The 60,948-nt window shown below is 49.5% G+C and overlaps 4 protein-coding genes across 9 annotated transcripts; 1 reads left to right on the top strand and 3 right to left on the bottom strand.

Annotated features, from left to right (window-relative positions):
• Positions 1 to 1,003: 1,003 nt before the first annotated feature.
• NAIF1 (nuclear apoptosis inducing factor 1) lies at positions 1,004 to 2,905 on the bottom strand. Its single transcript, XM_009977546.2, has 2 exons — positions 2,395 to 2,905; positions 1,004 to 1,718 (listed from the first exon to the last, which is right to left on the bottom strand). Exons 1-2 carry the CDS (start codon positions 2,903 to 2,905, stop codon positions 1,255 to 1,257), a joined length of 975 nt encoding a protein of 324 aa, XP_009975848.2. The 3' UTR covers positions 1,004 to 1,254.
• A 993-nt stretch (positions 2,906 to 3,898) lies between these two features.
• SLC25A25 (solute carrier family 25 member 25) lies at positions 3,899 to 31,761 on the top strand. 4 transcript variants are annotated; one of them, XM_086624957.1, is made up of 11 exons: positions 3,899 to 4,186; positions 24,160 to 24,286; positions 24,375 to 24,462; positions 24,908 to 24,943; positions 25,245 to 25,356; positions 26,083 to 26,241; positions 27,001 to 27,153; positions 27,273 to 27,380; positions 27,628 to 27,795; positions 28,216 to 28,366; positions 29,236 to 31,761. In XM_086624957.1, the coding sequence occupies exons 1-11, from the start codon at positions 3,899 to 3,901 to the stop codon at positions 29,418 to 29,420; spliced, it is 1,575 nt and encodes a 524-aa protein (XP_086481083.1). In that variant the 3' UTR covers positions 29,421 to 31,761. The 4 variants fall into 4 exon arrangements, with proteins under 4 accessions (XP_086481083.1, XP_086481082.1, XP_086481085.1 ...); XM_086624959.1 differs by lacking the exon at positions 3,899 to 4,186 and adding an exon at positions 21,485 to 21,643; XM_086624956.1 differs by lacking the exon at positions 24,908 to 24,943.
• A 1,938-nt stretch (positions 31,762 to 33,699) lies between these two features.
• Positions 33,700 to 38,919, bottom strand: LOC147527211 (alpha-1-acid glycoprotein 1-like). Of its 2 annotated transcripts, none has more exons than XM_086625327.1 (6): positions 38,806 to 38,919; positions 38,111 to 38,253; positions 37,353 to 37,426; positions 36,479 to 36,589; positions 35,599 to 35,720; positions 33,700 to 33,816 (listed from the first exon to the last, which is right to left on the bottom strand). In XM_086625327.1, exons 1-6 carry the CDS (start codon positions 38,917 to 38,919, stop codon positions 33,700 to 33,702), a joined length of 681 nt encoding a protein of 226 aa, XP_086481453.1. The 2 variants fall into 2 exon arrangements, with proteins under 2 accessions (XP_086481453.1, XP_086481454.1); XM_086625328.1 differs by having other exon boundaries at positions 35,617 to 35,720.
• Positions 38,920 to 40,272: 1,353 nt separating this feature from the next.
• On the bottom strand, positions 40,273 to 51,892 carry LOC104380557 (alpha-1-acid glycoprotein). 2 transcript variants are annotated; one of them, XM_086625134.1, is made up of 7 exons: positions 51,880 to 51,892; positions 42,350 to 42,465; positions 41,538 to 41,680; positions 41,270 to 41,340; positions 40,888 to 40,989; positions 40,538 to 40,638; positions 40,273 to 40,352 (listed from the first exon to the last, which is right to left on the bottom strand). In XM_086625134.1, the coding sequence occupies exons 2-7, from the start codon at positions 42,455 to 42,457 to the stop codon at positions 40,290 to 40,292; spliced, it is 588 nt and encodes a 195-aa protein (XP_086481260.1). In that variant the 5' UTR covers positions 42,458 to 42,465; positions 51,880 to 51,892; the 3' UTR covers positions 40,273 to 40,289. The 2 variants fall into 2 exon arrangements, with proteins under 2 accessions (XP_086481260.1, XP_009986373.2); XM_009988071.2 differs by lacking the exon at positions 51,880 to 51,892 and having other exon boundaries at positions 42,350 to 42,458.
• Positions 51,893 to 60,948: the final 9,056 nt, after the last annotated feature.

Here is a 60,948-nt window from a genome sequence, read left to right as displayed (position 1 = left end):
CATTCTGTGAAATTACGCTTTCTCATTGAGGATCAAGCCCCATGGCTTGAAGAGCTCCAAGAAGAGAAAAGTGGCTGCAAGTGTTGTTTTACCCTGTATAATGGTAAGAAAATAGCAAGGTGAACCTCAGACCCATTTCTCAGATTGCCACTCAAAGCCAGCCAGCAGACTAACAAAGAATGGCTGTACTTGCTTCCAGCTCCTAACAAGTACAGAACAAATACCACCAGCAGAACCAAATAACGCTCCCAAATTCACTCAATTAAACCAGTGGCTAACAAACTCCTAAAAGTAGACTGTTGGAAATTACTGTGTGGCTAAAGCTCTGCAGTCCACCACTTGATGGATGGAGGTATTACGAAGGTGACAAACTATGCAGATGAAATAGAGATGGAGTTTCACCTCTTACACCCATGTGAAACTCATCCAGGCCCTCAGGTATTAACTACGCTGAGACAGGTAACACGTTGCTTCCGATACGTATCCCAGGACAGTATCTGGTAACCAAGACATGAAATTTTCATCACATCTGCCAAGTTCGTAGTGAAATTTCATGACTGCAGGCAGATAGAACACAGGGTGAATGCACTATTTTAATGCCATTTATATCCTCAGGGGATGTGGTTTGGATTTAAACTGCACATAGGCCTGGTGCTGGTCTGCTTGGGCTGGATGTCACGCTGCAAGAGCAGTATCCGTAACTCTTAGTGCAGAGAGAAGGTTGTACCACATCCAGTACCAGGTTTCCAGTAAATGCTTTCAGCAAGAGACAGAAATGCATTCACTACTGTCCACTACAGTTTCTGATAACTGTATCTTAGCAGCTGCAGTACTGGGATATCGCAACAAGACTCTCCACATCAGAAGTCAGTTAAAGGCTACAGATCTTGAGAGAGAGAGAAAGAGAGAGAGGGAGAGGTGTAATAGGAATATCCTATTCCTTAGGATATTTTTTTCCAAACAGAAATAAAAAATAGCTGTCTTTTTTTTTTTTTAATAAATCTATTGTTTGAGGAACTAAAGCAACCAATGTTAAGTTCCTGGTTTATTACACATCCTGCTAGGGCTCTGTATGACGAGTCTGAAAAGGCAGATTAGCATAAGATTAACAGAGAATGAAAGCTGTTTAGGCTCAGCGAGACTCTAAGGCGAGTCGTTTCACATTGACAAGAGCTAGCACCCCTCGCTCCCTGCATCCACTGGCAGCACAGGCAGGTTTTTTTCCCCAAGACAGACATCCCATTACTGTTTCTTTCACTGGATCATGCCATCTTGCTGCCCCGTCTGGCTGGGGTCAGTGGTGACCGACGGACTGGGTGTATTGCTCTGCAAAAATCGACGGAAGTCCTTAATCATGGGGCGGAGGACCTGGATGAGGGCACTCAGTGCCGCCTGTGTTCCTTCCATGGCTTGTGCCTGTCGCTCCTGGGCACACGCCTGTACCTCCTGAGAGCGACGAATCATCTGAAGCAAGTCATTCTGCTGCTCCAGGTGCTGGGCAATCTCCTTCACGTGCAAGTTGGTCACTCGCTGCTCCTGCAAGAGCTTGGCAGAGTTCAGAGCAATTCGGCTTTTCAGCTCCTGGGGTTTCGCAGACACTTCGTGCTGATGTGCCATCATCTCCAAGGGGGCTTCAGCAGTGACTGTGGTGGGGGCTTCTGTTGTGCAGTACTCCACGACTCCATCCCCCAGACTGTGGTAGGTCGTCTCTGCAGGAACTGAAAACAAAGGACAGAAAGGGAGTAAGAAGTAGCTGCAATGTGGGCATTTTTATCTACAGGACTATTTAATGAATATCACAGGAATACTGCCTGTTCAGTTAGATAACACACAATGGACAGCAATGCACAAAATGACCTGTTTAAGTCTACTCCACCCTCATTCGAGCTTCCGTCTAGGCTGTACAGTCCAACGGAATAGGGCTTGCCTTATCTGACTAGACAAAACCATTTATCAGCCTCCAGTTCAGAACAATCTTTTCAAGCAGCAGTAACCAACTGATAGCAAAGACAAGACCCGGACTGGCACTTGTCAAAAAGACAGCTGCTCTTTGGGGCAGACTGGGAAATCAGCCTTGGAGATGTTTTTCCCCGTTTTTGTCCCCAGAGAGAGGGACCAAACAATCTGCGAGGTACAAAGGATACTGGCTTCCCTTGTTCTTAAGGCTGAGACCAGCCATCAAAGCTGACTTTCAGTACACGTGTATCTTGCAGCCATGCCCCTACGGCACCAGGATATTTTGGGAATGGCATTTTCATTACAGAAACGCAGGGGTTTCTTTTTGCTGGGGCTTTCCCCGTACAGGGCTCAGGGTCTCCTTGCAGGCGAGTGTCTGGGCCCCCCGTACGACCTTCCAATTCAGCACAGAGGATCTTCAGCAGGCACCGCACTCACTCTGGGTCAGGGTGACCGTGGTGGCTGACGCGGTGATGGGTATCTCAGTCCCGTCACCTGCGCTGCAGTCCCCACTTGGCAAACTGATGATGGTGGCTTCTCCCAGCAGGTTGCAGATGCGTTGCTGCATCGGGGTGAGGATAACTGGGGCGGTCGCAGCGCCTGATGGGTCTTCGCTCTCCGGCCCGTTGCCGTTCCCGTTCTGGCTCTCGCCTCCCCCTTCCATGGCAGCCCGGACTTGGGCCACTTTGCGCCGCACCTCGGTCTTGAGGTCGGACCATTTCTTTTTGACCTCGGGCAGCTCGCGGTGGCAGGTCGCGACGGCGTTGACGCGGCGCAGGATGTCGTGCCAGGCGGCGGCCTTGGCGGCCAGGGGCACGCCCGCGTTGAAGTGGTTGATGAGGAGGTGCTTGCCTCGCTCCAGCTCCTCCACGATGATCTCCACCTCCCGCTCCGAGAAGTTCATCTTCCGCTTCTTGGCTGGGGGTGCCGGGGGCGACGCCATGGCCATGAGGGGCACCGAGGAGGGGGCACTGGGGGACACCGTCAGGCCTGGGGCGCCTGGCTGGGCCCTGGGGGCCCAGGGGGAGGCCGGGCAGGGCCGAGGGGCGGCAGGGCCCCCCTAGGCCTGCTCGCCCCCGGGGTCGGGGACAACAGGGGGGCCCCGAGGCCCCTCAGGGCCCGGAGGTATCCGTCCCCCCCCGCTCCCCCCTTAGCACCGCCAACGGTACGCAAATTGCGTACCGCAGCCACCCAGCAAACCCCGCTCAACGGCTTCCACCCTGCGACACTGGCGTAATGGCTTCCAGAATCAGCTCCCTTTCCTGCTTCACGTGATTGGGCAGTCCGCCTGCCCGTCAGGCGGAGGTCTCGCCTCCCGCCGGCAGCGCCGCGCTGTCATTGGCCAGGCCTGCGACTCGTCGCGGAGCCAAGAGAGGGCCCCGCCTCGCGGCTTGTCTCAGGCCACTGGGCCTGCGTGAGGCTTCTGCGGGGCTGGGCCCGCCCATGAATTTCCCCGCTCTAATTCCATTGGGTGCTTCTCCCGTCCATCAACACAGAGCGCCCCCGGCTTTGGAAGCTACCGGATACATCCCACGTCCGTCAGTCCAAACTGACTCCCGGCTCCCGATCTGATTGGAGATGCTGTAGCTTTGTCCCCGCCTCTCCCGGAGGCCTAACCAATGGAAGCTTTGTCTGGGCGCTTGTACCGCCCCCTTCCGCCCCGGTCGGTGTTTCCTTCCGATTGGTGAAGGGAAAGGCGTCCCTCTGACGCTAGCGCCCGCCCACCTAGCGGGAGCGCGTGGACGCCGGAGGCGTGGGTGTGGGCGGGGGCGTGTTGGCCGGCGCCGCGCGCCGCCCGCTGCCATTGGTCCTTGCGGCGCGTCACGTGGCGGCGGCGGCGTGTGGCGCGAAGGCGGAAGCGCTCCGCGTCGGTTACTCGCGGCGGAAGCGCCGCCATTTGCCGGCGTCGGCGCGCGTGAGGGTCCGGGCGGGCGGCGGGACGATGCCGGGCGCTCGGCGCTCGCTGGCCTCCCCGGTGGTGAGCGGCGTGCTCTGCCCCTGCGGGTCCCCGCGGGCCGCCGGCGCCGTGCCCGGCACGGCGGCGGAGGGCAGCGGCGGCGGGAACGCGAGCCCCTGCGGGCGCGCTCTGTGCGAGGCCTCCGAGCAGGACCGGCGCCTCCGCGCCCTCTTCCAGAAGCTCGACGTGAACCGCGACGGCGCGCTCTGCATCCACGATCTGGCCGTGGGGCTGGGCCGCCTCGGGCTGCACCGCACCGAGCTGGACCTTCTGGTGAGCGGCGGCGGGGGGCGGCGAGGCGGGCGGGGGAGGTTGTCCTGGCGGGGCCGAGCCGGGCTGGGTCCGGGCGCTCGTTCCCGGCGGGTGAGGAGGCGTCTGGCCGCCCTCCTCCCGCACCCTGAGCGCGAACGGGCGGTTGTGGGACCGGAGACGCCGCCGCTGCGTGTTGGGGCATTCCCGGGCGCTCCCCTCCAGCGACCCTGCGGACGGGAGCACTCAACCCGGAGGAATCGGCGTGCTTCCTACCTGTGGGCGTGTGCGGCGTTAACTGTGGAAATTTAAGATTGAAAACTTAACTCTTGGACAGGAAGACCCGTAAAAGAAAATCCTCTTTCTCCAGGTCCGAGTTCTAGGAAGCTCGGGTGCTTATTTAAATTTGTAAAAGACTTTTTTGGAAGGGGTAGGTGCAGCCAGGGTGTCGTGCAGTTTTCCTGGCATCATCATGTTTCCTCACATTAGTCTGTTTGGCACCGTGTGGCTACTCAAGTTTCTTGTCCGAGATGGCTTATACGTGCCGAGCTCACATGTCTATTTTAAGGGGTTTGAAATATCTCGAAAATGTAGTAAGGCTGCTGTATTTGTACAGTTTGCACATGGAATATACAAAATATACAGCGCACTGGCTTTCCATGTTAGTACTGGGAGCTGTGCCCTTGTGTGGTGCTGTACACTGACTGTTCTAGGCTTCAAGATTCAACGTGATGTTGCTCGATTTAACTGTAATTAGTGTAATTTACATCTGTATGAATCAGAGTAATGGGCGTGTCCTCAGTGCACAGTTTGTCCCTGCCTGGTGTCTTGTATTTTATATGCGGGACCATAAAAAGGCTGAGTATCCTGGGAAGAGAGCAGCTACTCGCAGGGGCGCAGTCAGGGATGTGCCATCTCAGAGTGCCCCAACAGTGCAGGAAGGAAGAAGAGTTTAAGAATAACTTGTGAGTCACTGAAAAGACATCTAATTCAAGTGAAAGTTTTTATTCTCTCCCTGTTCTGGGAGTTGTGCCCCAATTGATTTAAGTGCTTTAATTGCATGTATCCATCCTTTCCAGAGTTGCTAGTTTCTTTCTCACTTTGAATCTTAACTTCTAACCTTTCTTTTTTGGTTGGCATCTTTTTTGCTGCTGTGATGTATGAGAATTCTTTGGCAATGTGAAGATCTTGTGCAGGTTTAGTTGTGTAGTTTCTAAAAATAATGGTAGTGCCATGGTGATTTTCTGCTGTGTGCGTTTAGGTAATGAAGTCTGATTACACCATATAAATCACCTGTGCATGCCCTGTGAAATGCTGACCTGCTGCCACCCATGGGTGCTGCATCCTTAACTCTGGCAAAAGTTCCTCAGCCACCAGAACGTTCTGTGCTGACGCCTGTGTGCCTGTCTCGGTTTGCATTCCCTTTTCTTCCTGGGCATGTTATTCAATCCAGCCTGATGCTCTCCTGGCTAAGAGGGTGGACCATGAAACAAAATACGTTTTTACTTCCCAGCAGATAGTTCCTTTGCTTGCTGTGCTGTGGGAGCAGCTGAAAGGAACCGTTCTGCAGGGACTGGAACTGCTCTGTTGGAGGAAAGTGCTGTCTGGATGCTGCTTAACAGTCATAGAATCATAGAATGGTTTGAATTGGAAGGGACCTCAAAGATCATCTAGTTCCAACCTCCCTGCCATGGGCAGGGACACCCTCCACTACACCAGGTTGCTCAAAGCCTCATCCAACCTGGCCTTCAACACTTCCAGGGATGGGGCAGCCACAACTTCTCTGGGCAACCTGTTCCAGTGCCTCATCACCTTCAGAGGGAAGAATTTCTTCCTTAGATCTAATCTAAGTCTGCCCTCTTTCAGTTAAAGCCATTGCCCCTTGTCCTGTCACTACACGCCCTTTTATAAAAAGTCCCTCTCCAGCTTTCCTGTAGCCCCTTTAAGTACTGGAAGGCTGCTATAAGATCACCCCGGAGCCTTCTCTTCTCCAGGCTGAACAGCCCCAACTCTCTCAGCCTGTCTCCATAGCAGAGGTGCTCCAGCCCTCGGATCATCTTCGTGGCCTCCTCTGGACCTGCTCCAGCAGCTCCATGTCCTTCTTCTGTTGGGGACTCCAGAGCTGAACACAGTATTCCAGGTGGGGTCTCACCAGAGCAGAGCAGAGGGGCAGAGTCCTGTCTCTCTCCTGAAGCCCTGTCTGTCAGTATTGCTCCTCAGCCCTTCGCTTCCTCTGCCTTCTCTTCTGCTGCGCAGGAAGCGGATGGTTGGATGAATGGAGTTTGCAAAGCATTGTTAGTATCGCAGAGCATCCCCTTCAGCAGTGGGAAAAGTGTCCGTTAGGAATGAGGATGCAGGATTCAAAACTCTGAAGTGCCAGTTAAACATGTGGGAACAGTCCTTGGAGAGCTTAGAAAACTTCCGCATTGTGTAATTTTTAGGAAAACCAAATAAGCTTCCTGTTTCCCAGGCAGTTCTATTAATAAGTCATTCCTTTTTCCTGCCCCATCCGTAGCCAATAACGGCACCTTGACGCTTGGGGTAACTGATGTGAAGTCACACTCGAGAAAAGTGCTGAAGCGTCAAGATGAAAACCTTTTTAATGTCTCAGATGTGGTGTCTGGAGGCTGATTTAGTCATAAATCACATGGATTGCTTGTGATTAGTAAATTACTTTGTGGCTCTGCTGCGTTTTATTTTTCCTTCCATGCAATGGGACATTTGATATGGGAGTTAGCTTCTAACGTTCCGGAGATAAACAGAGAAAACACTAGACTCATAACGTGAGGTTATCGCCAGTCTGAGCTGAGAGTCGCCAGTCTCTTTGCGTCAGTAGGCTAAAAGTCCTTGTGGTAACAATAAGTGTTGGGCTGCAACTTGGAAAGAAAAGGAGCAATATTTTGGCTCCAACGCTTGAGAATTCTCGCTGAGATAAAACCCTTTGTAATGTTCTTGGAACATTGCTGCCTTCTGTTTTAGAGGTGGCCTTCTGTGGTGGGGCAGAGAAGGGCTTGTGCTCAGATGTTCTTTGAGGTGGAATTTGCTTATGTAAACAATACCTTTTTTTTAACTCGTGCTGTTATCTTTAAACCATTTGACCAAAACAGTGTGCCAAATGACTGAGGCTTCTAAAGAAATGCTTGTTTGTGCTGGTTAGCGTGAAGCAATTCGCGTACCTCACTGCTTGAGCAGCAAAGTGATAACCATGTGAAGAATTTTTTGAAGGCTTCCTTGTTCTGTGGTGTGAAGGGAGAGTCTTTCCTGCTAAATTACATCTACCTCTGGAATAGTCAATCTCCTGTTACTTTGCTCATAAAAATATTTATATAGACTTACAGAACTGGAAATAGGCACTTAATGGAAATATGGATGGTTGAACCTGAACTGTGTTTTCCACTTTGTATCTGCAGATGTTGTATTGTTGAAGGGCTGTATAATGGTGGTATCTGTGTATTTGCTAATATAATTGTTTTCCTACTGATCCCAATTCACTGCAGGGCTGGAGGCTGTTCTAAAACCTCATCTCTGCTGCCGAAGTACCAGACAGTTTGAACTGGTGGAGTTCATCCCAGATGCCTAGAGACAGACTGCAGTGGTGAACTTTATCTGCAGCTACCTCTTCTGTGGTGGTGTGGAGCGTCTTCTGGCAGACTAATTCTCTCAGCTTTAAGAAACAGAGCAAACATAACTCTTGTGTCTCTTCAGTCACAACTGTCCGGTTGCCTCTGCTGTAACGATGATGTCCTCCTTGGCCTTGTGGTGCTTTCTTCTCCTGAGTTTGTATATGTGACTGCCTATTTCTCCCCTGGTATCAGCTTCCCCACCTGCAAACACATCGGCTTCCATTCTGCTGAAATCTTCACTCCTGCTTTCATCACCTCTTTCTTAGCCTGGTATCTCCTCTTTGATCTTCAAGTTCTGGCTGTCCAAACTCCCCCACAAGTTCTGTTGTTGGCTTTTCATGTGTGCTGAAGAAGCATAACTGCACTGCTGCAGCTGGACTCTGCAGCCTTCTGTTTGCTTCGGGCCTCTCCTCTGGACTACTTTGCTGTTTAAGTATGTCCCTGGACTCTTCCAGCTGTCAGAGAACGCTGTATCCATGCTGTTCTGGGATGGTTGATCAGCTAGCTCTTTCGCAAGCGACTTCATGGATGGATTGAGAAACTCTTTCTATTGTACTGGTTGCAATTGTAAAACAGTTTAATCTTCTTTCTGATCAATACTTTTTCTTCTGTCATGATGTCATTTAATTGTTCCTTCCAGACTCTTTATTTCTGTGACCATTTTACTCTCCAAAACTTTTGACTACTCTGTATTATACTGTGTGTAACGTACTAAAATTCTCAGCAACTGTAAGGGGCAGAGGAAGCAAGGAATCTTTTCTGTGTGATTCTTTCACCTCTTTTCCAGCCACAGTCATCTGGAAAAGGAGAGGCTGTGTTTTTATTGCTTTACAGAAGTCTGTTTATGGCAAAAAGAACAAAATTCTAATACTGTTCTGTAATCTAGACTGAATTATCTTTCCAAACCTGTACACATTTAGGTACAACATCTTTACTGTTTATGTGTCTTGAATCCGGCTGGGGCAGTCATGGAGCTTCTAGCCAGGTTGTCTTAACTTACCATGAAGGGTTGAGCAACATAAGGTCATGCCAAATAAATGAAAAATGAAGCAGTGTTACAGTTTGAAATTCCAGTTGATACCCTTCTGTTGAAAGGTATTTGCCAGCAGCTTCTCAACTGCCCATCTCCCGACTAATCCCAAAGGACAGATGTGGATACCCTGAACCAGTTTAACACAAGGTGAAACTGCTTTCAATAACATGTTAAATAATACCACACGTTTATGTATAATGTGCATTTAAAATAGCCAGCAAAAAAGATCGTATTTGCTGGGCCTGTAGGGAGTGGCAGCCTGTTCTTGCTCTTTGTAAATTATGAAATGTGTGGTTTGGTGAAGGCCCTGTTCTCATGCGCTTGGGAACCCTGGTGCAAGAGCAGAACTGTAGATGGTTTAGTTGTAGATAAAGCCTTTAAATCTGTGGTAAGTGGATGAGTTAGTGTGAATTCTGGGTTCTGTTACCTTCTCTAATTTAGGCATGCTAAAGACGCAAATGAACTCTATAAATCAGCCAAATGAGTTCTTGACAGCCACTGCAAAGACTTTGAGAAGAAATAAAGGGATTGGCTTTGGCGCAAGGAGACTTCTCAGCACAGTGTCAGTTATTCATAGACTTGGCCAGCAGCCTCCTGACGCGAGAGCGGTGCTGGGCTGGAGGGGGTGCTGTGACAGTGACTGTCAGGGAAGCTGGCTGGTGTGCCTGCCGCCTGTGTCCCTTGCTCTGCCTGCACCTAGAGGTCTTACCGGGAGGGCAGAGGAGAGGGATGCTGGAGACCAGGGAGTCTTGCACCTCAACAGTGGAAGTCTTTACTCAAGTAAAGACTTTGCTTGGTCTCCGGTTATCAGATGTGCCTTAGTGTGATTAATGTATTAAACTGGCAGTGCGTGTCCACTCGGTGTTCAAAGAGGTAAATTAGGAGCGAGTTCTCGGGTGCAAACATATACAAGAGAAACTCACTCTTGCATAAATTCACCTTGCACATAAACAAACAGTCGTGGATTAGGCAAGTGTTGCTTTATGTTCGTGTACGTACAGGACTGGGCATATAACTCTTGAGAGATGCAATCTTGGGACATTCCTCCAGGATCGTTTTTTGTCCTACCTCGCAGCAGATTGGAGAAGCCTGGTGGTTCTCAGGTTTATTTAGCCAGAAACCTAGTCCTGTTGGCAGAGTGATCATGAAGGATGGATATTGGCTGCACTCTGTAAGACGTAGATGCAACTTTGACTCGAGCGTATCAGTTTTAAATGTTGACGTTGTGCGAGAGTCTCCCTTGCAGAAAGGCATCCTGCGCGTCACTGGTCTCGCAGTGTTGTGTTTCCCGCAGCATGGCGCGTATCCTGAACTCTGCAGTGAAGTGCCTGCCTGTCAGATCCCCAGAGCCTGAGTGAACTGAAACAACAAAACTGATCCAAAGAAACTGGCTGTGCCTCTGTGGAATATGCAGCATGTTTTGGTCTTTCAACACGAGTTCTGTGGGGCATTATTTAGTGACCAGGGCGAGATGCCTTGATAAGTAGTGGAAAATGTCTCCGTATCCTCAGCCTTACTGGATTATTAGTCAGATTACTGAGATAAGGGCAGGTAAAAAAACCTCAGGACTTCAGTATACCTACTGATTCTTTTATTTTTTTAAGAAACAAAACCAATGATGACTCTGGCTGAATATAGAGCAGAACCCTTAGATGGTTGACAAGTATTAATAAAATGACATCAAAGCCGTAATAAGGATTTGGTCTCCTGTTTGAGAGCCCTACAAAATGGTGCTGCTGCAGTTCCGTGCTCTCTGTTTCATATATTATAACATGATAAGATGTTGAGAGAAGGGGGAGGGATTTTTTTTCTTTCAGACCTACTTGTAGCAAATGGTAAATGAGTCTTTGTTCTTGTTCATGTCCTATTGCTATATTTGTCCCTCTGAATGTGGGACATGAGTGCACTTTAATGATGCCCCAGGCTTTGTCTCGGGTGGAGAAGCGTAGCTGTGATAACAAGTGCCAATGTAGAAAGGCAAGGGAGACGTCGTCGTTTTTCTAAGTTACGTGCAGCCAGCTGCAGGGAAGTTTCTGGCAGTTAAAGTGGCTTTCGGTGGAGAATTCTGCTGTAAGAGAAATTGTTGAAATTTTTAGATCATGAGTTGCTTGGAAAGGCAAAGCTGTTTGGTATGTGAGTCTGCATCGTTTAGCCTAAGGAGCACAGGGGCTGTGTGAGAGCAAGCCCGGGCCCAGGCTGCCGGAGGGCCATCATTTCTCCCTAGCTATTTTCCTGGTCAACTTTCTAGCACAGCAAGAAGACGACTTTCTTATTTCTGAGTACTAAGGATGCCCTTTCTCTTAGTCAATCCCTGGTTCTTCCTGCGATACAGCACAGCCTCGATGGAACTCGCTGTTCTGGGCAATGGCTGCACGTTTCCCCCTCCCTGGCCAGCTCTCTCTGTATCCCTGTGTTAGGCACTGGCTCCCAGTTGCCTCGGTATATCAACTAGAATAGCCAGTCCCTTACGGCAGGGTTCCTGTAACGAGGTGACCTGGGTTTCTTTGTAGTGTTCAGTGAACTATAATGTATCCCCTTAACATATTAATGTAGTTGAATGTTTATGCAGCAGCAGCCAAGATATTTTGATTTTATGTCGTGGTGCAAGAAGCACCGTGCCAGGTTAACTTCGGCTTTCTGAAAAGTGGGAAGTTCTGACGTTTTTGTCTTTCAGAAATTACATTTGAAAAGATAAGAGGTGGTCGAAAGAATCATGGTGGCCCATCCCAGTGCTATCTCTGGGTGGCACTGTGTAGGCAGCACTCCTCGGCGTGCTTCCAGGACAGCTCCCAAAGGAGATGAGTCACAGCTGATTCCTGCGGGGTCACCTAAGGAACTGGAGACACGAGACGCGACCGCACTGCCAGCTTTTCCGGCACCGGAGGAGGAGAAGGGTCGTTGCTCCGAGCACAGCTCCCTTCCCTCTGCCGCCCCTTTCTTTTTCATCCTCCCTCCCGCATTTTTTAGGTGTTAGCTAGTTGTCTGGTGATGAGGATCAGATTCTTGCTGGAAAATGCTGCGTGTTCACTCAGAAGTCTTCTAGAAGCCACCTAAAAGCAAATGGTCTGAGTCTGAATTTCTGTCCAGTACTACCAGGCTGGAAAGGGGAAATGCCCATTTGAAAACTGGAGTTTCAGACTTAGCAGGTACTAAGATGTGGCCTGTGCGATGTGGCTGAAGACGATACAAGATACCTTGTGTTTGCTGCTTAAAACAGAACCTCCCTCTGACAACTTGTAGTACTGAGGAAAAGATTGTTTTAATTAAGCAAAACACGTCACTCTTGCTCTTTCCTTTCTTTGTCTCTGTTTGTATAGATTACACGACTTTGTTGTTGTCTTCTCCTCTGTCTATCTAATGACTATCCATTTTGGTGGTGTAGGACTCTTGACACCAGCTGCCACAGGTGCCTTCTGTCCCCAGTGACTGGTGTGCTGGCCCGGGGCGAGCTTTTGGATCAGTCCTGGTGCTTTTCTGCCTTCAAAATCCTGTGCTTGATTGATGGAAACAGCTGGAATGGGAGGGCTGACTGTCTCCTAATAAAGCCTAGGTTGGGAAAGCCGTTTCGGTGTGACCTAGGTATTCGCTTGTGATTTCTAGAAAAAGTGAGTTTTTGTTCTTCATCCGTTCCTTTGTGTCACCGTTCAGGCTGGACTCATGGTATTTATTGCATCTTTTCTGACGTGTGAATGATTTGCTTCGTGATGGTGTTGGTAGGGTAATACTTTTCCTACAAATTCCCTGTAGGAGAGCAGTTGTTTTGCCTCTAGCTATAATCATCTTGCTCTTACTAAGTTTATTATTCTGACCTAATAAAATTCCCCACTTGGTAAAAAAAATGCCTTTTTTTTTTCTTCCCCAAAATGTGATTAGAAAAGTCTGTCTGTTCTCAAGGAGCTGTGTGCATTGGTGTGGTGGCAGCATTCCTCTGAGATTTCCTTTAGCGAGGACAAAGGCCAAGGAAGCATTGCTGAGCTTCTGCTTTAATTGCACCCCAGGCATATAATTTCTTGCACAAATTACTATTTTACTATGCAGTCTGCACAAACAAAGGAAGATGGGATCCCTGCCATGCACGCACCACTAAAGCTAATGCTGTGCAGAGAAACTGTAAGAAATAGTGTCAGGCAGCATCAGCTGGTGTGACGGGTCCTTGTGAGTAGCAGCCCAGCGTTAAGTGATCGCTGAGGACAAATCTGAAGTCCTGCTCAGGTGCTTTGCCTTCTGTTTCATGGCCCGTAGCTCCGTAGCGGTGGTGCCAGTCTGCCTGCTGTCGCTGCAGGCAGCTCTAATGCCCTTTCACGCTTTTTTGGACCCCATCCATGAGTAGCCTCAACTGGTTACCCCAGCAGAAAGCTCTGTAATTTTTGTCTGGGTCAATGAGGTAGTCAGAGGAGCATGGGAACAAGGTAAGTGCAGAGCAGGTGTGTGAGATGACTTCTTTTAGTGGCAGTAAGCTTCACATGGGTTCACTGCTGCGTGTGGAACAACAGCCTTGGGCTAATAGAAGCTGATTTTGAAGAACCTTGCCCAGTTCAGAAAATTTGCTTTGTTCCTCCTCTGGCTTTCAAAGGTCATCTTAAGGGATCTGATTTGCTGTGGTTTAGAAAGTAGTTTAGCTCTTGTGCTTGTACTTGTGATGACTGGCAACAACTTAAGGAGTTGAGACATGACAAAAATTCCTTGCTCTTTTCTGCCTGTGCCTGAGCCTGGGCTTCGGAGTACATCCCAACTAGAACTGGGCTGTGCCATTCCTCAGAGAGGGACAGGGCTTTCCCCACACCCTCAACCCAGCCTTACTGCCTCTGAATTTTGTAAATTTGTTCTGGTTTGTTGATTTTTTTGTACGTGTCAAGTTTTAAGGTAAAAAACTTAGTTGCATACTGTATGTAGACCTTATGATTAAGCAGCATTTTTTTCTTCTTAAGTAATTCTGAAATGTATTTGCAGAAGAATTCTTTTTTTAATATGTTGTCTTCTATGTACTTGTCTCTCACTTTTTCCATTACTCAGGTTGGTTAAAGGAATTCAACATTAGCAAGTTCCCAAGTGTATGTTTAGTGTTCTTCCGCTCAAATGTATTTGCAAATTGGCTACTTAAAGCTTGCAGTGCTGCCAGGATTTTGGATTTTGTTTTACAGATATTCAATATGAAAATACAAGTTTCCTACAGTTTGTCACTCTCAAAAGCTGAAAACGGAGGTCCTGTGCTCTCTGTGGATCTTGCTGTGCTACTGTGGGTCGGGAGCCTTGGCTGATGGAAGCTGTAGTCTGTACTTATTTATTCTGCGTGTTAAAAACCTCAAACTGTTCTTGTTTGGGAAGTGACCATGCAGTGCCCTCTGTAGACGCAAAAGGCAGGTAAGAATCTAGGACTACAAAGTAAGTTGTTGGTACTTTAAAATGGAAAATAAGCCCTTACTGTCTCCATCCTGCTGTTGTCTGCCACGTGTGGGCTGCTTGGTTCCACCAGGGTGGGTTGACTTTTTTGGTGGTGCCCTGGTTGGGAGGCCGATAGCCGCAGCCTTACAGCTGGGGCTGTGAGCAATTGCTGCTGTGACAGCAGAGGGAAACACAGGATTTCTTGCAGAAATTCAGGGGATGTCATGTGTTCTGTGCCTATATATTGCTATATACTTGCAGTCCTGCTCTGGCTAATCCTGCCCTTGCCTGTACGGTTACAGGCTCATTCAGCAGAACTCGGCCTGTTTGACTAATGGGCAATAGTTTAACTACAGCATTTTAGATCTTGCGTAGATGAATAGCTGTAAACGCTGTGCGAGCGTGTCCGTGTCGCTGCAGAAGCACAATGCAGCACCAAAGAGCTATTGTAGTGACGGATGAGACTATAATAGACTAGGGAGAGAGGGTGCAGTTAGAGGTTAATTCAGCCACGGCTGGGAAAAGCCGGATTCTCTCCGGAGAACCATCTGCTGCTCTAACAAAGAGCTGCAGCCGAAGCTGCTGAGCCCCGGGAGCGGGTACATACACGCCTTGGACAGTCTTGCGCAGCCGAATTGCTTCAGGGCTGTGGCATCAGCGGTCCGGACGGCTGCCCTGCCCGTACCTGCCCGATGGAGCTGGCAGGCGCGCTCCTCTGCGGGATGCCTGCTGTGCCGAGGGCGCGCTCCCGGCCGGCTGCGCGCGCTGCCTTGCTCCGGAGCACCGCAGTGTTGGGAGCCAGGATTGGCTGGGCACTGCTGCAGTGGGGATGCAGCCTGGGTGTTCGGCATCGCTGCTCGTCTGATGTGCCGTTAGGATGAGCCGGGACGCGCGGGTTAATTGGCAGCTCTGAGAAGCTTCTCTTGGAGAGGTTCATTTTTAGCTTTCTTCTTAAGCGTGGCGTCTCGGCTTCTCTGTCCAAGCAGTCTCCGAAGCTCAGCGTCTCGGCTTCTCCATGCCAGGGGTCTTGTGCTTTGTCTGTTGCCATCAGATTTCTGAGGCTCTGGTACAATGAGCTGCTTGTCAGGCCAGGCACGACTGCAGTAGCAGCAATTTCAAAAGGCAGGAAGCGTCCGCAGGAGCGGTCTGTAAAGAATCTGAGCCCGTGGAGTCGCTGGGTTGAACCTCCTGCTGGTTGCCGTGCTGGTTGCCGTGCCGATTCCCATCTTGGGGGTGCTTGGTAGTGCTGTCACATCATCCTTGGCAACGGGCAGCTCCTGAGCACACAGGGTTTCCCTGCCTGGGACACTCGCTGGAGCAGCAATGCTGCAGACCTTTTGGCGTTTTCTGTCTAGCTTCCTTCCCAGGGCCATATGCCAAGGTCCTGCAGATGGAAAAGAGGATGAGGCCAGAAACACCACCCCACTTCCAGGCCCCGGGGAGAAAGGGCCAAAGATGTTGGGGAAGCCACAGGACAGAGGGACTGGTCCCACTGAAAGGAGACCAACTATCCTACTGGTGGTTGGACCCGCAGAGCATTTTCCAAAGGTAACGGGATATCCAGGGGCTTGAGGAGGGGTTGGCGCACATGACGGCGGAGTGTGTGGTCTGCCGGGAGTAGGGGTGTTGCAGGTGGAGTGTGCAAGTAGCTGGGGGGGTGTGTGTGCATTTGGGGAGGGGGGAGAGGAACAGGAAAAGGAAGCAGGGTCCAATGCATGTGCTTGCTAGAAGAATGTGGGAGGACCAGGGGAATGACTGCGAAGAGAGGAGGTGATCTAACCTTTCAGACATTGTGTTCAAAGGGGGAAAAATTGCTGTTTAGGGGCAAGGGGGAATACGGGGGTCTCGAAGGTTCCTGGGCAACTTGTAAGAGGCACGACTGAGAGGGCAGGGAATGATAATGCAGGTTAGTGGCGAGTCCCACCCCTGCACAGGAGACTGGCAAAGAATCAAACAAATCCTAAAATGTTCTGGAGTCAGTCTTGGTAATTTGGCAAGCCTCTGGAAAAGCTAGCATGTTTTGAGCAAATGAGTAACTGGCTGTATTATTTGAATGGCACAGCCCGGAAGAGAGGAAAGCCTGTCCCTGGGGAGCGGGTGGCATAAGGGAGAGACTAAAATGCTCGTGAGGATGGGAAGTTCCCGGGGGGTGGGAGAGTGGGGAGGTGGTGGATGCACACAATTGGCGGAGAAGAAATGGTGAGGCTTTGTCTGCGGGGAGGCGAACAAAAGCTGCTTAATTTAGTGCCTGGGCTCCTAGCACAGTGCTGGCTGACTGCGGTTCTGGTTTATTTTTGATGGGGAGGGAACACTGTCTGTCTGTCCTGAGGATGGTGCAGTCAGCTCTGACTACATGGGGTTTGAAACCAAGGGTGTGACCTGGGATTAGGAGAGGAGGAGTTGGGCATAACCCCTGCAAGTGGTGGGAGCTTGGGATAATACTAAAGGGCTGCAGCAGGGGGTAGGGGTGCGTGACTTGCAGGATCCAGCTTGTTTGACGGAATCGAGAACGGTTGTTGCTGTAAGATTTCTTTCTAAAATGGGGGGTGAACAAGTTCGAGTTGTGGAGGGGATGAATGTCCTTTCTGCTGCCGTTTTGAACGGAAACAGGCAGGGTAGCATTTTGCATTCTGGGGAGCAGAGACCACTCCCTGCTTGAATCAGACTGGAAAATCTGCAGGCGCTTTTGCCTTCATCCCTCTCGTTAGCAGTTAGCACTGTGCGTCCTCTTCAGAAAGAGGAGCGTGTGCATGTTGAGAAGAAGAGAACTTCTGTGCACAGAGATTGAAGGAGGACAGAGGCTCAGAACTGAAGGAGGTTGTGATGAAAACCTTGAAAGCGTAGGACTGAAAACCTTTGGTGTCTTCCAGGGAACAATGGTCCCTCAGTGAGGGAGAGTCCATCTGTTCACACCTGTGAATGAAGCTTCTTCTGAGAGCTGATACCGATCTCCTCTTGCCTCTGTGACCCTGGGAAGTTTTGCTGCGTAGAAACCCTAAAATTGGCTAACGGAGAAAATACCTAGAGGATAAGGATGTGGTAAAATGGAGTTATTGCAGCTTAGGAAGTAACTGCCCATCTGCTAGGAGGTCATGACTGTGTAATTTTAGCCTGTCCTGACTGTAAAGTAACACGCAGCGTATATAAAGCTCTTCTGCTGAGGATTATGCAGATAGTTTTACCTTGCAGTTCGGACCGGCTGATGCTGCATCCAGCCGTCGTGGCTCAGCTGACGGACAGTAACTTGTTAAGCTGCAATGACTTGTTTGTGCTTGATCAGATATCTGTGTTCTGATCACCTGTCTGAAGGAGGAGTGTTGCAAAAAGTCTTGTACAGCCTTAGGGATAGATTATAAACCACTGTGAGCAAACAGAATTATTTGGTGTTTAAAGAAAATGTGGGGGACACGCGGCTTCTGTTCTCTGCCACTGAACATCTGTGACCTTGGGAGAAGTAAGTCTCTTGACTGATATGCCGCTTTGTTTTGTAAAAACACCTGTAACACATCTCTGCTAAAAACACACAACATATCATGCCTGATACTTGGGTTACTGTAAGGAATTTACATGTATCAATAAATTTGACTTGAGGTGCTTCCTAGCTCTGTCTCTTCAGCCTTCATGTTGTAATCGGCGTGTTTCTGCGCAGATCCTTGCTTGAAGGTGACGATTTCAACATGAGGCTGTTTCTGCAAATGTGGGAGAAAATATTGGTTGCAAATGTGATGCGTTGGCCCCTTGGTGTGTGTACACAGGAGAGGGATATGATCTGCCCCTGATACCACCATCTGGACTTGTAACTTTGGATCTGTGTGTTGTCAGTGGAACAGGTCACTGTTCCTGGTCACCTTTGTGTCAGATACCATGTAGTGTTGTCTGCCTTCCCCGGTCTCTATCCTTCCGCTTGCGCAGCCTTGGCTGGCTGCAGCTCTTTACTCTGCTGGGATCTCTTAAATGATTAACTCCCCTCCTTCCTACACTTTACACTTTGTTTGTGTTTTGAGAGGACTTTCTGTACTGTACAATTAATTATAAGCTAGTTTCCAGAAATTAAAAAATATCAAGTCAGCAGAACCTAGTGAAAACTTGGAGCAGTAGTGGTTCTCTCTCTGGCCCATGGTGTACTCGCTCAGGAAGCTGTTTTGCCTGTGAAGGAGGATGTTAGTTATGTGGCTGTGACGCTCACTGGCACTTGGTATTTTTAGAGACTTTTTTTTTTAGCAAAGTGAATTCAAAATTAAACAGCATACTTTCCTGCTCCTTGTATGGCTGCATCCTCGCATTCTTTGGGAGGTACCTTCTGGAACTGATGCAGTAAACCGGTGATGAAGCAGATGCCTAGAAGAATACAAATGACTTGGAAAGGTTAACACTGGAATGGCAGGGTGTTGAAACTGGTAACTCACGCCGCATTTAAATAAGACCCAAATCCTATAAATAAAATGAAAATGAGTTTGCAGTTCCCTTGATGGCAAGAAAAGTGAGCCTTCTGTAGAGGGAAGATGACCCACTAGCATTCCCTTTAGCAGAGGCGGGTATTAGCTAGGCTGGCTTCACATCACGAAAAACGTGTAGGTCCAGCTCTGGCTTCATTGGCAGAATTGGTGGATGGAGGAAACATCAGGGAGGAGTGACTTGAAAGGACTGACTTTGTTTGGACTCTGTGCCGTGTCCTTGGTTTGATCAGGAATACAGTGCGAATGAGGGATGCACTGTCGGCAGTGTACGGCCACACATGCTGCAGGGGCTCGGGGCGCGGGACCGGCTGCGTGTGCTGAGACTTGGGTGGTGACCCCGTGCTAGTTGTGTTCAAGCACACTGATCCCTGCAGCTTTGGAGAGCTGTCTTGCTTTCGGGTACTTCGGGTTTACCAGGATTCTTTTAGGTGAAATCGAAATACTTGTTAATGCCTGTTTAAGTTCCTTTTGTCATTATAACCAGAATTGCTGGTATAAACTTCATTCACAATCTGTCTCTCCTTGTTAGCTCGCTGTCCTGTAATGAATACCCTGCTTAAAATCAGCTTTCCTAACCTCATTACCTTTCTCCTTTCCTCTGACGTAGGTAGTAGGGCTTTTTTCCTAAAATGTGTAGATTTTGCCTTTTGTCTCTGGCTGCCAACTCTAGACAGAGTTTATTAGGAAAATCTGCATCATGTTGGCATAGCAACTGAGCTGCCAAGCAGCTCTAATAGGGATGCTGGCAACTCGTGGGAAGGACTACGGAGGATCTTAAGGCTTGGTGGGGCAAATCTGAGTTACGTTTGTTCACTTACTACCTGGAGCTGGGGGAGCTGCTCGCCTTGGTCAGGCTGCTGAAGGCGTTTGCTTTTGGCCGGTGGTGTGTGGCGTCAGGGTGCTGCTTGCAGTGAGACTCGGCTCGGTGGGAAGGCTGGGGTGTGCTGTTGGTGTGCGTGTGGTGAGCTGCTGCTGCGGCTGATCTTTAAGAGGATCTGGAGGCCCTGAGAAGATCCTGTTTTTGTGCGGAGAGACGTCAGCAGGGAGTAGGTTAAGCCTGGTTAGGTAACGTGGCAGTAGTGCTGTGGTAGGTGAGGTGCCTGGGGGAGGGCGTAGGAAACCGTTGTAGGTCACAATTCTCAAGGGTACCAAATTGCTGCGGGTCATGATCTATTAAGCTTTTTAAAAAAATATTAAAATCCTTGAAATAAAGCCCCAGATTAAATATTCCCAGTTCCTGTGATTGACATGCAGCTCCACAAACAGCTTGTTACAGACCTTGGCTTTTCTTGAAATCTAAAGAACAAAATACCACGGTAAAGATGTAAAGGCCCCTTGTCACATTAGGATCTGAGAAGGGGAGTGCTTATTGGAATTTGCACTGGCCAGACAGTGTTTAAACAGAGCAAACACAAGAAAATGTTGCTGTGTCTGCAGTGGTGGGGAAAGCTGTTCACTGCGCTGGCTTAAACCAGTTCAGCAAACATGCTGTGTTACTTCAAGTGCAGGCGGGTTTATAGTGTTTTGGTTCTTGGCTGTGGGTTTTTGCATCTTCCTTGTGTGATAGCTTCTCAGTGACAAACATCAAGACTATATCTTAAAATTCAGGTTAACAATCAATGGTTCTGTACTGAGTATTGTTACCTGCTGCGCTTCTTTGGCACTCTCGCTGTAGTGCGGGGTGTTATCCCGTACATCAGACTCCACTAAATGCTCGGGAGCCTGTAATTATATCTGCATTAAATGATGCATGTGCCACACTCCCTCTTCAGCCTGGCTTGCTCCTGATGAAAGCTCAGGAATGTGCTTATAAAGCGATTAAATTGTAAATAGTAGAAACTGGAAAATGTTGTTCTGCCTGGACCGCTTCTCATGATAGCGCGTATCCGACTGTGATGTTTAATTGTAGTTGGGAGAGGAAGAAAATCTAGTAAGCTGTTGTCCTTGCTGTGTGGATGCTTAACTAGGAGGCTTTGAAGCAGCTGGGTCTGGTTTGAAGCCTGCCCTTGATTTTGGTGGTTTTCTGGGTATCTGGCACAATGGCAAACCTTCTCCTACAGGCTGTATTGCCTCCTGTATTAGTAACTCTGGAGTACTCCAGAGGAGATCTTGGTATGCAGGGACTGCCTGCTCCAAGCTGGCTCAGGTGTTTTTGGGAGAACTTGCATCAAGGCCAATCAACTCTAGCATAGCAAGGTTGGGTAATTCTTGACTATTTATTAAGGTGGAATTTTGAGGGTTTTTGCTTAAGCTGGATATCCCAAACATGTATGAAAGGAGTAAATGGGTGGCATCCTGCTCTTACAGTGTTTTAGAGGAAGAATTTTGGGAAGAGGAAGACAGTGAAAATCCTCCTGTGTTGTGTGGTGGGAGAGATTATGATCAAGACTGGTCCCTACTGTGCTGTGTGTCTGAGCCCCTGGAGTGCTGAGCACAGGATCAGAAAGCAGCGATGGGATGTAAGGAACAGCAAGTGAGCGTCTTAAACGTTGACCAAAGCCGCTTGGGTTGAATGAGATGCCTGGTAAGAGTTAACGTGTGGAGAGCGTGATGTAAGGTCTCTGGGCTTAATGAGAGCCTGGGGTTGAGCAATGGGAGGCAGCTCGCATGTGGGCTGGGTGGGAGTGTACAGCCGTGGCTTCCCTTTTTAGTAGAAGGGCAGGGCTTGTAGAGCCAATCCCACCGGAGCCGGCTTTGCTCATAGGCATGTGTCATGAGACTTCCTGGCATTTCCTTTCTTCTACGCACTGAAATTAGCTCAGGGGAGTCATTCAGTTTTACTTCTCGGCCAGTCTGAGCAGAGCAGCTGAGTCTCCGGCTCAGAAAGATGCTCTGCCTCTGTCTGTATGTGCCGGTGTTCGGGGAGTCACAGGCGGAGTTTGAATACTTTGAGTCGAAGGGGCTGCCAGCTGAACTCAAATCGATCTTCCGACTCAGCCTCTTCATTCCTTCCCAGGAGTTCTCCACCTACCGCCAGTGGAAGCAGGTATGGCCCCGAGGGAGGAACGGGAGGGAGCGAGCTATGGAGGGGTGGTCTCCAGCACCCTGAGTAGCTGGTTGGAGCGGGAGAAGTTTGTGACGGCTCTGTCGTAATAGCTGGGTACAGCGTGGATGTGTTTCTTGTGCTCCTTGGCAGGGATTGCTGAAGCAGCGTGGAGTGGACTTTGTTCTTTTTGATTCTTTTGGTTTGAATTCGATGAGATCTCGGTGCTTCTAAGACTGTTTAAACCGGTTGATTTGATGCAAGTTAAATAGAAAAGGGGGTTTTCCAAACTATGGATTTTTCTGCTTTAACTGGTCTGCTTAAATACGACTTTTCACATCCTCTTCCTTTTCCTCCTTCTTAAACCCTTCCGCCCGTCCCCCTTCTGATGGGAGGTGTGTAATCCAGTGTCAGCTTGAGCGGATGCAGGTCTCGCCCCGGTGGAGGTGAGCAGGTCTGTGCTGTGAGCTGGGGGAAGTTGTGCAAGAGCCTTTCCCTGTGCTGCAGAAGGGAGATGCGCTGAATGTGCCAAGCGCTCCGTCCAACTCTGTATCACACCATTGCTTTCAGCCTGCTGGCGTGATTTTTGTGGCCAGGCTGAAGCTGGGTAGGCTTTTCATACCTTTATGCAGGCACAGGAACGTGGGGTGCAGCAGGCTTTAAGACATGTGAGATCCCAAAGCGTGCTGCAGGGGCTGCGTGTTACGCGGGTGACCATAGAAACGTCTGCAGCCAGGATAGCTGTTAGTGAGCAGTTCTGTCTTCAGGGATTTCATCTTTGCTGTTAAAGGCGAAGAGCTGCAGGCAGGTACTTCCTCATATCTCTGGAGAAGATGCCGGGAGCTTGGCTTTCTCATGCTTCACATGTGTGTTGCGGGTTGCTGCTCGACAGGTGTGCAGTGTTTTTGCTTTGTGATCGTGGAGGAAGGCAGCTAGCAGAGCAAGGCAGCTTTTACTGCCTGTGGTCTCTGTTCACTCATTGCACATCTCTGCGGTTGTTAAGGACGTGCTGGGAGAACGGCAGTTGCACAGTCACATCTCTCTTACAGTGCCTCCGAATTTTTTAATGCCTGTCAACTGGTGGGGGGTTGCCAGTCAGGGAAGCCCTGATTCAGCTGTTCAAGGCCAATCTGCTGACATGCGAGGGATGTTGGTCTATCTTTAGCTTACAAGTTGCATGTGAGGTGTCATATCTGAACTTTACAACAGTCATATGATAAATTGCAGGTTGAGAATAGTGGGCACACCTCAAAGGTCAGGGCAGCTGGGACAGCACTTTCTTATTTAAGGTTTGTAAAACGATTAAGGATAATCCTGATAGTATTAGGGCTAAAGTAACAGGACTTGGTGGGGCAAGAGAGAGAGAGTTTTAATAGTGAAGTATTTAGTATTAAAGTAATTTAAAATGGCGTTGAAACAAAAGCTTGAGGCTTATGGATGGGACTGGTGGTCTTAGGCTGAAGAAATATCACAATAAGCTTAGGTTTGCCTGTTAACCTTTGAAATTTAAATATTGAAGAAAATATTAGTGAACAGAAGGTTAGCCAAGTGTTTGATCCCGTCTCAGAGCTTCCTTAACAACCCACCTGCTGCTCACATGAATGTTACAAGGATTAAACCAAAAATGTAGGTAACGCAGTAGGCTGAATCACACCTCATTTAGTGTTGCTCACTGATTCATGTTGAAGGAGACTTACAGGCTGTCAAAGGCAAGTGACTGAACAAGAAGGGGAATAGGAACTCCCTGAGCCACATTCTTGTAGCTTGGAGATCATCTCATGTCAACAAGTAGCCATGTGCCCTTAGATAGGACAGTCCCATCTGCTATTGCCCCATGCTGGAGTGAGTTAATTAGTCGTTTACCTTGTCCTGGATGTCTGGCACAGAGTCTGATCTTGATCTTAGCTTTGTCCTACTAAGAACATTTTCTTGTTCTATATGCATCTCATGGAAACTTCTATAATTAAAGCACATAGCTCCAGGGTGCCTAAACCAGTTCATAGGGGTTTTTATCTTTGGCTATGTCCACTAGAGCTCGACAGGCTTTTTCTGGTTGGAGTTAGTTATTGCCAGAGGGAGCTTACTTCTCTAAGGATCATAGTAGGCATGAAATTCCTTCTCTTGTTCAGGTTTTTTATTACCTGAAGTTTTGTGATTCATTTATATGCAAATCTATTGCCTCATACTTAGTTCAGGAACCTCTGCAAGGGCTTTGTAAGGTGTTAATCAAGATACAGGACTGAGATTAGACACATGATACTGGCAGAATATCCCTGGTAGAAGCATGAAGCATTTCATCTGTGTAACTAACTTGGGGAGACAGTTGCCTGGAATCAGATGACTTTCCTACACTACTGCTTTGCTCAAATTTCTTTGAGGAATTATTGTAGTTCTGTTGACTGTTTTCTGGAGGAAAAGTCAGAGTCGTGTAGGAAATGATCTTTAAATACAGTAGAAGAAGGGGCAGATCTATCTGAATGAACAAAGGAACTGACAGTTTTTGCTTGTTTTCTGAACAGAAAATTGTGAAGGCTGGAGACAAGGACCTGGATGGACAGCTGGATTTTGAGGAGTTTGTTCATTATCTCCAAGATCATGAGAAGAAGCTGAGACTGGTCTTCAAGAGTTTGGATAAGAAGAATGACGGTAAACACCTTTCTCATGCTCACGAATAGACTATGGCATGTGTTAGCTTGTAATACATATGTTTGAGCTCCCTACCTTATCTCTGCAGGCCGTATTGATGCCCAGGAGATTGTACAGTCTCTTCGGGACCTGGGAGTCAAGATTTCTGAACAGCAGGCTGAGAAAATACTGAAGAGGTGAGGATTCAGCTGGGTCTTCTGTTTTACTGTTGAGTGGGTTAGAAGGAAACGTAGGGACATGGAACCCATCTCCTCTTTCTACCTTGTACATGCTTTCCAGACACTTCAGCTCCTCCCTTTTTGCCTATTACTCTTCATTTTGATTTTTTTTTCCATGAATTCACACTTCTTGTCATGCATTATGGAGAGTTAGTGTCAGAATCTCTGATCTTCTTGACCCGTTGTGTGGGGAAGTGCTTGCATTTGAGCTGCTTTGCATCCCTGTCTGATTGTCCTGCTACCCTGAGCTTGCTGCTTTGGAGAAGGACTGTGCAGTTGCTCTTTGGAAATGCTGAGTGCTTTATGCATGTGGCACTAACATGTTAACAACCACTTATTTGTGCTGTTTTTTCCTCTTTCTTTCCTCTGCTACCTTCCCTCTGTCTGTTTGCCTGTGTGTCAGAATAAGGACGGGACACTTCTGGGGTCCTGTCACCTAGTAAGTATTCTTTTCCCTTCAGTGTCAGTTATGTCCCTGAGTTTGGTAGGAGGGGGTGCAACTTCTCCTGTGGGTCAGTTAAGGGGGAGAGAGAGGGGAGGAAAACGGGAGCCCGCTTCTACCTCTTGCAGTGTTTGGTGAATAGAATATTTCCTAGCTTTGTCTTGTGTCTCTTTAGAAATCTTTTAGTAGTTGCTTTGCAAAGCTTTTTTTCGTGTAGGCCTGAATAATCAAAGGGAAGGGGAGGAGGAATTTGTCACCCAGTGGGAGTCTGTACTCATCTAATGATAAATCTTTTTAGCATGGATAAAAATGGGACGATGACAATTGATTGGAACGAGTGGCGAGACTATCACCTGCTGCACCCAGTGGAGAACATTCCTGAAATCATCCTGTACTGGAAGCACTCCACGGTAAGAAATGGTTCCTCTGCAACAGGTCTTGGCCTTTCCCCAGCTTCTCAGTCAGTCCTGACCCCCAGGAGCTGCTATCGGAGGTGCCTATCTTTCTCTTCATGGTTCAATAGCTGCCTTGTAGCCTAGAAACCCAATTGCTTCCTGTCCTGCCCTGTTATCTTGCCACCTATCACTGCCATGGCTTCTGAAGCCTCTGGCACAGGTGATAACAACTGCATGTTCTGCAAGAAGATGAGGGTTTTCACTTGGCTTGCACCTCTGAGAGTTCATACCAGTGGCCAGCCCCTGCTGGTTCAGGACCTGTTAAGACTAGAAACTGATTTGACATGCAGTCATCCTTCCTGGAGATATTTAAATAGCATGTAACGAGATTAAACTGGCTGCGAGCCTGGAAGGTTCCAGAGAAGTCCAGCTTTTTTGCCGTGCAGCAGCTCTCAGTTGGTCATTTTGTTCCTTACTGTGATCTGCAGTGTTTTAATGCAGACAAATATTCAGCAGTTGCCAGATTCTTGGGCAGAAATCTCTGAATATGAAGGTTCTCCCTGTGATGTACTATAGCAGTGGCAGTTCCTGTGGGCAGACACAGCAGTTAATGGCTATAAGTAAGCTGCTGACTTGGAATAAGCATATCCCATACTTCAGCATTTAAGACTGATAGAGCAATAAAACTTTGGCAGGATCACTGGCTGATGAAACATTTCTCAACACCTTATACTTCCTCAGATCTTTGATGTAGGAGAGAATTTGACTGTCCCTGATGAGTTCACCGTGGAAGAGAGGCAGACAGGGATGTGGTGGAGACATCTGGTTGCAGGTGGAGGTGCAGGTGCCGTGTCCAGAACCTGTACAGCTCCCTTGGACCGCTTGAAAGTGCTCATGCAGGTATGATGGAGCAGTTCCAGTTTGTTTGAATACCCAGGCAGATTCCTTTAATGTTCTTGGATGCCTAGGAGTGACAGTGTTCATCAACGCAGTATGGGGCCTCTCGCTGGGATTAATCTCTTGCTCTCTAATTGCTCTTATGTTGCTATTTTTGAAAGCTTTTTGGATTATTTGAATGATCAAAGTCATGTTAAGAAGTTATTCTTCATTAACTAGAAAAAATAGAATCTTTTGGGAGATAGACATGTGAAAACTGTCAATAGAGAACTTTGTGGATTAGAGCACTGGAAAAACTTGGGTTTTGGTGAAACAGATTCAACTCTTGTGTTTGGGGGAGAGACCTTGAGGCCTGAAGTGGTTGTGGTGGTCAGCTGGCAGAGCATGTACTCAGTATCAGTATTATCAGTGTTAGAAAGGAGTTACAGAAACTTGATTTTAGCCTGCTTTGTCGCTGTACCTGCTTTTGAGCCAGCAGAGAAGTTTATCCTGGGTAACTGATCCTACACTAGGTATGGGAGTTGCCTATTTAAGCTTTTCCCCTACTCCAGAGGGAAATATTGATTAGATTCATTAGTTAACACTAGACTTTGCAAAAAAGAAAAGCTTGCTTTCCTACTGTAGAAGTTATCTGGAAGGGATTAAAGCCTTGGCAAATCTCTGGGTAAATAAAAAAAGTGCCCTTTTGTCCCTGGATTATGCAAAAACGTAACACTGTCGTAATCAGGACTGGAACTAATCCAAGCTCTCTCTCTCTTCCAGGTTCATGCCTCCCGCAGTAACAACATGTGCATCGTTGGTGGTTTTACTCAAATGATCCGAGAGGGTGGCCCAAGGTCACTGTGGCGAGGGAATGGCATCAATGTGTTGAAGATTGCACCGGAATCTGCCATTAAGTTCATGGCCTATGAGCAGGTGAGTGAAAGGACACAGAGAAGTCTGGCTGCAGAAGGGTTTGCAGGAGGACAAGCTGAAAAGAAGACAGCTGAGATAGATCAGTGCGCTCAACATCTGTCTCTTCTTGGCTTCTACAGATCAAGCGGTTCATTGGTACTGACCAAGAAATGCTGAGGATTCACGAGCGGCTGTTAGCTGGTTCTCTGGCTGGGGCCATTGCACAGAGCAGCATCTACCCAATGGAGGTGAGGCAGGTGGCTGATAGTCCAGCCCTTGAGGGATCATGGCAAGGTGCTGAGATGGGGAAATGTGGGTGGAACACCAGCTCTGGTAGCTCGATTACTGAGTTCTTGGAGATGAAACCAAATACTACTGCTCGCATGACGCTTGCTGTAGTCCTGACCATCTTGCTCTTAGGGATGACATTGTCTATATGTTTTTCTCCTGTTGATTCTCCTGTAGAACTTCAAGGCATTTCTTGTTGTCTTCTAGGTTCTGAAAACACGGATGGCTCTAAGGAAGACAGGACAATATTCAGGCATGCTGGATTGTGCTAAAAACATCCTTTCAAAGGAAGGAATGGCTGCCTTCTACAAAGGCTACATCCCCAACATGCTGGGAATCATTCCGTACGCTGGTATTGACCTGGCGGTCTATGAGGTATGAAGTCTTTAATCTCCTGTAGGGCTGTGCTGCTTGTGTGGCTTTATCACTGCCAGACCCGTCAGTTACTACAGGAGTTTAAGTAACTTTCAAAACTTTCCCAGTCAACTTTAAGGGCCACAGATGGACTTTTAGCCAAAATGGCCTAAAAGATAAACCAGTAGTGATCCTCCTTTCCTAGTCATCATCATGCATGGTCCCTTGCTTCTTTTTTTTTATGAGAAAATTCCATCAGAAAGTTAAAGAAGGGTTTTTCCCCGGGCCCTTCAGTAGCAGTAGCTCAAAAAGATGGGAGAAGCCTAGTGCTTCTGGCTGAAATTGCACGTAGCTTTCTGGGCCTTTATGCTAGATCTCTTATGTAATATGATATTCTTTTGATTGCCTCTTCACTGATAATGCGTGTCTTGTTCCTTTCAGACACTAAAAAATGCCTGGTTGCAACGCTATGCTGTCAACAGTGCTGACCCTGGAGTCTTTGTTCTGCTGGCTTGTGGCACCATCTCCAGTACCTGCGGACAACTTGCCAGTTACCCACTGGCTCTTGTGAGGACACGCATGCAGGCCCAAGGTGAGAACTTCTGGGAACTGTGGGAGCTCCTGTCATGGTCTCTGAGCAGGATAAAGGTCCTCTGGTGTAAACATTGCAACAACAGCCTTAACTGGCCTGCGCAGCTGAGCCGTTTGCCACGCTGCAGGAGGACAGTGGACTTTGTGCTGCCCTTAGCATCTAGGGCCAAGCACCTCCAGGACAGAGGGTTCTGTTTTGGTCAGATCAGGACTTGGAGCTAAGGGTGGTCTGCAGAGTGGTTTGAGAAAATGGCTGTGACATGCAGCATGGCTATGGCTTGCTGAGAAGTTAAATGTGGTCCCCCATGAAATACTTTTGCTCTGCGAACATCCACAGGAAGCTCTTGAATCACAATCGAGGGCTGGAGCACCTCTGCTATGAAGACAGGCTGAGAGAGTTGGGGCTGTTCAGCCTGGAGAAGAGAAGGCTCTGGGGACACCTTCTAGCAGCCTTCCAGTACTTAAAGGGGGCCTACAGGAAAGCTGGAGAGGGACTTTTGACAAGGGCATGTAGTGACAGGACAAGGGGCAATGGTTTTAAACTGAAAGAGGGGAGATTCAGATTGGATATAAGGAAGAAATTCTTCCCTCTGAGGGTGATGAGGCACTGGAACAGGTTGCCCAGAGAAGCTGTGGCTGCCCCATCCCTGGAAGTGAAGTGTTGAAGGCCAGGTTGGATGAGGCTTTGAGCAACCTGGTGTAGTGGAGGTTGTCCCTGCCCATGGCAGGGGAGCTGGAACTAGATGATCTTTGAGGTCCCTTCCAACCCAAACCATTCTATGATTTTATAACTGTTCTTTGAGACAGGGTTACCTTAGAGTGTTTTCACCACATAGGCTGTATTATTTATTGTGGCTTTCCCTGTTGCAGCTTCAGTGGAGGGTGCTCCGGAAGTGACAATGCGGGGACTGTTTAAACACATTCTGAAGACAGAGGGAGCGTTTGGCCTTTACCGGGGTCTGGCACCGAACTTTATGAAGGTGATTCCAGCTGTAAGCATCAGCTACGTGGTTTATGAAAACTTGAAGATGACTCTGGGCGTGCAGTCACGGTGACCAGGAGATGCCGAGGACTTTGGACTCTGAAATCTTGGGGTGCAATCCCAAGACATACAGCCATCTCTCATTCTGTGAATGTGTTGACACTAAGCTGACTAAGCAAAGCTGTGAAATCTCAGATAGTTTGTGAGTCGGGGGGAGGGGAGGATCTGACGTCCTTTGCCATCTTGCTACTCAGAGCTCCACATAAACCATCATGTGGTCCTTTTTGTTGGACCTTTTGGGAGAACCAGGAGGTAAACTCCTGGGAGAATCTTAAGGCGTGAGTTGTGGAGGTCAGTTCCCAGCCATATGGCAGAGTAGCAAAGATTTGGGTAACAGGTCTGCTTTCAGCGTATTGTGTGTGCAGAGCCGTTTGCCTGCAGATGAGCACCTTCTGACTTGCTGGAAGAGCTTCTTTTTCCATTCAGAGAGCTTCTTTTTCCATTCAGTTATTTAACTTCCTACCTGTTGTTTAAATTTGTACAAACCTCGTGTAGGAGCTGCTGCCACACCAGGCTTGTTATTATGTTTACATATATTCCTTTGGGTAGGAGACATTCATGTTCTGCTTCCAAGACTTTGACATGAAATGTAACTTTGAACTATACTGGTTTTGAGGGCTGGTGGGCAGTTTATCCAGTCAGGCTGAAGGTTACTTAGGCCAGCCTGATGAAGAATTAGGATTATTTATTTTTTATAGATTGAAGTGTGTCTCTTAAATCCACTAACAAGATGCACTTACTAACAGAAGCAGCAGACTAGAGCCTGCATGCCTGTATCCTTTGCATGCCGGGATTGGCTTGTCTTATACTCAGCAGGGGCTTGGAAAGGGGAAGGCTTGCCCTGGATGGACTGGCACCTTGATGCATGGCTTTAGTGAGCAAAACCAATATTTCACAGCTCCTGTGCAGTTGTGCTCCCAGCACGACACGAGAGCCTCTGTGCAGTGTTGCATGGACCTCTGAATTCCATTCTGCCTGGTGCCGAGGATAGCTGGTGGACCTTTTCCAAACCCCGTGCCTCCGCTGCTAGCTATCTCTTTAGACCTCTTTGTAGATCAATGTTCAGGTTTGCATTAGCGGGATGGAGTCCCCAAACCAGGAGTATGTCTGCTGTGGGAAGGGGTGTTCGGGTGAGGGGCTGGTTGTCACTGGGAGAGGTGAGCTTTCAGCCCTGAAGATGTGCTTGCTGTTCTTTCAAAGGGTGCTTTTCGTAAGGCTAAGGGAAAGAGGTGGCTTTAAAACTTCTCTGACTGCATTATGGGCTACTTCAGTTGATGGGATCTGGCTTCTGAGGCCTGGGAGATCCTCATCCAACTTTTCATTTTGGGCAAAATGGACCAGCGTTGCATTCCACTGTTTTACTGCTTCAAGCATATTTATTTTGTATTTATTTGAACAGAGTTATGTCAGACTATTTTTATAGACTTGTTTAAATATTGTTACTGTGCTTGTATTTCTCCTGTTTTAAAGAGTTCTCTATTTGTTTTCTTACATCACACAGCTGAGTTGTGGGAAGGGTTCGCTAAAGTTGCTTGTGTACCTTCCCTTTGGGGCTTGAGCTGCCTTTCCCACGTCCTTGGTTGTTGCTGGAGGACCTCAGCCCAGAGAAATTCTGTAGCAAGAAGCCATAGGAGAGAAGGGAGCTGGTGAGGAAGCCGTACCTTGGGAGGAGGGGAGAGGGTGCACTGGGAGGCTCGCCTTGTTTTGGAATTGCCTCTGTGCACAGCTGAAAGGGTTTCAGGTGGATGGCTGAAGTTGGGAAGTAGAAGGTCTGTGTATGTTGGATGTCACAATGGCTAATTGAGAGCAATCTTGGGGAATTTTTGGTAAGGAGGGAGGAGAGAAATCTCAGGGACTAAAGAAAATACAAGTTTCCAGAGAGCTGGAAGGAAACTTGCACTCGGACACAAGCTGCTGCAATTGTGCTTTGAGGCTGAATCAGCAGACCCTGCTGCTGAACCAGGGCTCTTCACATGCAAACAGGCACCCTGGAGAGGTGTGTGAGAAACCAGAAAAGGATTTACTAGCACTCAGCAGCTGCTTTTTGCTGACAGATTTTGGTGGTTCATGGAGTGTCTTCCAGGAGAGGCTCTGCCTTGCCTGTCCAGTGCTGTCAGTAGTTAGCCACACGGAAATCTAACCAGTCTGGATTAGTGATATGATTTTTTTCCACCCCCCACCTTCTTGAGACCTGTCATAAATTCTGCAGTGGCTCCTTCCTACCAGTGTGGCCTAATGGGAATATGAATATCAGAATGCAAAAATCAATGCAAAATGACAACCATCTTTGTAGCTGTAACCACAAATTGTTATAATGCAAATCTAACTCGGATTCTTCATGTAGGGAACAGTCTGCTAATAAAGGTCTGTCAAAGAGATACCACGTGTCTACATCTTTTTCCATAGGGTGCTGTTTGTGGCCAGGCTCTTCCTGGGATGATTCTCACCAAGGACACTGATGCTGGGAAGGATTGCCTCCATGAGAACCTGGGAGAACAGAATTCTTCTTAAAGGCAAAACCAGCAAACCTGAGCGCAAGGCTAATGATGGTAGTGCTGAGTCAGGGATGTTTGGATGCCGTTAACCTGTTCGAGTGCTGCTGGACTTAGCTCATCTGTGCAGTATCCCTAACTCTCTGCTCAGAGAAGTGAGTTTCCCAGAAAAGCTGGGAGTCCAGTTATGCCCTCAAAGGAACCTGGGCTTATAGGATTTTCAAAAGAAAGGCTTTAAACAATTTTTTCTTCAACCAATAAAAATCCAACCAGGACCTATCCTTGAAGGTCGTTCAGGAACCATAGCTGGTAGTGCAGGTGGCTTCTGGTTTGGTTAACAAAACTTGCTGCGAGGGCCAGACTAGCTTTGTTGGTTCCTTATGTCTCTGACTGTAATTCAAGGCTTTTATTCCTCTATAAATCTACTCGTAAAGTCTGGGTCCTTGTAATCTGAGCCACGGCTTTCCGGCGGTGTCGCTTCAGCCAGCTGAGACTCTTTATCGACGTGCTCTTGCGTTGCAGCGCTCAAGGCTGCTGGCAGCATCCCCGCTCGCCCCGCTGCCCTCTCCCACCCTTCAGCTGTCTCGCTCCGGAGGTGTGGGGCTGTATTTCGTGTCACAAGCTGATGAAGATGTGTCTGAAGCAGCGGCTGGCTGAGTACCTGTGCCCTGAAACCCGGAGGGAATCGTCTGGGCTTGACCTTGTAAAATTCATTTTTACTACAGGAATCGGGCCAAAGGCTCAACACTGAAACGCTGCCCAGTAAACGCTGCTGTGCAGGGACTGGGCACCCTGGTGCCGCAGAGGGAGGAGCAGGGCGCTCCTCTTCGCTCAGTTCCCTCCAGCTTTTCTCCTTTTCTTCCTTTTTAAGGAAGAGAGATATTTTCAGTGCTTAATTAGTAGGTTAGAGCTGAGGCTGAATTACTCTGCAGACATGCAGCAAAAGCAGCCTCTCTAAACTCCCCCCGCGTTCACAAGCACACAGCGACTGGGCTTTCCTCCCTTTGGGGCTGGGGGTGTGATAAGGGCTGTCTGAGTGCAGGGGTGTACTGGGGGCATGGAGAGCAATGTGAATCTTGGCATTTGGACCTTCTTGCCTCCTGGGTGCTGAGCTTATTGGGAAATAAGGAAACATGACGTTTTTCTCCGGGGAAGTAAAAACGCAGCCTGGGTTTGGTTAGCACCCCCCTCCCTCTCTGGCAGGAGGATAATTTTTCAGTGTTGTCATATGATGTTGCAAACTCTGCTTTGGATGAACGTTATTGGGAAGTCCTTGCCCAGTCCAAAAGGTTTGGGCAGGAGCATCTGCCCCAGCTGGGCTACTTGTGTCCCTCAAGCTGCTGTCTAGAGAATTGGGTGGTCGCTTCTAGCTAAGCACCCTCTTCTTCTTAGACTCTACAGTTAAAGGTAAGTTTCTAACCTTTTAGGTATGCCAGTGACTCATCAAATGCTTGGCACACTCATTTAAAATAGTTAATGATTGCCCTCTCCTGGTTAGCCTCCATTACTGCTCCATTTAAGAACGACTTTTTTAGTAGATAGAGCTCTCTCGAAGCTTGGTGTGAAGCTGAGCGGGCTGTGTCTGTGCTGAAAAAACTTCCACGTGTCACCTTGTTTTGCATCGCTCAGTGCTTGAGGTTGACTTTTCCCAACTCCTAGTTGAATGACACACAAGGTGAATTGGGTGTTCAGTTTCTCTTGGCAATCCTTGCCTCTGATCTCTTCATAACCCTTGCTCTCCAGTGTCTCGGCAACAAAACACGTTGAATTTGAGGAAAACATTTATTGCCTAATGTGGCATCAGTTCCCCATGCCCCCAGGCTGGTGGGTACCTGGAAGAGGTGATGCTGTGACCACAGCTGTGGGCTCCCTGCATGGGCTGTTTCCTTTTTTGATTTCTTTCGTTTGACACAGCTCCTTCAAAAACAAGAATAAAAGAATAAGTGAAACTGTCAGTGCACCAGCAGGAGAGAATTTACTGTAGAAAGGAGTATTTTTTATCTGATTATTAAGCCTAAGAGAGACTAGAGAAGCTGTGGGTTTCCCCACCCTGCCCCAATCACCTGCCCGGGTGCCAAGCTGCTGCTGGTGCCATTTTCCATGCCTGTGCTGTAAAGAGGAAACCAGGTTTCTGGGGCAAAGCTGTGCTATGCTGGTGAGTCAGTAAGTGTGCTCTGAAGGAAAGGGGGATTCAAACTCTTTGAGAAATAAGTAAAAAGCTCGTGTTACCCAGGCACTTGTAATTAGTGTGGTTTAAGTCCTGCTAATGCCTCAGGCTGACGCAGGGGTACATGAGCCTCTGCTCTGGTGCTCTGGTCGTGTCCGTCTTCTTCAGCCTGATGACAAAGGTCCCCAAAATCTATTCTGAATTTGTTTAATCTGTTTCATTTTACTACTTAGATGCGGTGCCCTGCCTCTTAGCTGGGCACGAAACCCTTCTCTGCTAACAGCAGTTGCACTGCAGCATGGAAGAACAAACAGTTCTGCCTTATTCTGCTCACCTTGCCTTTCTCTAAATTTCATTCATCTTGCCCAAATTTAAATGTGATCCAGATGCCTCTGCAACCCCCTCAATCAGCAGCTGCCTGCTGTTAATTTGGGGGATCTGGGCCCTGCTGCCCAGGTGCTGCCAGTTGCCTAATGGGGAGAGGAGACCTGCCCCCACTATGAAGGTTTCAACCTGTGTCTGTCTCCAGTTGCCCTGAGCTGCTGGTAGTTCTAAAAGAAGCGTTTTGAGGCTGGAGGGGTTTTGGGGACCTCTGGAAGCTCAGAGTCTTCTGCTGGGGATGAGTAGAGGGCCAGGACAGGAATGGATCGACAGAATGGGACAGGAAAAGGTAAGGTGTTTTTTCACTCCTTACTTTGCAAAAGGGAGCCCTATCAAGCTGGCTTGGGTACTGTGTCATTTGTAGGATAAAATGTCCTAAATGAGGTGGCAGAGCTTAGGCTAGGGCTGGGTCTGGTTACCATTTTGGTGGAAAAACCAAAGGAAAAAGTCTGTTTTTGTGGGAGTGGATGGTGTTGCCTTTTTCCTGATGTCCCATGGGGCTGGGGGCTCAGGGCTGGACCCCAGCCCAAAAGGAGCCTCTTTGCTGGACATCCCCGCCCTGGGATGGGAGGAAGACTGGCCCTTGCAATCCTCCTGAACCCCGTTTGCAGCCAGCCAGGCTGCAAACCCGCTCATCAGGTAGCACCTCGGGGTGCCAGAAAAGCAAATCCCAGTCTGGAAACAACTCGAGCTTTTTAGAAGTTTAAATGGTTTTGAGTTTGGCTGAAGCAGAGCTGTGCAGTGCCCCAGGGCACCGGCCCCCCCTGCACTTTGCTGCAGCTCCTGGGGGTGGCTGGCCTCTGCTGGGAGGGCAAAATGAGGAATTTCAGGATAAACCCAGGAATTTTAGGGGGAAAAAGAGTCCCATGCTTTAGCTATCTCCACCCTAGCAGGGAGAGGCAGTTACCAGTTTTCCACCAGGTTGCTCAGGTGCAGGTATTTGCTTTGAGGAGTGACGTGTCTGTGGGGGATGTTATTTTAAACCACCATTGCTGATGAACCAAACCTGCATTTAATTAGTCCCCTAAATCCTTTCCACCACCTTGAGAGTCTCTCTCCAAGACCCCAGTTTGGTGACTGGAGCTACAGCCCGGGGTTTGGCACCCTTGCCTGGTGCGGGGGCTGCAGCGGCTCTGCCAACCCTCGCCCACCCGTGAGCAGCCACGTACCCTTTTCCACGGCGCGTACACGATCTCCTCCTTGCCCAGCCCCAGGCGCTTGGCGCGGTGCTCGAACTCTTCCCGGTGGGCTGTGCTCGTGCTCAAATTTCGGGCTGCAAAAGGAGGAGCATTTGCCAGGTGTTAAATATGTCCTGGTGGCCCTTCACTCCGCGGCCGTGCCCTTGCTGCCTCCCTTCCCCGCGCTCCCACCAACGCTTGCTACGGACGTGATGTCTGCTGGGCTCTCTCAACCCCATGGTGAACAAACTCAACTTCGGGCATTGCTTTTGTGAACCCTCTCTCCACTTAGCTCTGGTCCTGTCTGCTTCAAGGGGTTGCAGGATAACCTGATACTCCTGGGGCATCGGGAGGGACCGAGGCTGAATATGGAGGCAGTTTTCTATATGTGTCTTCCAAGCACCTGTGTTGCAGCTTGGAAGGGCAATGGGAAGCCTTGTCGAGGTCTAAAATGCTGCTTTATGGGGTTGTGGGTAGATCTGATCGGCTTTGTCTGGGCCAGTACTGCAAAGCCACGTGCTCTGCCCTGGGAGGTAAGTACCGAAAAATCCTGGTTGGCTTGAAAATATAGAGATTTTACGATGATATTGATGCTGAATTGTGTTTGCTTCCTGTTCTTTGAATATTTATGGCATAAGTGGGTTTTGTCTTTAACTTGGTCTTTCAGCTCTGCCAAGAGATTTTGGTTTTAATGGGATTTGTAAATGCTCCCGTGACCCCTGGAGCAGCAGTCTCCGGAAAAATCACTGACTTGGTGAAACCAAGTTGCTGCGTGGTTGTAGCCAGTAATTTTACGTGCGTGCTTTGGTGTCCCACGATAGCTTTAAGTTACTTTAGGATGCAGTTTGCGTACCGTAGAGATACAGTCCCAAATACGTCCTTTCCCTCTGCAGTTGGTACTGGATGAGTAAAACATCTTCAGAGCTGAGGTTCATCAGAGTCCCCATGATTTCGTGGGTCTTGGCTTTGAGAGAACAGAATCAGGGTTGGGAACAGCCACGATATTCAGATACTGTTCTGCAGCAGCGATAAACAGCACCCCAGCTATGGGCAGTGCCCGTAGCCCCTGGGATCTGACATGGTGGGAGTTGTTTGGCACTGGGTTTACGTGAATTGTGTTTTGTAAATGTGGGCCTGGGGTGTGAGGGAGCCAAAGCCACCCAACTCCTGTCCTACTGTCACTGTGTCCTGGACAGTGTGGCTTGCTGGTGCTTGGGGTATGAGCGGGTCTGCCTGGCCCCAGGTGCCCGACCTTGCAGCTTGGGGGACTGCAAAATGGGGAGAAACCATCCCCTGCTCACAGCAATGCTGACTTGGCTGGGTCAGTGCAAACCGTGGCGCTGGGGTTTGCAATTCCCACCCCAAATGGCTTCACCCCCTTTCCTCGGCGAGGAGGAAGTGAGGGACTGTGAAATAACTTTACAGACGAGGCGGTCTCCTTCCTTGTGATGGGAGCAGGTTTGCTCCTGGCACGGCGCTGCTTCGTGGGCTCTAACACATCTCGGTTGTGGGGCTGTGACCCAGCACATCCCAGGGGATGGCCTGGGGTGCCTCTGGCCCTGGGGAGCCATTCGGAGTCCACCGGGGCTTCAAATGGACAAAGCAACCCAGGAATAAAACATGTCAGATGATGTAAAACATCGACACTGACCTTTTGTGTGTCTCAGCCTGTCCAAAAACTGGACTGAGCAATAACCCTGATGGCTGTGCCGTCCAGTGCCACTCACCGTGCCTCACCAGCGTGGTGTTACCGGCGGTGATTTCGAAGTAGGTGGAATTGTTGGTGAGACATTGGTCCCCACTGGAAAAAGAGAGGAGAAGGGGATGATGCGGGGAAGGAGAGCAAAGATCCCCCACCGTGGGCTGGAAAGGACCAGCAAAACCCCAGACCTGGCCCTGGTGCCGCACAGGTCATGTGCTCCCGGCCATGGGATGGGAACCTGGCTGTGCCAGCTCCTCCTCTCGCTGTTAAAATAAGCCTTTTCTCATGTGTGTTTGTCTGACCTCCACCTGCAGCTCCTGCTCTCAGCCTTGCCTGGCTGAAGGGTGCTGAGATATTTTCCTCCCCAAAATAACTGAAGCTGCAAAGAGCTGCCTGTGTTGGCACAGAAAAATTCATCCCCTCAAAGTCTGACCCTGGGGTGGAAAGAGCTTTTGGTGCCCAGCAGTTAGCAACCACAGTTCAGGGATTGCTGGAGAGGTCATCTCCTTGTCTGTGTCCTGTGTCCTCCACACCCGCAGGGGTTGGTGCCTGCAAGACCTCTGTGCCCTGCAAAATTTGCCTGAACCTGGGTGCTGTTGAATAAATAAAAGAAAGGGTGAAGAAGAGGGGATGGGAGAGCACAAACGGAGCAGCCAGGAGAGACTCTGTCCTTGGGAAAATGGGTCTGGAACCATGCTCGTATCTGATGTTGAAAGGGCTGTGGGGGCTGCAGCGTGTGGGACGGGGTGGGCAGGGGCAGAGCGAGCCAAGGGGGCACCTTACATGGCCACGTGCTGGGTGATGAGCAGCTCCTGCTCCCTGGTGCTGGGTTCCACGCAGAGGTGGCCGTGGTCAATGAGCAGCATCTCCAGGAGGTGCCGGGGGAACTGGGCGGCCCCGGCCACGTACAGCCATGTCCCGAGCAGCTGCGGGGAGAGAGGGGCAGGGCAGTGGGAGCTTTTGGGTTTGCAAGGGGAGCTTTGGGGAACGGACTTCCACCTTCCCTGTAGTAAAATTGTTATTCTTGCCCTCAGGCCTCTGCTAGCTCTGACAGCAGCAAAATGAAACCTGTGCGAATGGCCGGGGGGAAAAAAAAAAACCCAAATTGCTGAACGTGGGGATTGGGAAACGGTGCTGGTGTTGGCCGCGGGTGCCCCTGCGTGGTGTGGCGGGCCAGGACAGCCCTGTGCTGCCGCGGGGGGTTTGCACTGAAAAATGCCCCACCAGTCCCCCGCCTTGTTTCGAGGTCACCTTTGGGACTTGCTGGGAGACCACGAGAAAACTGGAGAATTCCAGATGTTTTGGAAAGCAAATGTTTCCTGTTTGCTGCAGATGTTTTGCTGAGGGTGCCTCGGCAGATGTGCCGGGGTGGGGGGCAGGGAGGGTTTCCCTCTTTCCCAGGGACAGTGAGGCTCAGCAGAGCACTCACAAGCTCGTTGCAGGAGTGGGGCAGCCCCCAGGGCTCGGCTCTCTCCTACCTTTGACGCCGTGGCGTTGTCCGGGTGCTGTGGGTGCGGGGCTCCGCAGGGGAGGGCGGCCGTGGGCAGCAGCAGTGTGAGGCCGAGGACGGTGGCGACCCCGACTGCAGCCATGGCTGCCCGAAAGCGGGGAGCGAGCGGAGCCCCGGACAGACGGACGCGTTCGCTTGGCCGTTGGCTTTTGCAACCCTGTGACGGATGGGACGGGACGTGCCGGGGGCTGCCGGCTCCGCACGAGTGATGCAACCAGCACTTTTTGGGGACGTTGCCCAGAGAAGAGCCACGTGCCTGGCACTGAGCTCGGTGCTTTTCCCGGCTGTGGCTGCCGGCAGCGAGTGGCGATAGCCGTGGGCTGTTGGCACGGCCAGAGGTGGTGGGAGTGATGCACTTGCTGTGTTTAAAACTAAAGCCTGCCTTAAATTTGCCTGTATTGTTCCCTGTGAGCAGCCCCCGTAGTTCCCTCTTGCTTGGCACGTGTGGCACCATGCAGCCCCTCACCCTGCTGTTGGCCACGCTGCAGCACCCCACCTCCAGCGAAGCCCGGAGCGCTTGAAAGAGATGCTGCCTTCCTGGCCAGGAGGGTGTTTTCCCCTTCCTTGCTGAAACAGGCTATAAAAATGGGACTGAAAGTGTCCTGGGAGGTCACCCCTCTCTGCTGGACTTGTCCCCTGTGGCAGCTCCCCCCTTGCCCCTCGTCCCGCTCCCATTCCCCGTGACACCAGGCAGGGCACGACCTGCTCCTCGAGCTTTGTTCCTGTTTGCCTTTTCCTCTCTGGTAGCGGAGCCTCTGTGTGCCCCTCGGTCTGGCCCCGGGTGATGGTTTTCCCATCCTCTCCCCCTTCCCCTGCTCAGGGACACCCGAGGAAGGTGTGATGTTACCCTGTGTCAACCCACCCCGCTGTGGCCCCTGTGCAACACCCCTGTGCAGGTGGAGGCTTGTGGGATTCCACTTGAAAAATTCAGGGTGGGATGTTTGGGTGCCAAAAGCACCTTGGCCAATTTGAGTCACGGTGGAGGAGACCCGAGAGGGTCGGAAGGTTTGTGCATCTCTTGGAGGGTCGGGGCTGACGAGTGGGTGCTCATGTCCCAACGCCCCACGGCTGGAGGGGACCCACCAGGTGGAGTGGCCAGGAGGATCCTGTGCTGCCATGGAGCTGGCAGGAGGGATGAGCATCTCCTGAGTTCTGCCCAGGGCTTCCTGTGCCTCTCAGCAGGTTGGGAGATGCGGCATCGCAGGCAGGGCAGGTAGGGGGGTCCCGCCTGCGCCCTGGGTGAATATGCAGCCGGAGCGGCAGGCAGTTGGTAACATGGGGGTTTATTTCAGATCCAGGTGAGAACAGGGAAACTGGGTGTTTCTGTCTGGGAGGAAACAACAAAACCTCGATGGAAAGTCCTGAGGCTGAGCCGAACCCGGCTGGGTGGGACGTGCATGTGGAGGGGCTGGAGGAGGATGAAGATGGAGGGGCCGACCCGGCCCAGGGGGGTTACCCCAGCTGTGGCTCTGTGTCGCCTTCAGTTGTCTTCTCTCCAGGCAGTGGACAGGCGTCCTGCGGGAGAGGGGGAGAGCGCCTGTTAGTGCCCTCTTATCCCAAAACCTCCTCAAGAGCCAGGGATGACCAGGGAGGAGAGGGGCTGCCGATGCGGAACTGATCTTACAGCCCCCTAGGATTCCCATCCCAGCCAGCGGCAGGAGCTGGGTGGGGGCTCACCCGCCCTGGGGAGGGGTTCAGACCTTTTCAGACGTGAAGAACACCTCGTCCTCGGTGAAGCCCAGGCAGTGCAGTTGGGCTTTGAACTCCTCCAGGTGCTCCTTGCTCACGTTGGCTGTCCGTGCTGCTGGAGGGATGGGGTGATAAAAGGAGAAGAAGGGGGGAAAAAAAGGGAGTTTTAGGGGGTGCCTTGCTCCTTGGTGGTCTCCGTGGTGTGGATAGGGAGCTCGCTGCCTGTCCTCACCTTTCCCCTCTCTGTTTTGGGGGAAAAAGTGGCTTTTTGCCCTGCCTGCGAGGGCTGGGTATGCCCATGCCCATCCACATGTCCCCGGGCAGGGACGTGCCCCACGGATCCAGGGCAGCACCCACTCACCTGAGAGGCTCAGACCCGGGAAGTCAGCGTTGGTGTACTTCAAGATCAGCAGATCCTTGTCGCTTTGGATCAGTTTGGCCATTGACTCCACCTGGTCATTGACTGGAAGACATGTGGGGAGAGCAGGGTTTGCGTCACCTCCCGTGCTGGGACTGGCAGCGTGGCGGGGGCTGCTCATCCTCTTAGCCCGCGGAGACTCCTCCTGATGGGGCCTTGGTGGGTCCCACAGCGCTGCCCTGCCCATTGCATGAGGAGGGGGAATTTTTTTTCCCCCACCTCCAGACATATTTTCAGGTGTAAAATGGCCTTGTGCCGGGTGCCAAATACCAGAATGCAGCTGGGTTCCCCCCACCCCGGCCCCGTGCCGTGGCTAAGGCTTTACCGTGCACCAGGGTGGAGTTGTGCCAAAAGATCCGGATCTTGCTGGTGTTCGTGAACACGCACGTCTCGTTCCTGCGAGGCAGAGAGGTCAGATGGGAAACACCCCCCAAACCGCCCCAGCCAGACCCGAGGGATTCGGAACTCGAGCCGGGGCTGCAGAGCTCAGATAAACTCGGCACAGAAGCTCTCCAGCCCGGAGGATGGGACTAGTGGGCGGAAGTGCTCCTGGGGACAGGGAAGCCAGGGAGGGGATGAATCCCTGTCCTTACACTCTCATGACTTCAGTGACATTGAGCTCATCCTCATGGCTGCCAGGAGAGAAGGAAAAAGCTGCGTATTTCACTGCCTTCAGCTCCTCCAGGTGAGGTGGGTACTTGGAGCCGCCAGTGATGTAGATCCACTGTCCCAGGAGCTGCGGAGAGGGGGGGAGCGGGGAGGGATTGAGGGGAGCCACGTTGGGTTCACCCACAGGCACCGTGCAGGTAAAAGCTAACGCTCTGCCCTGCTGTCCCACAGCCACCAGCACCCTGGCACGTGAACGTCCCAGGCAGGATCCGGGCTGGGTGAGGGACTCTTGGTTTTGTCCCTTTCCCGCTAAGGTGATGCTCCAGCTCCCGTGATGCCCAGCATGGTCCTGCAGCCGTGTCCCTCCTGCACTGTGCCCGGCTCTCCTTACTTTCCTCCCATTAAACATCCCCAAGCAGCTAAATGCTCTTGATGCAGTGAAGGGTTTTGTGGGTGGAGACTCATGACCCGAGTCCCCCTCGCTTGAAGGGCTTAAAATAAAGTGGTGAAGCACCAGGGCTGGTGCTGCCCAGTCTGGTTTGCATGGGGAGAGATGGATCAGGAGCCCCCGAAAGCACCTGCTCACAACATTATGGGTGCAGAGCTGTAGGGCTTCACCCTGTCCCCTTGCTCCTGTGCAGCTGTCTTGTGGTTTTTTAGGAAAATAAGCATGGGTTGGCAGTGAGAGAAGCCTTGAGCTGCTGATTGGGTTCATAACCTCTTCCTGCACCTGTAGCAGCCAGTGATGCGGCTCGGGAAGGTGAGGATGGGCACCCTGGCCGAGGGCAGGGCTTACCTGAGAGATGGTGGCATTGTCCAAGGTGACTGGGACGAGTGGGGCGCAGGTGGGGGGCTCGGCGAGGGCGAGCGGCAGCCCCAGGAGGAGGGCGAGGGAGGCCAGCATGGCCCGGCACCTGGGAGGAGGTTCCTGCTCTGGCGGGACGCGGCTCCGCTGCGTCCCTTATATACGGCTGCCGGCAAAGCTGGACGTCCCCAGCGCCAATGTGCTTGTTCAGGTGCTGAGCTGTTTGCTCAGGCATGAAGCAATAGCAGGTGGAGGAAATTAAACTTGCAAAAGCCTGGATTTCCCCAGCAGAAAAGAGGAAGAAAACCCCCATTTCACCCACACAGGCTTTTGTTCTTGGAAACTGCAGTTAATTTTGCGGGTGCCTGGCCAAGTGCTCGCCTGGCTCCGGGTGTGTTTGGAGGTGTTGGTGGCACCAAACAGCACCTAGCTGGGACTGTCTTCCCCAGGGCAAATAAATCCCCACGGCGATGGTGGGTGGTGGCCGCTCACCTGCGGGGCTGTACGAGCTTTGGGTCTGCACCAGCTGTGCTCCTGGCTGGGGCACGGGGCTGGCGCTGGGGCTGTGTGTGCTCTTGGCTGAAGGGGAATAGTGGTGGGATGGTGGGGATGCTGCTGGGGCTGTGGCCATGACCTGGCGCTGCAGTTTGGTGTGTGCAGCAGGATTAGGCACCGTAGAAGCTGTGAGTCCTCAGCGCAGGAAAGACACGGAGCTGTTGGAGCACATCCAGAGGCGGCCACAAAGATGATGTGAGGGCTGCAGCACCTCTGCTATGGACACAGGCTGAGAGAGTTGGGGTTGTTCAACCTGGAGAAGAGAAGGCTCCAGGGAGATCTTCTAGCAGCCTTCCAGTGCCTAAAGGGGCTACAGGAAAGCTGGAGAGGGGCTTTTGACATGGGCCATGTAGTGACAGGACAAGGGACAATGGCTTTAAACTGAAAGAGGGGAGATTTAGACTAGATGTAAGGCAGAAATTTTTTATGGTGAGGGTGGTGACGCATTGGCACAGGTTGCCCAGAGAGGTGTAGATGCCCCATCCCTGGAAACATTCAAGGTCAGGTTGGACAGGACTCTGAGCAACCTGCTCACTGCAGGACATTTAGACTAGATGAGCTTTAAAGGTCCCTTCCAACCCAAACCATTCTATCATTCTGTGATAAGCTTCACCGTTTAAAACCAAACCAGACCACCCACCAGCTCCTTCTTCCTCTCAGTAGTGCCACTTCCCTGCCCTGGCGCCTGAGCTGTCCCTGTCCTGGCAGCTTGGTGGGATCTCCCAAGCTATGAAATTTATTTTTTTTTTCCCCTTTCCAGCCGGGCTCCCTGGCCTGGCAGCACTTGCTGTGTGTGGCTTGTCTCAGCCCGGCCTCGCGGTGATAAAGTGGCCTTTGGGCTGTACATGCCGATTCCGTAACCCATTAGTGTAAATAATCTAAACTGCTAGAGACAAGGACTTGTTTACTAAATCCTGGCTTGGGGGGGTGGTACGAGGCAGGGGGTCCGCCAGTGCAGTGGGCTCAGGCGTTTAAGGAAATAAGTTACAGCTACTGTAAACGCAGAAATTTCTCTATTTAAGTGTCTTGTATCACCTCCAACCTTGGCCTCGCAATTAAGTACATTGATTTATTTATTAAATGTGTTTGCTTTTCCCTGACCACGAGCAACGTGTTTCAGGAATGGCTGGTTCACCTGAGAGCGGGGCAGCCCCGGCCGAGCTGGTTTTTAACGCTCTGCCAAAGCTCTGCTCGTGCTGTTGCCCTGCAGCCCCCACCGTGCCCGGGAGTTCCTGCAGCTCCTCCAGCCATGGGAGCGCTGCCGGGAACGGGCACGGCACGGGGTGAGCAAACATGGCATCGCCCCTTCCCGCTGCTCCTGACGCAATCCAAGACCAGCCAGAGCAGCTCCTGTGCTGGGGTGTATGTGTTGGCAACCTCCTAAGCAACAAGTTGGGTGTCAAAGTCAGCTTGGAGCAATTGAGACGTGATTTGGGCTTCAGCAATGAAAAAGAACAGCTCAGCACCTTTTTTTGGTTTAATTTTTAATTTTTTTTTCCTCTTCCTTCTTGCTGTGTCAGGGTGGGGATGTGGATGATGAATGGGCTGGTGGGGTGATGTTGTGGCTGCCCCATCCCTGGAAGTGTTCAAGACCAGGTTGGATGAGGCTTTGAACAACCTGGTCTAGTGGAGGGTGTCCCTGCCCATGGCAGGGGGTTTGGAACTGGATAATCTTTGAGGTGCCTTCCACCCCAAACCATTCTATGATTCAATGTACGGCGGTGGGGAGCCATCAGGATCCCAACCCAGCCCAAGTTGTGCATTTTGTAATGTGCTGAGGGCTGTGTGGGTCATGCAAAAAACTTTGGGCTGGTCACCAACACCAGGAGAAGGGTTTCAGGGTGTGGGTTGGGCCCTCTTGGGGTCTTTGGGCTCTTGCCCCAATGTTGGCACCCACGGGCTATTTCTGCACCTCTCACCCACTTAGTTTCCTATGAAGAAGCGAAAAGACAAAAAAACAACTATACCAGTCCCATTTCATTGCCTCAGTTTTAAATATTTATTTAAAGTAAAAAAAAAAAAAAAACAAAAGGGAAAAGAAAAAAAGCTTTAACGAGAAAAAACGGTAACTCCAGCCTCAAGAAAACACACAAAACCGAGGGCGAGAGGAAGAGAGAGGGAGAAACTGGGAGCGTGTGTGCGGGGGGGAGGCAGCAAGCGGGCGATGAGCGATGGTGATTTTGGGCTGGGGGTGCCGGGGCGAGCCGGCCCCGCGGGGTGAGGTATTTCTGAGCGGAGGCAGGGCTGCGTGGAGGGTGAGGTATTTGGGACAGATCTTGTTAAGCTTTTCCCGTGGTTGTTGGAAACCAACCAGCAGGCAGTAGTAAAAAAAAAAAAAAACCAAACAAAAAAAACCAAAACAAAAACAAGAATACACAAAGAGAGAGTCACATATATTTTTTTTTTCCTCAAAAAAATAAAATCCATAGTCCATATGAGACATGAAAACTCCAAACAGGCACTGAAGCATTTCCGATACAGTACAGCTCCGATTACATCAATATTATTCCTTATATAGAATTAAAGATTACCATAATTATCCTCTTTAAAAAAAAAAAATTCCTCCAAATTTACATATAGAGACTAAATTTCTACAAAACTTAACAAAACAAAACCCCTCCAAGCCCGGCTGGGTTCTGAAACAAGGTACCATCATGTCAGCCTTGACAGAGGGGCCAGACAGAAGGGTTGCAGAGCTGGGTTTAAATCCGAGCTTAGACCAGGGAACGTCTGCGCGTGCCGGCCGGCACGGCCAACGCGCCGGCAGCAAAACGAGTTACATGACAACCGACTCAGAACGAGCTCTCTCCGAGGCTCAGTGCTTCCAGACGAGCTGTATCCCTCACTCCCCTCCCAAAGCAGTGAAGTGCTGATTGAAAAAAAAAAAAGAAAAATAACAAAAAGGCAAATTTGCTTTTAAAAGATCCCGTAAGTTATTTTGGACACGGTGTGAGTTGTTGCGCACGATCGACGTCGACGGCCGTTAAAGGATCCCTTTAAAGGCGGCTGTTTCTCTGGTTGAGCTGTAGCTCATGACCTCCTCTCTTCCTACAGAGATGGTCCTATGGGCTTTTTTTTTTTGGGTCTGTGGCAAGACACTGTAGCACCTTCACAACCTTAAATAGTTTAAATTCATATATATAAAATAACACACTTTTTTAAGAGCACCAGAGATTTCACAGTGAGAGGTAGAAACAAATCAGACGAGCCCATCCTCTCTCTCTATTTTAGCACCAATCTCTTCCCCTCTCCTCCTTCCATTTCCCCTCTTGGCTTCGGGAGTCTCCCCTATCCCAACACCACACATGAGAAGGGACTGATTAAACTCATCCATGGAAGGAGTAACTTAGTTTTTTTTTCTGTTCTTTTTTTTTTTCTTTTTCTTTTTGCTTTTAAATAATATAATATATATATTTTGTTTCTTCTAATATTGCACATCAAAATGCTTCCGGTACACAGAGCAGCCAGATTCAACTTGCAGCTCCGCCTGGGAGACCTGATGCAGCATGTGGCCATCCAGAAGGCAACGAGCTCTGAGAGGGAAGCTCTATTTTTAATTACTTTTCAATGGAAAGAACATTTGGTAACTCAGGAACCAGGTAAGACAAAAATGGAGGGGGGTGGGGGGAACCCAAAAAACCAAAACACACGCTGCAAGTTGCTTGAGGTTTCTCTCAATATTTTCTTTGGTCATGGAAAAAGCTTTGTGTGTGGAACCGCCTGCAACATCTCGTCCCCTGATCCCTTTTCACTGTTCACGTCCTGATTGATACCCGCTTCCCCTACGGCCGTGTTATTCCTCGTTATTCCTTGTCATTCCTCCTTTCAACAATCTGCTGAGTTCAGTAGATCACGGGTTTGTTGAGACCTTGAGCCAAAGGCTAGAGCAAGAGTTGACCCAAAAACTACAGCGCAGCTGTCCTTGCTGCAGAGAGGTGGCAGAGCCCGTGCACAGACACCGGCCGAACGCAGGGTCAAAGCCCCGGAGCCCGGTTTTGATGGCTTTGTTCAAAGGAAGCACACGGGGCCGACCTCGAGGTGGTATTGCTTTCCTGGCTCGGATGGGGGAAGGTTGTAGATGTTGACAATCGGCAGCTGCTGAGGGTCCTGCGTCCGAAACGAAAAGAGAGTCCGATGCCAGCGTCCGTCCTTGATCTGTGCAGGGAGGAGGGAGACAGAACAAGTTGTTTAACTGGGGAGGGGTGAATCCTGCTGGAAAGGAACCTGTTTCACTAAGGTATGAGGGTGAAAAGCCCCGTGTGAGACAAGGGGCTGCCCTTTGGGCTGAGCAGGTCTAGGGGGAGGCTTAGAAAGTGTTTTGGGGAACTCTTTATTCAGGTTGAGTTGATGGAAACGGAGCTTAAAAGGGCATCACCAAACCCAAGCCCTGGTGCACTGACCTGAAACGCAGCTACATGGCCGACCGCTGCACGTGGCATCAGGGCAGCGCCAAGCCCACCACCGGCGGGTGGTCTGCCACCTAACTGCTGCTACGCGCAACATGGAACTTTGGAATTTAGTTTTTCGCATTCTGTTTGAGGGCGATCTACTTAACAGGAGCTGCTTACAGCCCCCTGGGCTGGAAAGTCAAAGTGGTGAAAAGGTAAACTAGACCCTTTTCCCTCTTTTTTTGAGGGACAATAAGAAGCACAAGCATAACTCGAGCCTCGTTGTGTGTCCCGAGCGGGTTCAGCCCGGCATTTCTCTCCGCCTCTCCCCTCTTTTGCAGCAACGTACCTTGCAATCATCAGCTGCCACTTCTGGCCTGAGCTGCCCATCTGCCTCAAACATCTGCCCGTTCCAGGCCTTGAACCGCACGGCTTTTTCCGAAGGTTTCTCGGATGAGCCTTCCCGCCAGACGGAGGTATTCAGGCAATGGATGGTGATGTGCTGCACCACCTCTGAGCTGAGGAGGCGGAGGAAGTTCATCTGGACTCTACCGATGTCAAAATCCAGCTGCGAAGGTGACAGAGACATTTAGGGCAAACCCCTGCAGCGGGGCTGGCAGGAGCCAGGAGCGGGGATAGGGCAAGATGTGACAGCAAAGGTGGGCCTTGAACGCCCAGTAAGTCCAGAGGTGGCCATGCACAGATGTCCAGAACTGGATCTGGCACGAGTATGGGCATAAGGGTCAGATGCCAAGTCAGTCTGGAAAGTTTTCAGGGGGACACAGCAGGTCCTTTATTTTTCAGAACCAAGTGGCAGGTCCTTAAGTAGGAGGAAAATAGTGTGAACTTTGAATTTGATACATGCCTCTGCAAAGATGCAAAGCAGCAGGCTCCAGTGGGGACCGCGGAGGAACCCAGATATTGGTATTGGTGTTTTTGGTACAGGTGCTTCCTCGAGAAAAAACCTGTAGCATTAACTGGAAACTTGTATATTTAAGCTGACCTCACTTTTTCAGGTGGCAGAAAACAAAATGCAAGAGTGACCTGACCATAAATTAATTCAACAAAGCATTTGGGAGCAGCGTGTTTGCAAAATTACTGGCCTCCGTTAAGGTTATGGGTTAATTAAACATTGCTGGAAACGTACTGCTTTGTCTTGACAAGAGTCAATAACAGAATTCGGTATATTTTTTAACTGTATGAGAGCAGCCCTGAATGTTGCAGCTACACCACCGAGGAGAAACCAGCATGCTCTGTCATAGTGGTCACCGTCCAGTGTCCCGGGACGACACATCCCTGGGTAAATATTTTGTAATAGTAGTATGGGAAATGCCACGCTGGGGTCAATCTGCATGTACCTTGGAGACGGTGATGGGGCTGAGACATGTCTGCCCACCATTGGTGAAGTTACAGGTGACCTGTATGGTGTCTGAAGAACAGCCAAGGTTTGGGTCAATCCAGTAGGTACCTGAAGAGATGGAGGATTCAGGGATTAATAAGACACTTAAACTTTTCTGTGAATGAGAAAAGGAAAGTTTTGATTTCTGCATTACTGGTCCCAGGGAAGGAGACCTGTTTGGGCCACGTGAAACGGCCCTATGGAGGATGCAGCCTTTGCGCACTCAGAGCTTCCTACCATCGTTCATCTTCTGTTCACAGTTCATGAGGTCTCGACAGATGCGTGCAGGGTTTTCCTTGGTCCCCAGGGGTCTTTTGATGCTCTGAATGAGGTTGCTGAGGTAGTGTAGAGTCTTAAAGATCTCCCCTCCGTGGTCCAGCATGAGAAAGTCTGGATGTTGGTAACCCTGGAGAGAAAAGGAAGGAAAGTCAGGTGTGCCCTGGGGGGCATCAGGTGCTGTAATCACGAAGGTTTCGGGTTTATCTGTGGGAAAACTCAGTGGGCCAAGGACAGGCTGTGCTGGTTGGGATCCAGTGAGCTACAGCCCTGGCACTTTCCTGAATGGGACATCTCTGAAGCACTGGCAAAGTCATGATGGCAAAGCTTCATAAACGAGTAACACCACAGAACCACAGCCTTTAACTGGATCTTTGCGTGCATAAACCCCAGTTATTCCAGCAGAACAATGACAAATCAGAGCTTTGTGCGTACAAACTTTAAGCACACGAAGAACAAGAAACGCTGTGACTGTCTCCAACCTCCAGCTCCAGCAAAGACCAGTGAGTTCAAAAGTACTCTCATACCTCTGTCTTGAGCGCGATGTTCGAGTCGATGAGTGTCTGGAAAGCTGCCCCAAAGCCGTCTTGTTGCTAGTGTGGGGTGAAAAAGATGGTAACTGAGATTGTTAGAAGCTGAACATGCCCTGCTGCAAGCAAACGCTTCTCGGTCTAGGGCTGCGATTCAAGTATTGCTTTGCTAATACAGCATCTCTTGCTGGACCTGAGTGTGTGTCTCCAGGGTCCCAGCAGGTCTTTCTGGATGTCCCATCAGCACCTTGGCTCTGCATGACTTATTATCATCATTAACAAACGTACAGAAAACAGCAACTTACAAATGAGGCTGGAATTCCTGGCGGTCCCTAGAAATCAAAGCAAAAAAGGGGCATCAGCCAGAACATGGGCAGTCGCTATTGCAAAGATATTCAGTCACATCCTTTTGAAACCCTCTTTTCCCTGGAGTCCCTCAATGCAGACGAGTGAGAGAGGCAACAACGCTGTCTCTATAAAATACTTGGAGATGGTTTGGACTAAAGCGCAAGAAACACTAGTCCATTCACACACACATTTTTGCATACGAGGAATGGGGCTAAGCTATAATTTCCAGGGAGCGAACAGTCCCTCTGGAGAGTATCATGGCAATAATTTTAGCTTAGTTCAATAATGTCTTTGAACTCTTTCCACATATACGTACCGGAGGGCCAGGGTGTCCTCGTGGGCCTGGAGGACCCTAAAGACAGAGTGGCATCAGTTAGTGAAACGTCTCCAGTTTGTCTTTCCATTTCTCGTGGTTGTCACCAGCATGAATCTGTTCCCTGCTGAAATCCTCCAGATTTTTGACACTTCACAGCATCTTCTCCCTCAAACCCTTCTGGAGACACGAGGTGGTCCCATTTTGTCCATCTTCTGACTTCGAGTGTATCTGGTTGCACCTGGTCCATTCCTACTGCATCCCTTGTATCCAGCCTTTACCTCCTTACCTAGCATTAATGCCATATCCCCAGGCACTTATCACATTCCCTGTATGTACAATTACCTACTCTGCAGCTTTACATTTGCTAAGAGCAACTGTTTTATTTAAGTAAAAGATATTAGTCAGAAAAAGTGATTTCAAATACTTACCCTTGGACCTTGCAGACCCTGCAGGAAAAAAAAAAAGGGGAAAAAAAAAAAAGAAGCTGTCAGAAGATGCTCATTAATAAACCAAAATCTCCCTGTACAGTGTGTGCTGTTCCCAAGGTGCCTGTGCAAGGACTGGGTGCTGCACTGGAAGGACAGTTTGCCAACAGCAGAGAGGTTATTGCATGCTGATGGCTCTGACACCAGTGAACGCTCGCTCTGGGGCTCAGGTCCCCGCCAGCACACTGTCCTCTGCTCTGAAACAGTGAGCAAGAAGTGACAGAGGCAGCACCCTGGCTTGTTAGAAATGTGCGCTGGGATTTTGGGTGTCTGTCGGACACCTGCTTTTAAGAGATCTCGTCTGAAGAAGGCACGAAACAGTTCTGCACTGACCACACAGCTGTGTGCGCTGGCATCTGATGTCTGGCCCAAGCCCTCCCATGCAGGACCAACCAACCACTGGTTGCTAAAGAGAGCAACCAGAGAGCGGAGGGACCTGTGTCATGGATGAGAGGAGGATGAACAACACGTATCCAGTGTACCCCACACATCCCCTGTATGGTGGGAACACCAAGGAGCTATGAGAAGGTCTAAAAGTCCATCAGAGCCCTGCAAGAAGGAGACCAGAGGAAGAGCAGAAGGCGAGAAGGCGCCCTGGCACTGCTCCCCAGCACCTGGGCACTGCTGTGGCTCAGCCAGGTCCCATGCCCCTGGCAGGGACAGCCTGTGGCTTTTTGAGCTGCTGCTCACTGTGGCTTGTCCTGGAAACACCACGGTCATCTGTGAAGTGTTAGCTTTTGCTGTGTGATTGAGTTAAGTAAACGGAAATTTTAACAGCAGAGCGGGTGCACACGTGGTTGCGTGTGCACATATGTGTGTGCACACATGTACAGGTGTGTCTGCCTCATCCTCGTGGGAGCCTGACGCCGCCGCAATGAGCCCAAGCGGGTGCAGCGGAGCCCAGCGTGGCTCTCGGTTGCCCAAAGAGAGGGACCCTCTTAACGGCAGGACGCACCCAGGGGTGTGGGGCAGCACTTACCGTCTCTCCGCGGCTGCCTTTGTCTCCCTTGGGCCCCTGTTAAAGGACACGAGGTGGCTGTCAATGCCTGTTCGGAAGCTGTTCTGCCAGGATAGGTCACCACCCAGAAGCTCCTTGCGAGGACCCAAGTGCATCTCTCAACAAATCAGCTCAGGATGTCATATTGGCCCACCCATCCCGAGGAAAAAAACAGTCCTTGCTGGATGTTTCAGCAATGTCCGAGTTCATCTCACTGGTTTTCATTCCTGCCAGTAGCAGCCTCTGTACTGAACTCTGAGTAGCTTCATACTCATATTTTCACGAAGCTCTGACCTGAACTTTAGTCCGTGGTCAGCCCCTTTGGCGTTTTGGGGCAGGCAGGGGTTTTCAACACTTCCCAGAATCAAGCTGTTCCCAGTTTAATACATGTATCAGTTTGTTTTATTTTCCTATGTTTTTTTGCCCCCCCAGGCCAAGTTCTTTGGAAAATCTGGCAGCTTGCTGTTGAAAAACTGCAATAACATTCTTGTCTTCTAGCCTGAGCCAATCTATCGAAAAACTTGCACTTAGGTAGAGTCGCTCCTCACTTTTAAGCTAATAACCTCCCTGCAACTATATATGCAGTCAGAGACTCAACCTGCACTTCTCTCCAGCTGCTCATCTGAAAGACCATTTTGTTTCCCTCACTACAGCGGACCTGAGATTTACTTATGTTGGCCTCAAGCACCTCGGACGCCAAACACTATGCTCTTCTAAAAATACAGGCAGGAAAAAAAAAACGTAGATACTTACTGGGTTTCCCATGGGACCCTGAATGCCAAGCGGACCAATAATTCCTTCTTTTCCCTAGAAAAGAAAAGATATGCGTGAACCATCACATGAGAACTGACGGTTGCTTTTACTACAGCAGACTCAGTAAAGACACTTGAATCCCTTTGCTGCTTTTCAGCAACACGATCGTGGTATTTGCTGTAGCTGAAATAAAAACCTGTTTCAAACTGCAAGTCTGAAGACACAAGCCCTCACAGTACGGCTGTCACAACCCATGTAAAACCTCAGAAATTCCAGAAATAGAAAGATTTCAGTGTAGCTGGAGTGGTCTGCGCAGTGGTCATAGCAGCATGGCTTTCTCCAAGGCAGAAGAGACCCAAGCACACGTGGTTACCTACAGATGTGTCTGGGTGGCTCAGAGGTGGTACCATGGCTGGCGCTCGTCTGCCAGGCATGCGGTGAACGGTGCACTGTGCTCCTTATAGCTCCCTGTAGCCTCACAGAAATAGAGGATGGAGGAAGGAAGAAAATCCTCCCAAATCAAACAAACTGAAAAACCACTCACCATGAGACCAGGTGGCCCACGTGGTCCCTGAATGCCTTTGAAACCAAGGTCTCCTGGGGGGCCCTGCAAGTAAAAATGAGGTTTCAAGTCCCCATGAACATACTTCATGTTTATGCTCTTGCTTACAGCTCTACTGCAAGGACAGAGGTGCTGCTTCTTGCATATGGGAATGGGAAGGTCCAATTTTTTAAAAATTCTTTCCCCACTCCTGTTTTGCAAGCCCTTTACTTTCTACAGAAAACAAAGGGGTCCCCCTTCACTAGGAAAATTATATGCTGATAAAATGAGTCTAAATTTCAAATCAAGGCTCTCAACATCAGGAATGCATATTGGTGTCTCAGGTACAGACTGACGACTGATGCTGGGAACACAAGTGTCTGAAAGATGTTCAGGTGGGGAAAACAGCTCTGGGGTCTTAACGACAGCCCTTTTCCCTCAACCATCTACCCATTTTCACAGGAATAAGCTCCAACAAAGCACTCGTAAGCACACACTCATTTAACAAATGAAGATGCATAAAGAAAGTTGGAATCATGACTCATTTTCCACAGTTTCTGCTAATAACGTCTTTGCAACAAGTATTGCATTGTCTGTCCCCAGTAAAGAGAGACTAGAATGCCAACTGGTCACGAGACAGCCTCTTACCTTTGGCCCAAACAGGCCCGCAATCCCTGGAAATCCTGCCTCACCAAAGTCGCCCTGCAAATAACAGCCAAGACAAATACAAGAACAAAGAACAACAGTTAGTTCACATTGAATGGCTGGTCACTCGAAGACATGCCAAGGGTTCAGCAGCTTCAGAGAAAGGGAAATCCATCAGTATTCTTCAGTCTAAGCAGGACAGATGAGAAAATAGTACCAAGGAAATCTGAAGGAGGAATTCCACAAACATCAGGCTAGAAGCAACTCCAGAAGATCTCATAAACTCATAGATTACTCCGATCTCATACACTAAGCCTTTTTGTCCCCCAAATGGGAGGCATACCTACACTATTTCTAGCAGATGCTCGTCTAGCTTGAACCACAGTCAGCAGAAGCAGGATGGAGAGCGTCTACTCTGAGATTGATCTTGGAAGGTCATGCTGCAAAAAAACAGCCTCAAAGCCCTTTAAAGCAAGCTCTTCTTTTACATCTAATACCAACTGGACTGACCTACTAAAGGATAATTGCAAACTATGCTCATTCAAGCTGTCAAAAAAGTGCGTGTTCCTACAACATAACCTCCCACTCAAACCCAGGCAACACCATGCATATCCCCTAATTCTCTTCTATACGACCCTGCAGGGATTTTTGCTTCTATTTCTTAAGAAAAATAATAACAAAATAATTGGAAGGCCATCAAGCTTGGATTAGCACATAGCATGCACTCTGAGAAGAAAAAAAACACACTGGGTAGCATGTCCTTATACAAAGACCCTAATTTCACCATGTTTGAGATGTATGTTCTTCAATATTTCTGAGCTTCTCAGATGTCAAAACCCAAAGTGATTCAATGTTTTTAAAACAGAAAGGGTCAGAAACATACACCAGATGAGTCATCTACAGTCTTAGGAAACATCAGAGATGGAAAAGGCTTGTTTGGACTCTCAGCAGGACTATGTGACCCATGCTGGATTGTACTTTATGGGATGTTTTACAATGTCTTGTTCAGCCCGGTTGTAAATGACTCAAAAGTGATGGGGTTTCCACCATCTCTATTACAAGGCTATTCCAGAGTCAGTCTGGAGACCTCACTGTTAGAAAGTTTTTCCAGCCATGACAGTGAGAAACTGCTTGGCAAGAAAGGGCTTGGTTGGGCTTGGTGGAGTGTAAGACACTTTCCAAGGACACAAATTGATTTAACTGCCCATTTATGGATCTTGGAAAGGAAAACTGCTACTAATGGAGGACTAAGGTCTTTCCCGCCTGAGGAGATCCAACCAAGCCCTCTTTCTAGAGGAATCTGGGGCAAAAGTAAATGGGAAGTCAAAAGGGTTTAAATGCCATGGAGTCATTTCAGCTAAGGAGACCTGATCACCAGTTATGCAGCAAGGTAGGCAACAGCAATCCTGGGCAAATGAACCTGCCGCTTGTGGACCAGAGGTAAAACAATATTGTTATGTCGTTGGCTACAATCTTTCAGCTTGAACACTGCCATCACAGGGTTTATATAAAATATACAAATGTGTATATTTTAATTGAGGTAGTTGGGGACAGTAATCTTGTCTCGTTTTATATTAGCCCTAGTGTCACGTTTCCTCATGTTAGTTTTATATCCGTGGCCTAACTAGCCCCTTCTGATGGTGGTCGTGTTCTCGGGATGCTCAGTCTGTCTTGGAAGAGGAACAGTTGCACAATGCCTGCATGTGTCAGACGGCTGGAAAGCCCTCTGGTGGAAAGATGCTGAGCAGGTTGAGAGTAGATTAAAAGAGATTTGAAAAGGTCCCTGCTTGAGGGTTTCTAAAAGAATTGTTATAAGCGAATCTAAAGAATTTAAGTAGTTATAGCCTTGTGAGACTCCGTGAGAGCATGTTCTGGCCTAAAAAGCTCCCAATCTAAATACCTTAAGTATTCTCAGTATAGCCTCAGGCTGATATAGCGTGACACATCAGTGCTAAACTGGGCAATCCCACCAGTACAATAAATAAAAGCCATAGGATTAGGAGCCTGCCTTGGAGACAGGTGCGGGAATCTAACTTCTGCTTTGAGCGAGGGCTCTTGGTGTTCCTCCCACCATGTGCTCTGAGCTGGCAGCTCCACCGCCCTGGAAGCTGCACCAGTGACACCTGCTCCTGCACCTCCTGCCTGTCCCAGTGGAGCTACAGACCCTCCTTGGCACTTTTGGAAGGCTCGGAGGGCACAGTTCTCTTCCTACACTCAACGCCTCCCCCAGGCTCCATGCACCGCTCTCACAGCGGCTCTCGTGGAAGACCCTGCTGAGCGGTGTGCGGTGGCTCTGCAGCCTGGCTGCCAGCACGTGCCACGGCCTTGTAGCCACAGGCACGAGGATGATGTGAACAGTCATGCTGTCCTGGGGAATGCAGGTGTGGATTAGCTGTCTCTGTGCAGAAGCCAGCAGTGAAGAGCAGGGAATTGTGCATGGTGGAGAGAGCTGTGCCGACCTGCACTCATGCACAAGCTGGTTATGGGTTCTCCTGTAAAAGACCCTCCCAGGGTCCACCCTGCTATCCCAGCCCATGGATCTGCACCCTTTCCTGCAGAAGACAGCTTGACGTCAGGTCTGATTAGCTCTGTTCACCACTAACCGGCTGTCCTTTGGGTCCTGGATCACCGGGGCTCCCTGGAAGGCCTGTTCCTCCTGGTGATCCTCGTTTCCCTGTTTGGCCAGTCTGTCCAGGCAATCCTCTTTCACCCTAAAAATAACAGAATTCAAGTAACTCCAAAGGACGGGAGCTAAATATAACAACGCTCAGCTGAAATAGCCATAGATGGAAAGATGGAAAAGAGCAGCTCGTTGGGATAAGGAATGTGGTTTCATCAGGAGATGCCTCAGGTCTGCTAAGGCGGATTATTGCAAGATGCACAGTGTGAGCTCAGTGATGGGCATGGCCACGTCCCCTCTTGTGCTTCATGCAGAGCAGGAGCTTCAGCAAAGCTGTAATGCCTGCATGGGGGCTAAGGACAACAAGGGGGTGAAACATCTTCTGTTTGCACTTCTGTGTGTTGTCTGTCCTGCCCTGCAGTTTCTCATAATCTCTTCCCCCCAGCAGGATAGCAATTGATGATTAATCCATTGAAAATGTTGAAGACACGCCAAGACTTCAGCTGGAGGACTTCAATCCAGAGGCTCCAAAGCCAATGCTTTCCCCAGCACCAGCTCCGTAGCTTAAGGACACAAGAGGGGCTTCCGAGCCCCAGCACCACGCTTCGCTCCCCACCTCTTCCCTTGCCGAGCGCCAGGAGCAGCACAAGCCCCAGACACTCAACCTGGGGCAGACTGGGAGAGAGGAGCAAAGGCGGTGAGAGCTTAGGATGGTTGAGCAGCTGGAAAAGGGGCCACAAATTTCCCAGGAGCCAGCCTATGAGTCCGTCATAACCACACAAGGGTCTTTCAGCCATTTCTGGTAACAGCCTGTTATTCTATCCAGGGCAGCTGGAGGGCAGCAAGTGACAGTTTAAGAGTGATGTGTTCTGGGAGACATAATTTAAATCAGACCTGATGGCCTCTCCAAACCCAGTTGGAGTCTTCCTATTTACGGAGTCTTTCTACAACAGCTGAATTGCTGTTGGTCCAGTTTAGATCCTGTGGCCAGCCTGGACCAGGGCAAGGACCAGGAAGAAACTCCAAGGTCACTAAAGCAGCTTGTCCCTGCTTCCACCCACAGCAATGTCCAAGCCCATACTGGTTCCAGCTGTTCCAGTCCAGTAAATACATGCTAAAAAAAAAGTGGCTCAAATTTCCCTTCAGCAGTTCAGGCCTCACAGGGCAGCAGCTAGAAGATATTCGAATTTCCCAGGGACTCATCCATCCTGGATACCCTACAGGCAGGCTGTAGCAGTTCCTTTGTAACTTCTCCAAGGCCATGCTTTTTTCGCCAGGTTTCTGATGAAAGATGGCTAAAGTGTTCGTAGTGTGGATATGTGTACCTGTAGGCTCCTGAGGTCAGTGAACTTTGACGAAGGAGGAAAGGTCTCTGGGACATTCAGCTGCTGTGAATGTCATGAAAATGGATGGATGGACGAGGACAAAGATCTACTGAGCCTCTAGCTAAGTGAAAGATGGCAGCGGGAGTTGAGACTTTATTAGACCTTGGAGAATCCAAGCTCTAGAAACAACAGCCTCACAGACCGGATTGCTTGTAGAAGTATCTTAGAGAGTCAGAAACTCACCTTGAATCCTGGTGGTCCCTGTGCTCCCGGGAGTCCTGGTATGCCAGGGTTCCCTCTTTTGCCTGACATCCCTGTCACACCTTCTTCCCCGTCGTCACCCTGCTCTCCCTAGGACAGAAACCCAGAAGAGGTTATGAAACAAGACGTTCTTTCCACCTCTGCACAGCTTCTGGGGGGACAGGGGAGTGGTGTGGTTCTGCTCTCAGCAAGCACCATGCATCTGGGTGCCCCAGCACACTGGGCATGGGTGGATTTGCAGAGATGTAGAGAGAAGTCTGTGCATGCAAGTATCTGTCAGGCTAGAAACACTCGTTTATTTACAGACTTGGCCATGCAAAGGCAGCTGCTGCCTCTATGTGCATGTGAGATATGAAGAGGAACATATAATCCGCTCTAGGTGCATGTAAACTGGAATATCTATAGCTGGAATATATTCATTTCTCCTGTGCTACCTTTTAGTTTTCCAGTTCCTAAGTTGTGTTTGCTATTGATGCTCTAAGGCTACAACCGCAAACTCACCAGTATCCCAGGCAAGCCATCCTTCCCAGGCACTCCGTCCACTCCAGGGGCACCCTCTTGGCCCTGCCTTCCCACCACTCCTCGAGGACCTGGGAGCCCAAGGATGCCCTAAAATCACAAAGGTGTTGGTGGTGGAGCTCCCAGAGAACATCTGCTGGGGCAGAAAATTGAATTTTTACCTACCGGTGAGCCTCTGCTCCCTGCATTGCCCTGGGCTCCTTGCTTTCCTTTTTGACCCTGCAAATAAAAAAAGAAAGACATCTAAAATTGCAGCAGCTCCAGCACAACTCCACTCGGGAGTCTGACTTCAGGGTGTGCTTTCGGATAATGGTTGGAAAGAGTTTTATAAAAAGGAGATTTATAAAGTCAGTTGCTCCAACACTGGGGAACGAACTGCTATTTGGTTTTATGACAAGTGATCGGCCGTATGTCTTGAGAGTTCTAGGGCAGGAATGAATAGCTAGAAGGCAAGGACCTACATTTTTCCTAATACAGAGCAGATGAGGACAAATAAAGCAGGATGAACTCGAAGGAGGACTCAGTGAACTCAGTGAAACATTAGAACAAGATGCTTAAAACCTGCGTCCTCTGTCAGTTCATTGATGGTCCAGTGCCAAACTGAGGACCCGGTGAGTCTTCTGCAGGGCATTCAGTAAGAGCTTTTCTCTGTGAGGTAGCTCCCTCTATTTTGGAAAGTTAATGGAAATAAAAAGTGTATCTCCTGTCTAAAATTTGCAATGCTGCTTTGTGAATAAAGACATAAAATAAATACTCCTGAGGTTTATCAACTGTAAAAAGGATTAATTTCTGCAGAATGAATGGAAAACTCAGCCTCATCACCTTCACTAGGGCTCTCTTAGTGAGGTCATGTACTAAAGCACTTTTAAATCGAAGCACTGCATTTTCTGTGCATTGTTTCTCCATCTGCAGAGGACCAGGCAGGCCAGCTACATGAAAGAAATACTCCTGGGGGTGCTTTCTCTGCTGTTCATTAGACCCAAAGGCAGTTCCAGATTGTTCATCGATGGGTAGAGTTTATTTATCTAATCGGCTGGTATGCTTTTTGTGAAGAACACCTACTGCATCTTAAACTATCTTCTGGCATAACCCCAGCAGGGTCAGATTAAAAATCCTGACATCTGCCAAAATGGAGCAGGAATTTGCTGAGTATTGAGGTCACATACTTATGATTTAGCAAATAAAGTCTCTGATCTGTGAGAATAATTAGCAAGCTGTCATTATAGCCAGATGTGGAGGTAGGAGTAGGTATGAGGTACCCCAATGAACCTTGAAGGACCCGTGTGTGCTGTGTTTTCTTGCACAGAAAGGGTAAGAAGTTAGAGGGACTCTTCCAAGAAACATAACTGCATGGATAAATGGACTTCAAATCTGAAAGGTTTCAAGCCAGAAAAGTTTACAGCTCAAGTGAAAGAGACACTTGCCTGGCTCAGACCCTCTTAGGAACAGACGAGCCAGCTGTGGCTGGAGGCACCACAACTCGGGGTACGGGAAAGAGGCACAACCCATGGCAATGACTAAAGACCTGCCCAAGATTCACCCATCACGCTGCAGCTGTAATTGTCTTGATCTTCTCCAGCTCCACAAAGCCAACAAACTATTGGGCTTGGACACTCAAATACATGCTTACAGCCCTCCCACTAGGTTCTCCACAGTCTTTCAAGACATAGACCATAGGCCAAATCACACATGCTGGGGAAAGAATCCTCTTAATTAGACATTTTCTTTAAACTTGGGACACTATAAATCCACCCTGCTGAAACCTACCACATCACCTTTGGATCCCTTTGCTCCTGGCTGGCCTGGTGGTCCAGGATCCCCCTACAAAACATAAGCAAGAAAAATCTGCTTGAAATTCTCTGCTGGCAACTTACATGAAGTACAAAAAGAACAGCGTTTTTTTGTGCCCTAACAACGCTGACCGTATGGAAACAATTCAGGGGAACAGCCTGTGCTCAGACAGGCCTCCTGGGGAAAAAGGAGCAAGGAACTGTCTCCGGAGAGCATTTCACAGGGTGTCAACCGGAGAAGCAGCGATGGTACCCCCTCACTTGGGTGGTGGTTGTATTTGTGGAAATCGTTTGCCAAATTCCAGTGGAAAACAGTGCTGAGAAGTGGGCAGGAAGGAACCTGTTTTGAGAAAGGTACTGCAGAAGCTACGTGCAGAACGAGCAGTTTATACAGCGACTGCATCTCTAGCGTTGGTACTACGTCCCTTTTGCATGCTGCAGCCCTGTCCTTGGTTTTGTCTGGGTGTCAGGTATTAAAGAGCTACCTACGGAAGAGCAAAGCAGAGAGGATATTTCACTGCTCTCTTACTGGTCTCTTCTCCATCACACACGTCTCCATCTTTTCCTCTGGCCATCCAAGAGGGTTTTTTTTTTTGTATGTATTTGTGTCAGGGGCAATTTCTGGGCTAACATCAAAGAAATGGTAAGAAAGGACACACCTGCAGAGCTCTCCTTCGTCAGCTTGTTTCTGAGCCACGTGTTTCTAATGGCTCTTTACTAAAGACAGATCAAAGTTCCTGCTCCCATCTGAAACACTGACATCTGAGGGGATACCACCCCTCAGAATAAACTATATCCACTGAGGAATGCAGCAGCTCTGCCCATTTCTAGGCCATAAGACA

The sequence above is a fragment of the Tauraco erythrolophus genome, chromosome 22 (assembly GCF_009769465.1).
Source record: "Tauraco erythrolophus isolate bTauEry1 chromosome 22, bTauEry1.pri, whole genome shotgun sequence".
NCBI classification, from domain to species: domain Eukaryota; kingdom Metazoa; phylum Chordata; class Aves; order Musophagiformes; family Musophagidae; genus Tauraco; species Tauraco erythrolophus.
Note: the sequence above shows the minus strand (reverse complement) of the source record. Positions and strands in the feature narration are given on the sequence as shown.

Bases quoted from the DNA above. Each gene is read 5' to 3' on its own strand.
- NAIF1 (XM_009977546.2), bottom strand. From the start codon at position 2,905: ATGGCCATGGCGTCGCCCCCGGCACCCCCAGCCAAGAAGCGGAAGATG. The intron at 1,719-2,394 runs GTGAGTGCGGTG...CTTTGTTTTCAG, and splicing joins CACGGTCACCCTGACCCAGA to TTCCTGCAGAGACGACCTAC.
- SLC25A25 (XM_086624957.1), top strand. From the start codon at position 3,899: ATGCCGGGCGCTCGGCGCTCGCTGGCCTCCCCGGTGGTGAGCGGCGTG. The intron at 27,796-28,215 runs GTATGAAGTCTT...TGTTCCTTTCAG, and splicing joins TTGACCTGGCGGTCTATGAG to ACACTAAAAAATGCCTGGTT. The intron at 28,367-29,235 runs GTGAGAACTTCT...TCCCTGTTGCAG, and splicing joins GACACGCATGCAGGCCCAAG to CTTCAGTGGAGGGTGCTCCG.
- LOC147527211 (XM_086625327.1), bottom strand. From the start codon at position 38,919: ATGGCTGCAGTCGGGGTCGCCACCGTCCTCGGCCTCACACTGCTGCTG. The intron at 37,427-38,110 runs GTAAGGTGCCCC...CTCTTTTTCCAG, and splicing joins ATCACCCAGCACGTGGCCAT to TGGGGACCAATGTCTCACCA. The intron at 35,721-36,478 runs GTACGCAAACTG...CTCCTTTTGCAG, and splicing joins TTTGGGACTGTATCTCTACG to CCCGAAATTTGAGCACGAGC.
- LOC104380557 (XM_086625134.1), bottom strand. From the start codon at position 42,457: ATGCTGGCCTCCCTCGCCCTCCTCCTGGGGCTGCCGCTCGCCCTCGCC. The intron at 41,341-41,537 runs GTAAGGACAGGG...TCTGCCTCGCAG, and splicing joins GTCACTGAAGTCATGAGAGT to GAACGAGACGTGCGTGTTCA. The intron at 40,639-40,887 runs GTGAGTGGGTGC...TCCCTCCAGCAG, and splicing joins CCCGGGTCTGAGCCTCTCAG to CACGGACAGCCAACGTGAGC.